The 72,089-nt window shown below is 43.3% G+C and overlaps 2 protein-coding genes across 5 annotated transcripts in view; one reads left to right on the top strand and one right to left on the bottom strand.

The window, feature by feature from the left end:
* Positions 1 to 19,374, top strand: part of MAFF (MAF bZIP transcription factor F) — a 25,679-nt gene extending 6,305 nt beyond the window's left edge. For both annotated transcript variants that reach the window (XM_035126663.2, XM_035126664.2), the window contains exons 2-3: positions 14,619 to 14,691; positions 16,812 to 19,374. In XM_035126663.2, the coding sequence (XP_034982554.1) occupies positions 14,656 to 14,691; positions 16,812 to 17,225 (450 nt within the window). In that variant the 5' untranslated portion in view covers positions 14,619 to 14,655 and the 3' untranslated portion in view covers positions 17,226 to 19,374. The remainder of the gene's footprint in view (positions 1 to 14,618; positions 14,692 to 16,811) is intronic.
* A 9,557-nt stretch (positions 19,375 to 28,931) lies between these two features.
* On the bottom strand, positions 28,932 to 65,791 carry TMEM184B (transmembrane protein 184B). 3 transcript variants are annotated; one of them, XM_035126658.2, is made up of 11 exons: positions 65,467 to 65,791; positions 56,061 to 56,322; positions 51,925 to 52,155; positions 48,540 to 48,705; positions 41,334 to 41,424; positions 39,926 to 40,001; positions 34,300 to 34,391; positions 33,303 to 33,472; positions 32,579 to 32,773; positions 31,657 to 31,680; positions 28,932 to 30,578 (listed from the first exon to the last, which is right to left on the bottom strand). In XM_035126658.2, exons 3-11 carry the CDS (start codon positions 52,126 to 52,128, stop codon positions 30,337 to 30,339), a joined length of 1,260 nt encoding a protein of 419 aa, XP_034982549.1. In that variant the 5' UTR covers positions 52,129 to 52,155; positions 56,061 to 56,322; positions 65,467 to 65,791; the 3' UTR covers positions 28,932 to 30,336. The 3 variants fall into 3 exon arrangements, with proteins under 3 accessions (XP_034982549.1, XP_034982547.1, XP_034982552.1); XM_035126656.2 differs by lacking the exon at positions 56,061 to 56,322; XM_035126661.2 differs by lacking the exons at positions 31,657 to 31,680; positions 56,061 to 56,322 and having other exon boundaries at positions 65,467 to 65,789.
* Positions 65,792 to 72,089: the final 6,298 nt, after the last annotated feature.

Raw genomic sequence — 72,089 nt, 5'->3', positions numbered from 1 at the left:
TCACCTGCAATCGATGAGGGTCTGTTCCAAGGAAAACTGGGCTGTTAGCATTAGTAGGTTTTTTGTTTGGGATGACTGTGACTCATGACATGTGAAAGGTATAGAGTCAAAGGACCAGTTTAGAAGCAGCCTCTCTATCTTGAGTTCAAACTTGATCTGTCAGATATAAAGGAGGACAGGACTAGACAGGAATACACAACTATTAAAGGTGCAGGAACCCACTACCACTTCCTCCTCCTCCTCCTCCTTATTATTATTATTATTATTATTATTATTATTATTATTTAGATTCATATACCACCCTTCATCACAAGATCTCAGGGCAGTCAAATGACCTGATTCAGATGTCCAGAGTCAGACTTTCTGGGAGGGCTTGCAAGCTGGCTGCTGCTGTCTTGTCTGAAGTTATAGGAGGCAGCTGCTTGACTGAAGCCAAGTTGGTCCGGATCTGATCAGTGCCTGGTTGGGTGACTTCCTGTGAACCACTTGGTATGCTGCCTTAGACTCCATGATTTAAGAAAAGTGGGGTGTAAATATAAGAAAGTAAAAAATAAAGGAGTGGCTAGTCCCCCATGATGGCTGCCTATTTAAAGGTTTTTTTTTAAAAAAAGGTATAAATTCATGTGTCCAAATAACAAAAAGGTGGACAGGTCACCTAAAGCAAGATGGATAGCTGAGCCAGCATTTAAATTGCTGGTCTGCAAATTTGAGTTATGAAGCCAGGGTGTAGCCCTGAGCCTGAGGGACCTGCTGTGATCTTCATTCACTCTAGTGAGTATTTATCATTTTCACGTGGCTGTTACTCTGTCCTGTCTCACATTAATTTTAAATTGAGATGGAATTATTAAGCGGACCAAACTGTCTTTCATATGAAAAGGGGAGAAGGATAGAAGGGTGGGGAAACTAGTCTTTAAATACCACTCGGGTTCAGAGTTTCCTTTCTCTTCTCTCCTATTCTGCCTGCCCCAGATGTAGTTACAGGTAGGTAGCCGTGTTGGTCTGAGTCGAAGCAAAATAAAAAAATTCCTTCAGTAGCACCTTAAAGACCAGCTAAGTTTTTATTTTGGTATGAGCTTTCGTGTGCATGCACACTTCTTCAGATACACTTGAAACCTCTGAAGAAGTGTGCATGCACACGAAAGCTCATACCAAAATAAAAACTTAGCTGGTCTTTAAGGTGCTACTGAAGGAATTTTTTTTATTTTGCCCCAGATGTGTCAGCCCTGCTCTAATATGTGGAACAAAGATGGGAAACCTGTATGGTCTTTCAGATGTTTTTGGACTCCAATGCCCATCGTCCCCAGCAAGCATGCCCAATTGCCAAGGATTATGGATGAAGAAGTCTAAAAATATGAAGGACTACCGGTTAGCCACCCCTATAGGCATGAGACTGTTGCAACACTGGATTCCATCCTAATGGAAAGTGAAAGTTCAGACCGACACAGAGACAGAGATCTTAGCTGCTGTCATTAAAGCTGAGCTGGCTTCTTTCAGATAACTTTATTCAGAGAATAGAAATTAAGCAAATAATTAACTCTTTCTTATAGATTTCTCCATACCACATGACATTATCCTCAAATCACTATGTCCATTTTTTGATTTAGATATAAATTTGGTTCATGGACCATAAAATGTATGGTCTTTTGATCCATAGGTCATAAATTTATATAGCAGCACCTGTTGACCTGGGGCAATCTTGCAATAGTACCCAGAGAGACCTAGCAACCCTCATCTCCTAAATTCAGAATTACAGTATCAGAATCCTATGAGATATCTGGTTCTCTCTGAGCTAAAATCAGCTTTAGGTCATATTGAACTAGGGTTATGTTGCAAACCAGTCAACAGTAGAATCATAGAATTGTAGAGTTGGGAGGCATCACAAGTGTAATCTAGTGCAGGGATCTTTATGAGACTTGAACCCATAATCCTGAAATGAAGAGTCTCATGCTGTAATGACTGAGCTACCCCTCAGACTATTTTTATTTTATTTTGATTTCTCACCTACCCTTTATCAGAAGGTCCCAAGGCGGGTTACAGAAATAAAACATGCAATTACAAAATGAAACAGTTGCAAGCAGAAAAGTTTAAAAACAGTTCCATATATTAAATTATTTCACATAAAAAGACAGTTAAATATAGTTCCAATACAGATGCAGAGTAGGATAAAGATAGCCACTTGAAAGGCTTGTTTAAAGATGAAGGCGTTCCATAGGCACCAGAAAGACAGAGATGGTGCCTGGCTAATGCCCTTTGGAATTATGTTCCATTACATATCATATTCTATAATATAGGTTGATACCAAACAGATCCACATTAGCACTTGATCACATGAATCCATTTGTATCCTCCCTTTTCTCCCACCTCCTTTGTCAACATTTAGATTGGAAGCTCCTCCAGGCGGGATCCTGTCTCATTGTACACACTACTTATGAAAGAGCCATGTACACTGAATCTGCTCACAAATAACATAATTGACACAGGTCCCTTTTCTACCACACTGATTTCGTGCAGTGTTGACCTGAGTGAACCCAAGCTTTGGAAAACAGGTTGCAATGTTTTGGCCTCCCTTTGGCATAGTTCCTGACACGGGTAGTTCTTGAAACTTGATGGATGCTGATTGGGAGAACACTGAGTGGGGAAGCCATTCTGGGTACATACGGCAGTGCTGGCAAATCTACACCCTTGCAGATGTAGTTGACCCCCCAAATCCCATCAGCCCCCGCCATTACAGCCAATGGTCAGGGATTATGGGAGTTGTAGTCTAGCAACATCAGTTGTGAGGGGGTTTCAAGAAGTCACTGCTTGGTGGGGAGAGTGGTAATAATAATAATAATAATAATAATAATTATATCCCACCCTTCCTGGTTCAGAAACCCGGGCTCAGGGTGGCTAACAACAAATTTAAAACACTTAAGTGTAATACAACATAAAAGCAGCATAAAATACAGTGTAAAAGCATGAATAACAATAAAATTCAAGTTCAAGAATCATGTAAACCACCTGTTTCTTGTTGGCTTAGAAAGCACAACTTAGTGTCCTGTGATGAGCTATATTGAGCATTTGATACTATTATGCTGGAGTTCAGCTGTCTCCAGATGTTTATGCATATGCAATTATAAGCCACCTCTGCTTTTGAAATAGCATACACAGCATTGAGAAGTATCGGCTAGTTTTGAAGTAGCAACTCTCCAGTGAGGCGAGGAAGCTTCATTAGAAGTTGGGTGCCAGGTCTACGACACTGCACATCTTGGAATGCTTCGCTTAAAATTATTGCCATAATAATGATTTGTGCCAGCAGGCAAAATATAAGGACTATCTCCTGCCTTAACTCATCTTGGCAACTCCCAAGTTTGAAAGGCTTTGAAGCTTATGCTGCAGAGTTTACATAGAGACGTTTCTGAAAACGTGGCGAGCTGCTGTCAATCATTGTGTGGGTGTTAGAAGGGCCAGTCATCTGATTCGGCATAAGGCAGCTTCCTATGTCCCTAACAGGGCTCTGTCCTCTTGCATCTGGCCACCATGCTGCATCTGTTTCTACTGTCTTGACTTCTAACCCATGTTCCTGCTGATTCATATTATGCATTTGTGCTGCTATTCCTTAGTCACCCGGTGATGATGTCATTTCTTTGAGTCCCCGTGCAGTTCGATCCTGTGCACGATTCCTCAGTTGCATGGTGCTCAGTGGGGCTTATTCCCCAATAAATGGATTGTAGCCTTAGGGTTGTGTCCAGCTACGTTCTAGGCTGTGTACACACACCATACATTTAGAGCACATTAAGGAATGTGCTTTAACTGTACGCCATGTACACAACCTATCTCAAAGTAGACCCATTATGATCAGTGAAGCTAAGTTAATAATGTCCATTATTTTTAATGGGTCTACTCAGATGTCGAATGCAGCACTTAAAGGTCTTTGGGTTGTGCTGTTCTTCTCCACCTTGTCTGCATCTCGCTTTTGCTTTCAAGTTCAATTAACATGCTCTTCGGGGAGAGAGAAAAGTACACAGAAATATGCAAATGCCCTGTTGCGAACCAGCTCTCAAGCTAGTGAAGAAAGTATCTGCGTTTAGGCCAGCAGTCCCATTGAATTCTATGGAGCTAACTTGGGTTTCAGTCACGGTGCTTCATTGCACAGAGGGTTGCTGATGCGTGTACTAAATTGGCAAGTTAAGGTAAACAGATGTTTATATTTCAGAGTAATCCTTTTTCTCTCCCAGCTGTTTGCAGCCTCCTTCCTCAAACATAAGGAGAGTGGAAAGAAGCTGCCCTCCCAAGAAGATCACAAGCCCATAGACCTATTTAAATACTGTATCCTAACATAGGGTTGCCATATTTCAAGAGGTAAAAATCTGGACACAAAAGGTTGTTGAGCTTTTTTAGGGCATCTGCCAGAGCCTGAACCACAAATTTTAAAATCCAAGATCCAGGACATTTGCTTTAAAATGTAAAATTCTCCCCTGGCTGGGCATGTAGCACTGCCAAAAGAGGACATGTCTGGGAATTCCCTATCCTAACATACACCTCTTAACATATCCTGGCAACCCTATCCTAACATACACCTCTTATTTGTCATTAGTTTCCTGATCCTGAGAAGTTTAACACCAAGGGCACTCGCTTGCTACAAACCTTTCAGGCTGCTGTGAGCTTCTAAGCCTTTCCAATGAATGGCTTTATTATTTGTTATTCTGTTTGCTAGTTAGATGTATGCAGTCTACCCATCTGTTCTTTATGTCCCAGCACAGTATTTTGTACTTTAGCGAGGTGAGGGGAGCAGTACTTTCCCCCAGTTCTCCTCCTCCTTCCACCTACTCTGCTTGCTTCATGGAATGTGGTTACACAAGTGTCATGGAGACTTGTTGGACATTCCCTATGATGCAATTAGTGATGTCTGGCACAAATTACTGCCCCCCTCTCCATCACACACACAGTGGCCAGCAGCACTCTATGAACTTCCTTAAAGAAGAATTATCTCCAGTTCATGAAAGGGTGAGACAATATATATGGGGTGGGGTTAAATTCAGGTTTAAACAGCAGCAGAGGTTTGAGTAGAGCAGGCAGTGTTAGAAATGCAGATCTATAAGCTAGGTGCCAAGTAGCTCCTTTAACCAAGGTATCAGTCGCCAAAACGGAATGTCTGTTTGCCATTTTTGGGCAAGACGGCTCTAAAGTCTTATTTTTCAAATGATGGCCGGACTGTGATTGATTCTTAGTTACACATCTGGCTAGTTCAGATGACAACCTTGAGCTAGGTTAAGAGCTTTGAGAAGTTAAGGAAAAGTTGTCCGACCCAAGGACAGTCCCATATACAGTATATTGGCCTATTCCGACCTCTCCTTCTTAAAGGTGACTGCTCCTGCTCAGGCTGCACAGAAAAAAAGCAATTTGGTTCCAGAAATCCATTCCAATTGTGCGGATAAAATATAATTGATAGCATTCTACAGGATGGGGTATTAGTGTGTGAAAACAGTCCAGATCCAGTGATTCCCAGGCATGCACCTCCAGGTGATTGCAAAACAGAGTGGTGATCAGTTGGGAATGCAAGGGCTAGACAATCTTTTAGGCATCCTAGTTCCTAGCTTCAAGCTGAACAGGGCTTTGTATATCAATGCCAGCACCTTGCACCTACTTTGGTGGCTAATTGAGAGCTAGTGCAATTCTTTCAGCAGTGATGTAACACGATGTTGATATTCCACCCCAGTGAGCTGTTAAACACCATACCTTGTACTCGCTGCAACTTCAAGCAACATTATAATCTGCACAGTGAACTACATTATAAAGATATCTGAGCCTGGCATTTCCTTTTCCACCCTTCCCTCTCTTCTGTGCTGGAGCACACATTTATTTGCACTTTAAAAATGGGGGGGGGGGGAGAGAGAGAGAGAGAAGGTTGCAGGGAGGATAGCCCAGCCCCTGCAAGAAGCTTCCTCTGCCGCAAAGCTTCTTCTCATCCTTACCCACGGGGATGGAATTTGGTGCTACTATAATGCAAGAGTATTTCACAAAGGTTGAAATGTGGTTGTGGTAAGCATTCCTTGGTTGCACAGAAAGGCCCTGACTCTTTCTAGTATTATAGAACTATTTTAAAAAATGGAAAACCTTAGCAGTGTATGCAACATGCAGAAATTTTCACGATAACTCTAGGGTAAATCAGTGTCGTCGTCACCATACAGTACCGCAAATTGAGGTGGGGAACATGCCTGACAGCACAAATTTTGCACATGTACATGGAAGCAAATTCACTGTGTCCATTGAGAATTTCAGCTTGAAAGATACTGCCTTACCCATGACCACCTAGAGCAGTGTTTCCCAACCTTGTGCCTCCAGCTGTTTTTGGACTACAACTCCCATCATCCCTAGCTAGCAAGACCAGTGGTCAGGAATGATGGGAATTGTAGTCCAAAAACAGCTGGAGGCACAAGGTTGGGAAACACTGACCTAGAGAGTTCAGGGGAGAGGATCAAGCAGAGGCTGACACCCAGGTCCACATTGCTGGGGGGGGGCTCCCAAGATCCACTCCCCCCCGTCAGTGTGTGTTGTCTTTCCCTCCCCCTCAGCGACCACTCTTTTTCTGACAAGTGAGCAGATTGTGACAGTGGCAGGGGAGAATGAGGTGGTCTCATTGATGGATAAAGGAGTATGTTTTGCCCAAGATGTCCAAAATCTGGGCACATCACTGATTGTGAACAGAGGACTTCCTCGTTCAAAGCTTGATTTCAACACTTCACTGGCCAACCACCCCTTGCTTCAGCTCTCATTTCCAGTCTCCTTTCTTCCTTCTTTTCTTCCAAGTGGGGAGGCTGAACACATGGTTCATTTTGTGTCCTCCCCCCTCCCCCCCCCGGTTCCCTGTTGATTCTTCACTGGAAGTATACCTTGGCTGCACCTGACGTGCCCTGGACCATCCGGTCCTGTATCCAAGGCGTCTCCGATGTGATACCTTCCAAATATTGCTGGATTCCCAACTCCCATATTTCCTGCCCATTGGCTGTGTTGACGGGCATCGACGTCCAAAACATCATGGGTGGAGGCGGGGCACGCCAGATTGGGAAAGGTTGGCTTATCGTGCCATTTCCTCTGGCAAGTACAGTGCTCCCATACTTGTGAGTATAAGCCCAGAATAAAAACGGGGACGCTCTCTCTGTATTGCAGCCCTTTGAGTGTTTTGTGCTGCTTCCTCTTCCAGAACATCTTGACTCGTCTGCCGTCATTGGCCAGGGAATCTCATCCGTCTCCCATCTGCGCAAACCCTGACACTCCACATCTTCTCGTGTTTTCCTTTACCTGTCCTCTTTTACCTTGTGGCTTGTCCGTCAGCCCTGCTTTGTGCTGGGGGGGGGAGGGGGGAGGGATTGCATGCCTGGCTACTTTGCAGCAGTCCAGTTCAACCTTCGGTGCTGGTAGACTGCACAGTAGAGAGGGCAACACGGATGGCCTTAGCAACCTGTTTCTGCTGATTCACAGTGAGCCGGCTTTTCTCCCTCCCACGTTCCTGCTGTCTCTGACCTATCGGTCCTCCTCAAAGGACTCTCCCTCCCTCTCTCCCCCTCCCTCTTATTTATTTAGATGGATAGCCAAGCCCATCGGAAGGGCTTGGGGCAGATAATGATTAAAAAAAGAATCTGGTTGGCTAAAGAAGAAGAAAATACCATTCCTCTCCTGTCTTAATTAACTGTGCAAGTTTAGCCCAAATAGGACTTTCAACACTTCTGCAAGATTCTCCATCTAGAGGGGTTGTAGGAGTTAAGTTCCTGTGGGACAGCCACCAAAAAAACCTCCTCTCTCTCTGCAAAGATGGTATTGTTGTTAAAACTGTGTCCTTAGTTTGGGATGGGAGGAGACTGGCTGAATGCTTCCTTGGGACTTACTCATAATTCTAAGACTACATTCACAGACAAATGTTGGTTTGTTTCCTTTTAAAACCACTGTGCTAGCAGCACCCAAGTGGGGTGCAAGCCTGGCATAGCTGCCAAGTTATCCCTTTTTTAATGGATTTTCCCTTATGCTGAATAGGCTTCCTCGCGAGAAAAGGGAAAACTTGGCAGCTATGAAGCCTGGGCAGTGTGTATGGAGGTCCTAAATGGTGGGTTTATTTGCTTACACCCCATTTATGCACCAGCCAAGATGAGGTTTCATGGCGGCTTATAACTGAATTCGTCCACGAATGGGTAATAGAAAAACAGTGGAACCTCGGTTTACGAATTTTCGGTTTACGAACGCCACGGACCCATCTGGAACGGATTAATTAACTTTCCATTACTTTCATTGGGAAAGTTCGCTTCAGTTTATGAACAGACTTCCGGAACCAATTACACCCATGCTCCGGGTTAAGTACGCTTCAGGTTGAGTACTCCGCGGACCCGTCTGGAATGGATTAATCCACTTTCCATTACTTTCAATGGGAAAGTTCGCTTCAGTTTATGAACGCTTCAGTTTATGAACAGACTTCCGGAACCAATTGTGTTCATAAACCGAGGTACCACTGTATTAGAAGTAACTTTACATGCAGATGGGCTTTCTCAAACTTTGTCATAGTGACATTCTCTGTTTCAGGGTAAGAAAGGTCCTGGTTGAGGCAAATAGAAGGTTGAGCTTTCATTATTAACTCTTGCTGAGTTTTCAGGGTTAACCTTTGCCTTTCCCAAAGCAGCAAGATGTTCAGAGGGGATACATTACATGCATATAAGTGGCGGAGGGGGAAAGCTTTGCAAAAAATGGGATGGTTCACCCCCAGCGCTGACAATCAACACAGTGATTGATACACTCTGATTTGGGGTAACCACTGAACACCTCACCCAAAATAGTGAGCACATGTCCGTGTAAAAAAATCCCATGTGATCGTTGAAATGGGTAGATGCAAATTTAGAAATGAGTGGTGTAATTTAAATAGAAATTTTAAAAATGCACTTTGCTGTAGTGGGGAACCTGTGTCCCTGCTCAGTCTACAGTCCAGGTGCTGCCAAGTGTTGAGAGGCAACTTTCTAGGCCCCTGCTATGTTGCTCTCCTTTTCATAGAATCATAGAGTTGGAAGGGATCCCAAGGGTCATCTAGTCCAACCCCCTGCAATGCAGGAATCTTTTGCCCAACGGGCTTGAGCCTATGACCCTGAGATTAAGAGTCGCACGTTCTACTGACGGAGCTATCTAGGGTTATCTTTTAAACTGGACTTGGGCCAGGCAACCCTTGAAAGAAAGTACTGTCCTCTCTAAAGTAGGGCACATGGCCATCCTGATCATGTTTGGTTTTTTTTGTGGGAGGGGAAGTGGAGGGAAACCCTGGGGTGCCTTGCTAACTATTTCTGTAGCCTGCTTGACAGTTAATATTGCTCAGTCCGGGGCAAAGAATCCAGAGGATTAAAGAAAATTCACCTAAGCTATAGATTGCCTCCCAAGAGAGATCCACTCATGGGCGTACCCAGGATCAAAACTAGGGGGGGCAAGGGGAGGGGCCAAGGCACGGAAGGGGAGGGGCCACAAAGTGGGCGGGAACAGCGAACTCGCGCTCCGCCGGGCTGTGCCCCTCCCTAGCAGCAGGGCTGGTGGGCGGAGGCGGAGCCCAGCCCAGCCCAGCGCGAGTTCGGCGTTCCCGCCCACCGCGCCGCGCTCCCTGGTTCCCCGCCGCGCTTGGCCTTGCCTGAGGGCGCGCCGGGGAGCTGGAGGGAGGGTGCGGCGCGGTGCGGCGGGAATGGCGAACTCGCGCTCCGCCGGGCTGTGCTCCGCCTCTGCCCACCAGCCCTGCTTCTAGAGTAGGGCAGCTGCCCTAACTTGCCGCATGGTGGGTACGCCCTTGGATCCACTTGGCTCTGTGGCGCTTTGCCTTCTGTGGAGTGGCAAAAAGTTGATTTATTTTGGCAGGCCTGTGCTTAAAGTGGGAGTGGGGTTTTCCTGTCTGTCCTTCCTTGTTCATTTTATAGAGCGAGGCCCCTATGGGTCCTGGGAAGGAAGAATCAAAAGCAAACTGCCAGTTCTAAAGGCCTGCTACATTGGCGTAGCCGGGAGGGGCAACTGCCCCCCCTAAATAAAAATAGGTACCAAACTGACTTTCTTCCCACCCCCCCAAAAAAAGAATTCCTGGCTACGCTCATGGCCTGCTGGGCTGTTGATAGTGGGGTGGGTTTCATTCAATTTTTTTCAGGTTCTCCTCCACCACTTCAGTTTTCTTCCTTCCAGGGAAAATAAATACCCCAGCTACACTCTGGAGCAGAAGAAAACAAGCTTGCTGCATCTTAGCGTGATGCTCTGCCTCCACAGGTTGCTACTGAGTGGTGCGGATCCATAGTCTTGTTTTTGCTTTCTTTTGAAATGTGTTGTGGCCTGGTTTGCATGTAGTGTTAAGCCACAAGCTTCCCCACAAACAAACAAACCAGCCTCCTTTGTAGTTTGGCAAGTGTCTGGGGTGAGATGGTGAAATGAGTGCTGGTTTCACACCTAACATCACCCCATAGTTAAAACAAACCAAGGTTCGTAATGTATGTGGGATATGTTTATTCGCACTGGAGAGGATAGCTGTATTTATCGAAGGAAATTAAGAGGCTTGCAGAATGCCTGGGACTCCAAGGAGGAAAGGATACTCTTCAGTGTGCATGCAGATGAATGGCACTAGAAGGGGAATGTTCAGCCCCTAAAGCGTTAAAGATGAAAAATATTTAAAGCATGACATTAGCAAGGGAATTGTGTCACGGGGCACAAGCACCGTCCAGAAAGGGGGAAAGGTGCCTGGGTAACAAATGAGTTACAATGTGCAATGGTTAGATGAAATGATTGCCCAAGAAGGCCTTTATAGAGTCACTTCTTTTTCTATCTGCTTTTTTTTGAACCAGTAGCATAATCGGGCCTATTTAGTTATACCTGGATAGCTTCGTGCCTGCTGTGTGCTGGGGATACAGGCAGGAAATGTATTAGCTCATGGTTCCCCCTCTGCCTCCCATCTTGAATGTCATTTGACTGTACAGACAGGTACTGTTTGTCCTCCCATGGAAACACGGCTGCCCTGAGGGTTGAAAATGGTGACTGACTAAGCTGCGGCAAGAGAAGCCAAACAAAACGAGTGTATTTTCTGCTCACTGAGCTGAAGCTGCTGAGTGCATGTGTGGCTAGGTTTCTGTTCCTAGAAGAAACTCCTGGGCCTGGTTCTGGAGAGGCAGGTTAGGTTAGCAGTGCCCCAATCCAAGCTGGCACTGTGGGGCTCTTCTGGCTTCCTCAAACAGACAGTCCTGTTTGTTCTCCAAGACTTGGGAATCTGTTGTTTCTCTAGCTGCTGGGCCTGTGCCCATCGCCGTTGCATCTGTCCCCAGTCTCCTGTCTAGGCATGTCTCAGTATGAGCAAAACAAACAGACTTGAGTAACTTTTTCCCTCCTCTACCTCCTCCTCTCATTCTAAGGGGAATATACATCTGTCCATTTCTCTGGCCAGGAATCTTCCACAAATACATTTGAGCCCTAACCGTGTGTGTGTGTGTGTTTTGTGTGGGGAACATGACTCTTAGGAAAATTACACTGCGGATTTGAAAGAACTCCACGCCTGAACGTCTGCCTCAGGTTTCATTCCTGGGGCTTTGATGCTCCTCCTGTGAGGGAATGTCTATAAAAAATCCTGCAAAAATAAATTGCTGACCTCAGGTGCTGAAGCTGACATGACTGAATCTGACCTGACTGAATTTGCCCTTTCTTTGGGATCAAGGAAATACCTCTGCCATCAAGTTTTGGAAAGAGAGGCAAGGCGGTCCTTACTTTGTGCTTTTCTCTTTCCACACGAACACCCAGATTATGTGTTTAGAATAAGCGCAGGCTTCATTGGTCTGCTTTTGGAGCCCCCTTCCCTTTAGAAGGGAATCAACAGTACTCAGCCAGCATGTTGGGAATCGCTTGATTTTCATAGGCTTCTGGAGCAGTAGGATAAATGGGAACTTTTTTGGGGTGCCTGTTTGGATCTAATTGTCCCTATCTCCAAAGGCTCAAAATGCATGACAGTTTTTTTTTAAAAAAAGAGGCCTGCTCTTAAAGTCCTTGCTGATCTCTAGCACATTTTTTAAAAAATGTTTTTATTCTCTTCAAAAAAAGTTCAGGGCCATGGGCATGGCTTCCTTCCATTTACCTTCCCAACAACCCTGTGAGGTAGGTTAGGCTAAAATAGTAACTGGCCCTAGGTGAGCGAGGGCTAAGCAAAGATGATGAACTCTGGCTTCCCCAGTCCAGCATTGGTACATAGCAAGGTGACTGCGCAAGCTTTGAGATGCTTTGAACAAGCACCTTGTACCCACAGATAGCTGCTGGTGCTGTGGTACTTCAGGGCAGTGCTGAAACATATGATCTGGCCATGCCCTATAGTGGCGCTGATTTGGATGGAAGTTGTTGTCGGTATAAACTTGAACCTGGGAAAATCCCTAAAATTCTCAGGTGCCCATGTTACACTCAGTTATATTCCAACACTACGCCTTGACAGGGCGGCAGTGTAGTTGGACTTTGCACGCCCTGTCGGTGGCCAAAAGGCTAGTTAATGTTGCAATGCTGGGAGGGAATTGCGTTTCCTCCCCTGATTGCCCAGTGGTTGGGAGACTTATCTGCTCTTGCAGCATATGCGAAAGCAAGTGGCGCAAGGAGGAATAAACACTCTGGCATTTGGGGTCTGTACCGCTGCAGCCTGTTCCTCGCCCACCAAACTGCCTTTTAGCTTTGCTCTGGTGGCATTAACTTTTAATTGTATGATGCTGCTGTACAAATTGCTATTATTCTTTTATTGTTTCTCTTGGTTGATTGCCTTAAGGGGAAACAAGAACCAATAAAATATTAACAGGTGTTTTTTGTTTTGCTTTTAAGGGTGGATAGATCCAGCCAATGGGCACTGCTGAGGGAGCTGGGTCAGAAAATAGTAGTAAATAATAATAATAATAATAATAATAATAATAATAATAATAATAATAATAGTCAGGGGACCTCAGTACAGGGAGCCTCTGCCCATCCTCCACACCAGCACCTTGACCAGTGAGAGCAGCAGCAGCAGGTCAGGTGGGGGAATGAGGGAGTTAGCGGGGATGGAGCAGTTAAGGCCCAGCGATGTAGGAGAGCCCTTGCACTGCCCTGACCAACAGGTGGAGGGAAGCAGGCAGCCGCCTCCATCGCCTGATTTAAGGCGCGCACCGAAGCGTAAGGTCGGGGAGCCGCGTTTTGGGGTTCCCAAGCTCTTATGTTGGACACGTAGCAGGCAGCGTCCACTCCCGAATTCTGCGAGTGACTGATAGGTCATGTTTTTGCTATCTCTGCACTGTAAATACTATGCACAATAAAACGTTAAAAGACAGAGCAGACTCGGACGTCGTTGCTCAAGAGTAGCCGCAACAGCACCCTAATACAGCAGTACCTCTACTTACGAATTTAATGCGTTCCGAACGTACATTCGTAAGTCGAAAAAAATTGTAAGTCGAATCCCATAGGAATGCATTGAGAGAGAAAATTCGTAAGTAGAAGCAACCCTATCTAAAAATTCGTAAGTAGAAAAAAAATCCTATCTAAACCGCATCCAAGATGGCGGACGGAGCTCCATTCGTAAGTAGAAACATTCGTAAGTAGAGTTATTCATAAGTAGAGGTACCACTGTAATAATAATAATAGCAATAATAATAGTAATAGATGGGGTTCAGGATAGGCAGCAGCAGCAGGGCCTTGCCAGGGTTGTCATGGTAGCTGGTGAAGGGTGCCAATTGTCCTTTCTGCTGCAGAATCTTTTAACAAGAAATTCTTCAGGCTACCGGTGTCAATGCAAAGGCTTCTGCCAATGGATATAACTGAGATAGTCCTTTCCCCCAGCCCCAAAATTGCATAGACACCTGACTGCAGGCAGAGCTGCTTAATGCCTGATCTCCTAAGGAGAGCAGATTAGTATGCATCTGCACTTGGGGGGTGTGGGGATTCTTGCTTATTAGGCACCAGCCGCCAAGTGGCCTGAATACCTCTGCTGTGCATGTAAAAAGATATTGTGTCAATTCTCTCTCCCTGGTGGCTTTCTAGGCACTGTGGCATGTCAGAGACACATCCGCCAGCTGGCTCCCCACCGTTCTGTTTCCTCCCTCTCAGGAAATGTTTGCCCTTGTGCAGTTTCCGGTAGCCGCAGGACATGCCCAGGGTAGAGACGCTATTGCAGGGTGTGTGTGTGTGTGTGTGTAGCGTTTTGGGTAGGTAGGTGGGCTAGTGTGTGAGAGCACCAGAAAACCAGAACAGGTTTTTTTAAACAAATATAAATATATATATATATAAAACGTTCTTTTAAAGCAAAACAAACCAGCAAGCATGACTCATTCTGGCACTGGGTCAGCAATCTGGTATCTCTCCTTTGCTCTGCTGGACCAAGGAATTGTGGAACATTAGAAGAATACTTCCACCCACCCGCAAGGATGGTTTTCTTAGGGAAGAGTCCAAGTGTCTGTTCTGTGCCTGTCCATTTGGCACAGCGGCTAGTGGAGGGTGGGGTTGGGAGACCCAAGCAGGGCAAAAAGCAAGGGGTACGTTTGTGTGGCAGATGTTGCCTCTCTCCATCCACCCCACTCACCAGAGAGCACAAAATGCAGAGGTGGATGGAGATCACAGGCTTACTTTTATTTTATTTTTTCTGTCCTGCTCAATTACAGGCTCTTTTTCCGGGGATCGGTGGGAGTGCGACGTAAAATGTCATCTGACAGCTTGTCGAGCAAAGCCCTAAAGGTAAGAGTCCCTCTGCCTTGTCCCAGGCCTTGTTTTCGTAGATCTCTAGATCAGGACAAAGTCAGGCCAGGATGGGAGGGTCTGACGGGAGAGAGGCTGATCCATCCCATAACTGTGGGCCGGTGTGGGAGACTGGTCATTGTGCAGGTGAGCAACTGTCCGTATGTTTAAATGGAAAACATTTATGGCCCCATTTGGAACAATTCAGAAATATGTCAAAAGCACCTTTGCCCAGCATTTCTGCTGTGTATTTTCTGTAGCTTTCCCCCACCACCTCCTTTACTCTCCCCTGCCTTCCACTTTCCCTCTTTTTCTCTGGGCCCTCCATTTCTTATTTCACAACTTTGCTTCCTCCCTCTATTATTGCCCGCTTTTTCCTCCTGTCCTACTCCCCGAATGTTCGGAGCCAGTAAATATACGTGCAGAAGTTAGTGTGTGGAATTAAGACTTTCTCTCCTCCCACCATAGGAGGATCCTGAGAATCTGGACTTCCTTAAGGTTTTTGAGAAACGCGAGTTTCTAATCCTCATGGTGGGCAAAAATATGTTTTGGAAAGTGGCAGCAGACGGCGTCTGCAAAAGATTCCAGTCTGGGTGGAGCCGAAAGGGGAAGGATGTTCTGTGCTCTTCCTCTGGTACTTTTCCTCTAAGGGTGTGATTGCACTACGTTTTGTTTTGTTCAACGTGATCTGCCTTTTACTACCAGGATTAGTTTGTGCCGCATGTGCTCACCTTGCCTGTTGTATCGGAGTCTCTGCAGGCCCCCTCCGCATTTTCTTTCTTGAGTCTGTCTTTACATTGGTAACATCGGTCTGAGGTGACACCATGGCCCCATGTTCCTTAAAGCATGCCAGGGCCTTCCTCACCCCAGCCCCATATATAGAGTTAAAGGGCTTCCCCTTGCACACAACTCGACCCAAGTTGTACAAGAATTTAGCTTAGGAACAGGAAGGAAAAGGAATGTCTTAACTGGATATTATAACACTTGTTTTCCCACTTGCTGGGACTATAATGGAAGGGGAAGCTGAGCGAGCCGGTTTCCTGAGAGATTTCTCGTGAAACAGCCTGTAGGGGTGTGTGGTAGGTGAGCACACCCGTGATGTTTGAGGAAACGAAACAATAATAATAAAGCAGTGTTGGGCAACTGGTGTATTTGTCAAGAGGCCTTGAGGCTGAGCAGGTATTGAAAATAGAGACACCTGATTCCTTATCTTGTCCAGGTGTCCCTTCCTAATGCTAGCCATCAGTGGCCTAAATTTTACTGCTTCTTGTTTTGGTACACCACTTCTCTATTCAAAACAACACTATTATAAATCTTTTTTTGGTTCACTGTAATTGCCTCGAGGTTTCGTGTGGTTTCAAGGGGTGCGGAACTGAAGCTTGTAGGTTAAGGCATCCAGGGAGTGGGGGACACTCAGTCTAGAAGGTGACGTTCCTGTTTTAATTGTCTCACACCTCAAAGTGTGCTGGATATCAGATTATAGGAAGCCTATGCTACACCTGTTGCACCAGTTACTGATTTGTTATGCTAATCACTTCAAAGTCACTGAGTTGAATCCAGACTAAGTTAGTCATACTTTCAATCTCATTGACTAGTCCCGCTGAAAACAATGGGATAAATTAGTCACGAGTCACTTGTAAATCCTATGGACTTTGATGGAACTAAAGCATAGATGTGCAGGGTCAGATCTGGACCAAGTTCAGTACTTTTAGTACACACACCCATATTTTAGACCTAATTTGCGAGCACTCTTGAATATCTGTTGGAAGTATGTGTAATTACCACAGAGCTGTGGAACCTGCAGTCCCGTCGAGGTGTGGTAGTTAAAAACGATAACTCCCATCATCCTTGACCATTGGCCATTCTGCCCGGTGCTGATGGGAGCTGTAGTCCAACAACATCTGGAGGACCACAGGTTCGACATCCCCAAATAAACATAATGAATGCATTTGATAATGTGCATCACCACTGTCAGAGCACTTGGTGCAGAATGTTACCAGACCTGATCAGCTTCCTCCTTGGCTTCTTGCCTTTCTGAGCTTCTCTCCCTCACCTCATGTCCCCTTTTCCCGAGCTTTCCTGGTGCTCGATACTCACCTGCTCCTTCTGCTCATCAACAGATCAAACGGGAAATGGGCGAGAACACGCCACACCTTTCCGACGAAGAACTAATGGGTTTGTCGGTGCGAGAACTGAACCACCACCTGCGGGGCCTGTCCAAGGAGGAGGTAGCGCGGCTGAAGCAGCGCCGGCGCACGCTGAAGAACCGTGGCTACGCGGCCAGCTGCCGGGTCAAGCGGGTGTGTCAGAAGGAGGAGCTGCAGAAGCAGAAGACGGAGCTGGAGAGGGAGGTGGATAAGCTAGCGAGGGAGAATGCCGCCATGCGCCTTGAGCTCGACGCCTTGCGTGGCAAATACGAGGCGCTGCAGGGCTTTGCCCGCACGGTCACCGCACACGGCACTACTGGCAAGGTGGCCACTGCCAGCGTCATCACCATCGTCAAATCTGGCTCCAACCAGGCCACATACTCCTAGTGTCCGTAAGCCCGAGTCGCGAACTGAGTCCTGTTGCCATGCCTCTGCCCAGCTCTCACCTAGAATGGCTGTAGCTGCACTGGCCCCTCCCCCTTCTTCCACTTTTCTTCTGCCATCCAAAGGAGACAGAATCAACTTGAAGACGAAACGGCTGAATGTTGAACTTCCTCCTCTGTCCCTTAACCTTCATGAGGAGAGGGTGGGAAGGTGGTGCCCGACTTGCGTAATTAACTGTTGATGTTTATCCGTGGATTGAAATGCAGTGGCCAGTTACCCCCTTTTTCCTCCCCCCCCCCGTTTTATGTTTGCCAGGTTTTCCTCCTCTTCCCTTTCTGCGTACCCTTGCCCCCAGCTGATGCAATGGGGAGGGCCTAGAGAGGGCTTCCCTGCTATAAGCCGGGAGCACAGGCTCGGAGAACCTTTTGGTCGCAAGGGTTACAAAAGGGAAATAACCTTCCTGTGAGAGGGCAAACTAGGTAGAAGCCGCCATGTTGTCGGTGAGAGCTGCCGCTGCAGGAACCGCCCAGGATGAAGCAAGGTTCTGGAACCCGTCAGCTCACCTTTCTCATCCTGGCCCTGTGTTTGTGTTGTCACTCTGTCCTTCCTCTTCATTGTATCTGACAGCCATGCACCCTTTGGCCCAGGTCTCTTCAATTTGTGGGTGTGGTGTGAACAGGCTGTAGCAAGAGCAGCCCTAATTAGACCTGGGCCTTTGGTAAGTGGGCAGGCTCAATAACAATAAAGAGGGAACTAATTGCAGCGAGGGACAAGGAAGGGAATTATTGCTGTACGGTCGTACGAACGACCTGAGGAAGGGGTCATTGAGGTACATGCCGAGAAGACTAGGTCAGTTGCTGGTATCCCACTCTAGCATGCTAGAATGCGGCGCACTGCATTGATTTGAAAAGGCAGCCGCTGTCTTCAGCTGTGCAGGTGTGCGTGACGCTAGTTCATGGGACACTTAGTTGTAACGGTGCTCTTGGGCTGAGGTTGCAAGGTCTCTGACGTAGGGTGGAAGCAACGTCCTAAAGAGAGGGAGAGCAAGCTAGGAGAAAGTGAGGAGGGGAGTGATGGGGCGAGGCAGGAGAACGAAGGGTGAAGCATGTGAAATAGTTGAGCTGGGGAAGGGGAAACGGGATTATAACCGGAATCCTGGGAAAGCTATTTGGTTCTAGTGTGAATAGTTTGCGAAGGCATCGCTGTGGTGGCCTATTGCCGAATTTTGCAGTATTCCTGCTGAGTGATGGGTATGATAATTTGGGGACAAAGAGGAGGCAGCCAGAAAGAAACCCCAGCATGATCTGCAAAGTGTGTCTTTATAATACTAAATCAACCTGTGTGAAAATAAATAGCAGATGAGGTATTGCGGGGAGAGAAACTTCCATTTTTACTCTCCATTTTCCCTGTGTAGTGGGGAAAAAACTAGGCCCAGAGCATCAGGAAATAATTAAACATCATTGTTACAAAAATTTAAAAGCATCTACTTTCAGGAGAATTTAAGTATGCAGAGGACTGGCCCAGCCCCAAAGTCAGGAGGATTCTGCAGACTCTGCAGCAGGGATGAGGAAGCTGTGGCCCTTCATCTCTTGTTGGATTGCAACTCCCATTGTCCTTGACCTTTGCTCATGTTGGCTGAAGTTGGTGGGAGAAGCAGCTGAACAACAGCTGGAGAGACATCCGTTCCACTTCCCCAACCTAGACCAAAAGAAAACCCTATGAACCGCTTTGTGCTCTCTGTGAACAAGTGGGGGAATGTCCATTCACTTTGGTGGAGGAAGGAGAATAAGATGCACGTAGGAACACCCATCAAACAGGGATGCCACACCATTCTCTGGCCTGCACAGTCCTCTTTGCTCCATTCAGTTGTATGGGAGAGGGGAGGGGGCACTGCAACTGGTGCGGGGAGGGGAGGGCGCAGAAGAAACGCAATTTCCTCAGCCCTGTGCAAGCCAGCAAATGTATATTGAAAGATTAATTTGTACACAGGGCAGTTTACAATAGCTTAATGCAATCCTGGCTACACAAACCAAAACTGAGAGCTCCTCACCAAAAGCAATTTCCACCCAGATAAAAATTAGCTGGAGAAACTGAGGTGAAGGGCAAGCTGAGCTTTGCTCGGAGGAATTAAGAGCTCACAATATTTATCCCAGCATCCTTTTAAGGCTGCAATCCTGGGGGTTGATGGGAGTTTGATTCCAAGGTTTATTTGGACACACATAAGGTGGCACTGTAATTAACACTTGATTAGCGAAAGTAGAGTATGGGAAATGCATTGCTGAGCAGTCAGCATTTGAGTGAGTTTTTCCTCCTCTGAAGTTTAAATGTCCCTCTAGATTACTGCTCTTCCACTGGGAATGAGCAGTAGTGCCATAAACCCAGCAGAGGCTCAGTTTAAATCCGATAGTAAGTGGGTTTTTAAAATATATGCTGAGCCATGCTTCAATAAAGCTGCTGTTCCCTTTAAACCAGGTTTGGAATGTAATTCATGGGCCAGATGTGGCTCAGAGATGTGCTAATGGTGAATGCAGGAACCAGCACCCGATTAAAGGATAATAATCACCTCTAATCCACCAGGGGGAAATCGGTTTTGGTCCATCACCATCAACTTTATAATCGGGCTAGAATCTTGGCCCAAGCTGGGAGTGTAAGAGGGGGAAAAGGAAACTTATGCCACCTACAATCTCATCAGCCCTGGAATGCTAGGTTCACCACCTCGTTGATAATGTTAAGACCTTTTTCAGCCGTGGGCCGGTCCACCGTCCCGCAGACCATGTGGTGGGCCAGACTATATATATTGGGGGGGGGGGGATGAACGAATTCCTATGCCCCACAAATAACCCAGAGATGCATTTTAAATAAAAGGACACATTCTACTCATGTAAAAACACGCTGATTCCCGGACCGTCCGTGGGCTGGATTGGGAAGGTGATTGGGCCGCATCCGGCCCAAGGGCCTTAGGTTGCCTACCTCTGTGTTAAGATGTTGGCAAGGAAACAAGTCCGGGTTGGCTTGAGTGCGGGTAGCCACGAAAGGGCATGGAGGGTTAGATTAGATGAGTCTTGAAGGTATCTTCCACCCTTAAATATATATGCTAATATAGGAACCAGTGAGTATTTGTGGGCAGTCACTTCTAGGCATGTACCACAGTGACTTATTTATATGGCAAACAATTGACCCTTTGATTTCTTTAGACATATGGTTGGGTTCACCCATCCTGCAGCTTACAGTGACATCACATCCCCCTCCATGATGGAATCAGCTTCAAACCAGTGTTGTCTGTCTATCCGTCCGTCCATCCTCCCCCTCCACCCTCTGATGATGCTTATGGGGGTTCCCTAATTAGCATTTCCCCTACCCCTGTGTCCCTTTGTTCCTACCTGTGATTTATTTATTGCACGAATATAAGTTATTTTTCACGTCCTTTATGCCATTCCGCCTTGTGGCACGGCCAGGATGTTGGTACAGAGCCGTACTTTATATTTTATATATGCAAATCACATTTTATCTTCTATAGAGCAAGAAAAGTACTTATTTATTTTCTGACTTACAGTAAGTGTCCTGCCAGACTCCTCTGTATTTTGTAGACTTTACAAATAAAGCCAGATTTTTTTTTCCAAAACGGAGAAGCTAAAAACAAGAGGTTTGTGTTTTTCTCAAAAAACTCTTCACAGCAGGGAGAGGTGCCAGGCTGAAGCTATAGGAGGCAGTTTTCTGGATCTTCTGCACCACTGATGAATATGAACTCCAAAGTCATTTTAATCTTTGAGTGACAATAACACACACCCTTGAAAGACAATACTGTAAATGCATTTCACACCAGTTTAGAGGGAAATTGTATACATGAGGACACACAGATGACCTCATATAGCTAAAAAGAATTAAAAGTGAAGTCAGTGATAGGGAACCTAGCCATATATTGCTAGACTCCATCACTCATTAACTCCAGCTAGCATAGAAGGAATGATCCAAGTCCAACAGCTGGAAGACCTCAGGTTCCCCTCCTCCAGCTAACTGATGTTCTGAACTCCCCACCCAAGTTTTTTAAATAATTCCTGCACTAGAGAGGTAGAGTAGAAGGAAAGTGCTCCCCCTCTATATACCACAATGGGGATTGGGTAACAGGAGCACAAAATGAAGTGGGGATGGGAGCTGGGACTGGTGCCACTCAATGCTACTCACATCACAGGCAAATAACCCATTTGGTGTCAGTGGCACCCTTGCAACCACTTTCTTCATGTCAAGGGTAACAATAACAGATATGTTGCCTGGAGTTCCCATGTGCAGGATGCAGGCCAGCTGCTACTGGGGAAGCACGAGTCACTGCAACAGATTTACAACTGCATGGGGGAGAGAGCAGGCTAGCAATGCTTCAACAAAACCAAGACACATTGGCCTGCTGAAAAGTATGGATTGAAGGCTGCTTTAGCCAGAATTTGGCAATGTGAAGGATGCAAAGGAACTGCAAATGTAAGCGTAAGTTGTTAGGCTTGACTTTAGCTCTGGCTGAACTGTGCTGAAGACCCTTCAATTGCAACGGGGATTATTTACGCTCACACTTCACTCTTCTACAGTGGAGTACTAAACAACTGGCTTAGTACTCCCTTGGTACTCCAACTTTTATAGATTAAAACACACTCAGGTTTCAATTGGTCTGCTCAGAGTATGACTTAGTGTGACATCTCCCTAAGCGTGATTCACGGTTTCTTCTGATGTGTCTTATAACTGCATATTCTGAAGAATATTCTGCACATCTGAAGAAGTGTGCATGCACACGAAATCTCATATCAATAACAAAATTGGTCGCTAAGGTGCTACTGGAAGGAATTTTTTATTTTGCAAATTCTTTATTAGCATTCAATTGTTCAATTATGTTGCAAAAATTGGGGGAGTGGGGTGGCTCAGACGAATGGTATATGCTTTGCATGTTCCATCTCAGGCAGGGCTGGAAAAACTTACATGCAAAGCCGTGCAGAGCCATCAGCAATTGCAGTGTTGTAGATAAGAAACCACAGAGCCTAGGGCTTGCTGATCAGAAGGTCGGCGGTTTGAATCGCTGCAGCGGGGTGAGCTCCCGTTGTTCAGTCCCAGCTCCTGCCCACCTAACAGTTCGAAAGCACGTCAAGTGCAAGTAGATAAATAGGTACCACTCCGGTGGGAAGGTAAATGGCGTTTCCGTGCGCTGCTCTGGTTCACCAGAAGCAGTTTTGTCATGCTGGCCACATGACCCGGAAGCTGTCTGCGGACAAACGCCGGCTCCCTCGGCCTATAGAGCGAGATGAGCGCCGCAACCCCAGAGTCGGACATGATTGGTCAGGGGTACCTTTACCTTTACCTAGTTAAAGATGAAGTTAGATTGATTTGTGCAGTGAAGCAATTATATAACTGCTTCATCAGGTGGCACAACATGCACCAAGCCAACTTTGGGAAGCCTTGCAGTCACCTGATAAAAACATGAGCTCTGAGCTGAATTGGTGGGGAAGTAGGCACACAACCTCTTTAGCACATACTTTATAATTATTGCATATTGCACATCTGTATGGATCAGGCTATACCACTTAAAAAAATATCACAAGCCACTTCAGTTAGAGCATTTCCACTTATCAGCTCCTGTCTGCTGTGTGTATGTTTTCTGAATGTGAAGACTCTGGAATCCTTTCCTGATGTACAAATCTAGTTTCACTGACACAGAGCGCAGGTTGTTTTAACAGAGAGTAGACTGCTTGTATACACCAACCTAAGTCATAGCTGCTAAGTTATCCCTTTTTTAAAGGGATTTTCCCTTATGCTGAATAAGCTTCCTCGCGAGAAAAGGGAAAACTTGGCAGCTATGACCTAAGTTCTTTAACCCTGGAGGGGGGGAAATACAACAGCAGCTTCTCACATCATCCCCAACAAACCCTTTAGGGTCATACAAGCAATGTTAAATGGCAACTGCCATTTCCACACACATGAGGAATCCTACAATCACAACAGGGACTTTTGCCTGTAAAAGGCCAGAGAAAAACACTTTTAAAATGAGAGTAAAATACCAAGCAGGGCAGCTGAAGCAAGCATGTGAAAGAATCCCTGGAATGCTACCTGGAGGTCAGAGAGTTTGGCAAGTAGCCTCACCCATTCCACATTCCAGAGCATTGCCATCACTGTAACGCCAGGATTCTCTTCACACTAGAAAACAAGCAGCCATGTCAGTTACTAGGAGACTAGAGGAAAGGGGAAATTAGGTAGCAGTTCAGGATCACTAGGTTTGAAGGCAGTGCTCCATGAAAACTGATACCGTAATACATTTGTTGGCCCCAAGACACTTTGTTGTTTACCCACTAAGACTAACACAGCTACCTGACCCCCCACCCCACTGCAAAAAAGGTTTCCAAGTTAACTGAGTTTGTCCCATATTTTAGTTGCAACATGCCTACACTGGGGACAGGCTGCTGCCTTGAACTGAGAGCATCTTATATCAGGGATGGGGAAACTTGTGTCTCTTCAGATGTTCCTTCCAGGAGCACCTTAGAGACCAACTAAGTTTGTTATTGGTAGTGCATGCACACTTCTTCAGATACGAAAGCTCATACCAATAACAAACTTAGTTGGTCTCTAAGGTGCTACTGGAAGGAATTTTTTTATTTTGTTTCGACTACAGTAGACCAACATGGCTACCAACCTGTTTCCAGATGTTGTTGGGCTCCAATTCCCATCACTCCTGCCAGCATGGTCAATAGCCAGGGATGGTGGGAGCTGAAGCACAGCAACACCTGGGGAGCCACAGGTTCACCAGGCCTTGTCTAGAAAAATCTACTGTTTTGTTTTCTCTCTAAAAGCGTTAGGTTTTAGCTGCATTGTTGCCACTTCCTCCAACACTGGTCTGACAACATGGTTATCGTTTGCTCATGTGGTTAGGGCAGGGAATATACCAAAGGAACAAAAACACAAACATACAAATCAAATTATAAGAACAAAGCCTAACTCTGCCCAAGTTTATGCAGAGTAAGCTAGATCTTGATATTTCAAACACGTGAGCTAAACCACACAACAAAGGCAAAAGAAACATATTCAAAAACACAGTGCCAGAATCTAAGCAATGTTATACTGTATCTAAATGTCATGCTGCTTGCTGCCAATTTTGGGAAAATCCAGAATGCACAATCTACACACAAGGTTTAAATGTAATCCTCCTCTGAAATCCAGCAGTCGAGCACAAGTTAACTGCTGACACCAGGCTTTCAGGGAAGTGAAAGTGTAGTCTCACCATGAGCTGGCAGTCTCCAGAAATAGCTGTCAACCTTCTAGGACATGGGGAAGTTTATACAAAATCACTCCATTAATGTTATTGCACAGCAGGGAGGGGCACTGACTCCACCACTCTGAGGTTATGAGACATAGGAACCGGGTCTGTTGCCAAGGGAGGACAGTAAAGAAGACAAGGGTCCAAGTTGAGGGGTGATCCATGGAGGCAGCAGGTGGCCCTATCTTCCTGGCAGCCATACTTGAAATGGAGGAGCCCATAGCTACAGACACTGCATCCTAAAAGGCTACCCGAGCCAAGAGCAGAGACGGTAACAAGGGCAGCTATGTTGTGGCCCTCCAAGATGTTGTTGGACTCCAGTTTTCATCCATCTTAAGCCAACATGGCCGATGATTGGGGGAGGGATGACAGGAGTTGAAAGTCCTCTGACATATGGAGGGGCCACCAGTTTACTACTCTGGACTATAGCGGGTCAGTATACGCAAAAGGCTTGTTGAACATGCGGAAGTGGAGATTGAACAGGCAACAGGTGCAGCTTGGAGTGCTGCCTTTAAGAGTCAGGGGATGGTAAGGAAAGCTGGCACTCCTGAGCTTCCCTCCAACTCAAAGGAAGCATTCATGGCAGACTAGATGAGACGTCGTAATATGCAACTAGCAATCACATGAAGGGCTCTTCGAAGTAAATTTCAGCCACATCCAGACAGGGACCCTGACATGATTAGTAGGGTGCCCCACCTGCAGAGCCAACAGCCTCCTCCTTTCCTTCCTCTTGCCCCTAACCAATTGGTACGATCAGGAAGGAGTCCAAGAGCCCATGGGTCAGGGTGTGCTGAAGCTCAACAATTCTCCCTTACACATGCACTTATCCACTCTTCATGCAGGCCATGGCTGGTATACACAAGTATTTACAGCTGGCTTCCCCAACATGGTGTCCTCCAGATGTTTTGGACTACAACTCCCATTATCCCCAGTCTACATGGCCAATGTTCAGGGATAATGCAAGTTGTAGTCCAACAACATGCAGAGGAAACCAGGTTGGAAAAGGCCGATCTACATCATTTTCATGGTCTCATCTGGAAAAGAAATCCCACTACTTCCAACAAGAAAACTACTTCAGACATCAGACATATCAAGGTACACAATGGGCAGTAGTTCAATCCTACAAAATGGATACATGCCAAGTTACAATTCTACTCTTCAAGACAATTGTGCTAAACCAGTATCTCTCTTGCTAATGCTCATTTGAGCCAGTGTTATTTGCCACTGATATTACATAGCCACAGCAACCTCCTAAGTGATTATTTCCACCGCTAGAAATAATGATAAGATCAGCCTCTGTCTCAGGCCCAAGAGAAATGTGGGAGTGTGTGGAATGGAGAAATACAATTTCCTAGAATAGAAAGGAGATAAAGATTGTTACCTATGCTCCTTGCTACATGGATGTTGAAAGATGACACCCACAAGAGAATAGACAAAGGGTGAGCAGAGTGTTATGCCAGAGAGAGAGGTGTCAATTTGAGTTTGTACTGAAAAGTTTCCATGTCCTGGTTCCATGGTAGTAATTTAGGCTTCAATGCTCCACACTATGTGGGCATTTTCATACTTACCTCTAGCAAATGAGAACATTGTAGTGCGAATCGCTGTGTGAGATGGAAATTGAATTCATGGCTATGGGCACCTACCCATTCTATGGTCCCCAGTTTTTGCTCTCTATGCTCCATGTAATTCTTACTCCACCCATCAAAATATGTAACTGGAACATGTGCAAAATACAGAATTTTACATTAACTGCATTTTATTTTAAAGCAGAGAATTCTAGACCATGAGAAGTGAAGCGGAGAATATCCATAAATCAGTAACCAGAGACACATTAAGTACAATCTAGATTATCTCTATATTTTTATTTGTCGTATTTGCTTTCCCCCCCGCAGAGCAGTATAACATCACAAAGATCAAAATAGAGACAATATCTTGTCTCTGAGCTCACATCAGTTATTACACAATAGGTACAAAACTAGGTAACTCTGTCTTATCATACAGCGTATATTTCCCCAGTCATTTATATACAAATAACTAAGCTACATGGAAAAATAGTAAAAACAAAATTCCAGAGGGTATGTTACTTGGTAAAAAAACAAGGTTGGGGGAGGAAAGAGAAGGCAAGGAAAGGAGCAGCGCTAAAAGAGTATTCTGGTGGGGTTAATGTATATGAATGCATATTAAATGACTAGCCTGTAAGAATCCCTAATCCAGGGCCTATCCAACATAGCAGCTTCCAGCAGCCGTAGTTGGTGTCATAGGGCTGCCCTGACCTGCCTGCTTTTGAGTAGCTGCAGTTTATTGGGAGGCAGCAGGAGGGATAAGGCAGCAACAAGATCAGCATGGTGCAAATGCACCGGTAGAAGCACCAGATTGTCTCCGCTGGTGTGTTTGCACTGTGCTGACCTCACTGCTGCCTCATCCTTCCCCCTCCCAGTAAATAGGAGGTCATGTAAAGTAGCACAGCCCCACTCTGCCAACTGCTACTGTCCCCCCAAAAGATGTTGCTGGACTCTCAATCATCCTTGACCATTGGCCATGCTGGCTGGAACTGTAGTCCAGCAACATCTAGAGGGGGTGATGTTGGCTACCCCTGCCCTGATGGGAATGCAGGATTCCTGCTGCACTGAGGGTCAAGTTCTTTGGGCCTATCACTTTCCAGTCTTGTGGGAGAGCAAAAACACATTCCTTCCATGAACAGCTTAGCACTGATGCCTTTCCATGTCTCCACTTTGAAAAAAGCCACAGAGCTTGAGACCTTTTGCTATTACCAGACCTTGTACATAGCTACCTGAAACTGCTACACATAGGAAGCTCCAAGAATAACCAAACTTCTATGCACTTTATATATAGCTTATGTTAAAAATTATTTTTTTTAAAATATAGAATTTTTCCCAACACGGAAATACCGGCAAGTCAGCAGCACAGACTTCAGCCACATCCTTCACCCAACCCATACAAAAAGGGAACTGGCCGTGAAGATTCGTTACAAATATGTGTAAATGTGTGTTGGAAGTGGTTGGAGAGTTGGGAAGTAAATGAGTCCCATAAAAACAGGCAAGAGTAAACTATTATCTTCTTCTCCAAAACTAGAGGTAAAAAACAACAAAACAAAAAGGGGTAAAAGGTCATTTCAAAGGGCTCTTTGAAATCCATTGTGTTTCATGAGGAGGTATGTCATACTTCTGGATGAAGAAGTCCTACTGCAGGCACAAAGCGACAACTATTTTCTGGTGCAGGGACCTGATGCCGAATCCACAGCTGGTACAAGAGCAGCCCATTAGTCCTTTTGCAATAAGAGCTGCATCACTGTGAAAGTGTGGTTGTGCTGCACTGGAAAGGGGAGGAGCCAGAGCCCTCTCCTGCTCCAGTTCTGCACAGCAGCTCAACAACTGGCTACATCTAGCTCAAAAGAGGGTCAGAACGAGGGCTTACGAGCATGCTTCAGCTACGGTGGCACAACTCACTGCTACGGCTTAGTAATTGGAGTTCCAGTTACAAATAACAGCTATGTGGGTCTGAGGGTTCCTTTTAAAGCAGCAACAGGATTTTAAAAGCCAACCCACAATAATACATTGCACACGTCTAACTGCAAAGAAAGGGGTGGTTTTTTATTTACAGAAACACGTTGCTTTTAAATTTATCTTCTTTTCTACTTCCTTCATCAATCCCTCAGGCTATTTCAAGCAGGGGATATGAATGGAGCTGTTGTGCTCCAGCATCCCACCTCCTGTCTGGTTTCTTCTGGAACATACAGTGTGAGAGTGCAAACCGCAGCAGCACAACCATCCCTCTTCCTCCAAGAAGAGTAACCAAAAGTTTTCAAAAACCTGCCTAGCCCCACACAAACACTCTTGTCCAACCAAGCACAGCTTGGATGAAGGATGCTGCTGCTGTCCTTGAGCTCTGCATTAACTATGATGTGATGCATGGGTGAGAGAGAATATTAAGGCACAGAGAAAAGGAACAAAAGAGTCAAACCCCAGAGATCCTCATTTCAAGACTCTTCACAGGAGGGGTTAAAAATCACCGTAAAAGAGCAGGTGTCCATTAACCACAGCAAGCTGTGGGAGAGACACATATAGCAGCGTAGACCAGAACAAGCATTACTGGTAGTGAATGGGGAAGAGGAATCGAGAGAGGTGTCAGGAAAGGAAGAAGTCTAATGTTATTCCCCTTTTTTTGCGGGCAGTATTAATACAGGCACAATTAACCACAATGGCAGCAGAGAAGAACAACACACTGCAATTAATTCTATTGCCCTTTCCAGCTTTAAATCATCAAGCAAACCAAGGTGTCTGGTAAAGTCAGTGACCGATAGGCTTTTCAGCTTGTAAAAGGGGCCTTGTGATTCTCACTTAGTGAACTTGTGCAAGTACAGGCCAGGTCTAGAAAGGTTAATGGAAAACCAATGCATTTTTTTAAAATCACGTGGACTGAAGAGAATGTAATGGCAAGGTAACAAATGCGCATCACAGATATGTTTACATCTTCTGGCCGAACTGCAGCCAGTCCGGTACAAAAACAAGGGAAGAGAAGGTGGAATGCTCACCATCCCAGGCAAGCTCTATCCCACTGGCACTTAAAATTAACTATTAAAAAAATTAAAATATTGATGACAGCAAGAAGAACTGGTAATTTACAACACATGTTCTGTAATTTTAAAACACACCAAGATGTATATGCCTAAGGAGAAGGATAGGTGTGATAAAGACATTTTAGTATTAGGAGTTGCAGAACTACTCCTCCACAAGAGAAGTTACAAAAGAGAATGAAAAGAATGTTGTGTTCTGCCTCTTCAAGTGAGTGCAACTAGACATCACCCGACGGGTGGTTCCCAAGTGCCCACTCGAGAATCAGCCAGTGTGGTCCCCCACCCACAATGGAGGAGGATGTGCAGCTTGACTCAGCAACCTGACTGGAATGTACATCCTTATCCAATGTCCTGGACAACTTGTGTGCGACTCTCTGAACGGTGACCATTAGCTTCTAGCTAAAATGTTTCCACAGGTGGGGCAAATCCTATTTTCAGAAAATGCATTGTATTCTCTTCAAGTGTTGGGCAAGGAACCCATCAGAAAAGCTACCTTCCGCCTCAACAAGCATATTTCACTTAGGTTCACTGTTCCAATCCAGAAGGTGTTTTTCTTCTTTTCCCTCTATCATACTTCTCCTACTCTAAAGCAGAAAACCAATCCCTTCTGAAGCACCCAATGCTGATGATTAGCAGAGGCAGAATATAAATGTGACTGTATTACTATGGAATATACTGTATCTAAGGGAATTCTGGTCACAAGCCAAAAGTTGGTCAAAAGTTAATACTGGGACAACAGTTAGAGACAGGGTTCAACCTATATATCAAATTAGGTCTAACAGGTGTCTAGAAGTGCATTTTAGTAGTGCATTTGGGGGGGGGGTTGTTGTTTCTGCTACTTTCAGTCAGCCATATTAGAGACAACTTAGGTAAATGGGTACAGCCTCATTTTTTTCAAGCTTCCCTTTTCTGACCCCTCTTCCATCTGCCTTCCCCATTAACAACAGCAGAAAAACAGCATACAGAAAGCGTGGTCCCAGATCTTTGTTGTATTCTATGCCAGGTGAATTTAGTGTTCCTTATTAAGTGAAATCTGCTCCGAGTTAAGCCTTTCAAGAAGAAACTAGGAAAAGACAGTCCAAACCACCTGCATTAGTCACAATGGTCCATGCTCACAATTGGCAACAGGAAGTGCCCATTCCTGACTTGAGCACCATATTAAAAAAGGGATATGACCTGTGTTTCTGGTTCAATAAATAAAGGGAAAGTTCCAGGCTGGGCCATGCTTCACCATCTGCTTAGAACTCATCATCTGAGCTCAGGAGTAGGGTCTTCTCATTGTCACGAGCACCAGAGCTGCTGTGGGAGTGTGAGATCATGTGGCTGCCATTACGCCAAGGTGGTCCATGTTCTAGGGTCGACTGCTGAGTGTACTGCTGGTAGGCAGGGGAGAAATTGTGGATGGCATCCTGCACAATGTCATGGGGGTTCATGGTCTCCTTAAGGCTGCTAGAGATGCTCTTCATAGGGGCACAGCGGCCTAGAGAGAGAGGGGGGGAATTAAGAATGACTGAGAATAGAAGTCTTCCTCTCCCCACCCCCCGCCCAAATATCCCATTAATGTGAGCAAAATCTGTTTGTGGTGCAACTTTTGGCAGTTAAAGGACTGGTTACACCAGCCTGGAGGCATGCTAAAGCAAAATGAGTGACACACAACACGGTGGCAACTCTGGGGAGGCAGCAGGAGCAAGAGATCATTATCTAGGCTGCAATGGGCTGCTTTCAAGGATCAGGAAAGGTTACACAACAGAAAGGTGTAACCAGAGGGACAGAAAATCCGCTCAGGAGGAGAGGTAACTTATACTAAGTGGATTGAGCAGCTCTAGGTCTGAAACAAGGGTAGGAGAAAGATAAGCAAGAAAAAGGGAAAGAGGGACTCGTGTCCAGAGTAAATCTTCAGTTTCTGCTGGCAATAGGAAGCAAAGATGAAGGTCAGATCAAAGTGGAAGTCACACTTTAGGGTAGGGAAGGGAGAAGATGAGCCACTGCATACACCACATACGAGCACAGAAGCTGCTTCCAGATGTTACTAACTCTGTCCCAGCAAGCAATCTGATTGTAACTGGTACCACTTACTCCAATACTTTTACTTTTAAATTACTATAAAACATACAGTTTGGACAATGTATTGTGGATAACTTTTCTTTTAGCAGGGTGGGGGTGGATGGGGGACAAAACACAAGTTGGCCTAGCCAACAGATTGAAGACAATGAGTCAAAGAACCCCCCCCCACACACACACACACTTGAGACCCTCATGTGCAGCTGGAGGCTTCTTTAAAGTTTCTATCACAGCAATTTCCCTCTGCTGAAGAGGCAAGTCCCTTCTGCTTTAAAAAAACAACTTGGCTCTTTAGTAACCAGAGCAGCTGAGACAAAAACTTCAAAGCCACCTCCCCTTCCATTCATGCTTCTCCTGAAGTACACATATGTGCATTTGTTATACCTAATGGTATGCACACAGGACAGATAATGCAGGGAGCTGAAAAGAGTCACAGTAGCAAATAGCATCTCAACAAAGAGACAGAGAAACAAATGAAGATAGAGCATGGCACCTACCATATGGCCCATATGATGGAACAGCTGCGCCCGACACCAGAGCCCAAAGCAAGGGAAAGAGGAAAGAGGGGGGAGAAACAAGAGAGGAAGATATAGGAAACAACAGTCTGAAAAGGCATGTTATTCTCAGGCTCTCCACCAGGAAATTACCACAATATTAATCTCTATAGCAAACCAAGTACAATTACTATTAAATACAAGATTTTAGAGGAGACTGTCTGTAAAACTCTGCTACTTGGTTCTCCCCTGCCAAATATCTACAAGTGGGTTTCCTAGTCTATTGCATCTCAACTATGCTCTGGCCCTTGTCCCCTTCCCCTAGTCCAGACAGACAGAACTGATACAGTGAACTTTGTTTACCATATCTAAGAAATGGCTCACCATCCCAAATTTTAGCATTAAGAGGAGGAGAAATGTATAGGAACATAAACACAGACTTTGTGGGCAGAAGGTCCCAGATTCAATCCCTCTAGTTTAGGCTGGGAAAGACCTCAAACTCAAAGTCTGGAGAGCTGCTGCCAGTCAGTGTAGACAGCACTGAGCTAGGGAGAAGAACAATCTGACTTGGCATAAGCCAGCCTCCTGTGTTCTAAAACCATTATTTCCAAAGGGAAAACTTTTTATGTGGAAATTACTTCTATTCTCGCCTACAGGGAAGTTCCTAATAAATGCAGGGGAGTTCCTGTATAACCATGGGAAGGACTCTCAAGAGTGTCTCCCATAATTCAACAGAAGATTGTCTTTCAGCCTGTACGGCTAGGGAAAATGAAAACCAAATCAGGTGATGACCACTGTGCAAATGTTGCAGATGGGAAAACGGTGTTCAGTTGCCCAGCTGAGGAATTTACACTGTGAACAAGCTCAGCTGGGAAATCTCCCTTCTTTCACCACAGGCCCAGCAGTAAGTACCCTGCCTCCATACCTTGCGCATCAAGACGCTTGTCTGCATAGACCTTGTATGTGAACGCATGGCGCAGAGCAATGGCTGCAAAGAACATTTCCACGCAGATGATGAAATCCTGGTAGCCTGCAGCCACGGTCCCCTTACCCACAGATACATTGGCTGAGTTGATCTTTGGGATTGCACCACACCTCTCCAGAATGGCCAACAGCATCCCTGAACAAAACAGAATCAAATGGTAAGACTTAAGGGAACTTCAGAACACTCTACAGAACAAGGTACTGCAAAAAGGCCCAGAGATCAGTATAGATAAGAAGCTCTCTGTTGCCACCTCCTCATTTTAATCTTTCTTTGTTGCAACATTTTATCATTTTACTCAGTTCGGATTTTTCTTTCTTACTGTAACCTGTTTTGAGAATATTTGTTGAAAAGCAGTTTACAAATTGCCCGTCCAGATGATAATAATATATCTACATATAGGACAGTTGCCTAACTAACAGTGTAAATCTTTAAGACAAAAGGAGAATGGCTAAGTATGGGTATTTCAGAAACACAATATAAATAATTTTCATTTCTCGTACAAGGCAGAATCTGCATTTCACCTACAGCGAAAAGGCAACACTGATGAGAAGAATGCTAAACCAAATAGAAGAAAAATGTGTCACGTGTCATCAGGTTTTAATTGTCTCTCAGGCATTCCCAGTTAAATCTACTTGTGGATTAAAGGCATGTGTTCTTGTCTCACCTTGCCAGAACGACAGGAAAATGACAGACTTGACCATGAAGAATTTCAGGACAGGGCTGTAGGGACTGAGAAGTTCACGTGTGGCAAAGTAAAAGAGGAAGAGGGCATAGAGGGCCAGGCTGACAGAAATATTGTAAATTATCGTCACATAGAGATACCCATTGGTGACACTGTAAGGGAAGAAAATATGAATGCTCAGTTACTCAGATACAGTGTTTCTTAGCTCATGCAGTGCTATAAAGACTTCTACCTGCTCCCAGCTCCATCAGGAAACGATGACCCAATGCCAACAGGGAGGTTATAACCATGTTTCTCCAAAAATAAGACACCGTCTTATATTTATTTTTCCTAAAAAAAAAAACACGGTGGCTTATTTTCAGGGGATGTCTTATTTTTTTTTATTAAGTATGGTACAGTTTAACCTACAAGGTTAAACTGCCTATCACTATGGCTTATTTTTGGGGTATGGCTTGTTTTCAGAGAAACACGGCACTACCATTACAACCAATTAGAGCAACCTCCATTTCATACAGCATACAGAGCTTTTCTACATTGAGAAAACATGGTAGTTACAGGGAAAATGTATGCAAGCCGGCACATTTGTGGGAATCAACATGCACATGCTTTACCAAAGCTTTTCCTGTGACTGCAGACATCAGGGGGCCATGTTAATAGGCCCTTATTTGTATTTTGTTTCCAACTCCAGTGTTTCGTGGCAGCATGCCATATATTTTGAATTTATTCTCACAGCAATTCTGTGAAGGTGGCCCAAAGCAACTAGCTGAAGGTTTACCCTGGGAACTTTATAGACTCTGATTTTGAGGTTCTGAAGCCAAATCAATCCACTTTTTTGCAGCCGTAACATTACTGCATTCTTCCAGTTCTTATGATAGGTAAGTCCTTCCTTTTCAGTTAGCCTCCTAGCCCCTCATAGGACTGTCAGATAAGTGTTTCTTGACAAAGAAAACTATAATTTAGAAATAAACTATTTACTTACTCAAAGTCCCCATCCTGGTACTTGCCAAATGCCTGGAGGATGACTGTAATAATTGCCATGAGGGGTTTTACCACACAGAACTGCAGAGTGGCCTGGAAGAGAGTAAAAGAAGGAGGAAGTGGGTATTGGGAAGAACAAATGAGCACAACCTTCAGGCTTTGATCTCTAACCAGTGAGTCCCATTCATCTAACTGACCAAAAAAAGCAGCACTTTCAACTTGGAATTATGACTGTCATTCTGCTTCTTGAACAGAGATGCTAATCTGTTCATTAATAAGCCACGTTCAGAATAAAAATATGTTTAAACATTGTTTCTTCTGTGCCTAAAAGCTGTCCGAGAGTCCACCCAACCAAAGGCTGGGTGAATGGACATCTGTATGCAGATTGCACACAACTCTTATTTCTCCTTTTTGTATAATACTAAGGAAGCTGTTGGGGTTCTGAACTGCTGCCTGAAAGTGGCAATAAACTGTAGAACAGCTAAGCATATTGAAGCACAATCCAGACAAGACATATGTGATCATGGTTGGGAGTGAAAGGGACTCTGGAATAGGGATTCAATCTGCTTTAACTGGAGACAGAATCTCCTTGGGTCTGTTCCTGGATTTGACTTTACACCTGGATGTCCAGGTGGCAGCAGTAGCAGTAGCATTTGCACAGCTTAGGATGGTGCATCAGCTGTGCTGCTCCTGAGGTAGTCAGACCTGGGCAGGGTAACAAATACCTTAGTTACATCAAGATACTTTTTGCAAGGCTATTGGGCTATTGGAAGAGTATTTGAAAATTGCAGTTGATCTGAAGTGCAACAGCAAGGATGTGAGCAGGTAACAATATCCCACCAACCCCTGCGATGCCTGTACTGGTTGCCAATTTGTTTCCAGGTACAATTCAAAATGTTAATCATTACCTTTTAAGCCCCAAGTAGCTTGGGTCCAGCATACCTGAGAGATTGCCCCCTGCCATACTATCTTCCTTGCTCCATGAGATCAGCAGGAGAGAACTCTCTGTGCTCTACCTAGGGCGAAGCCATGGATAATGGTAACAAGAGCAGGGGTCACCTCAAGGGCTGCAGCAATATTGTGGCACACAGCCCAAGAAATGTGGTGACCCTATCTCTGGTGGGTCAGTACGTAAAGGCATTTTTTAATTCCAAGAGACTTTCCCCTAAGCACCTGCTGTTTTTTTTTTTTTTGTGTGTGTGTGTGTGTGTGTGTGTGTGTGTTCTGCAGTCTGTGCCTTTTTTTACATTTTTATTGTAGCATTTTAATGTATTTTACTGGGCTATGCCCAAGTAAGTCCCACTCAAGAGTAGATCCATTGAAATCAGTGTACTTTAGTAATGTCCACTGATTTCAATGGGTCTACTCTGAGTATGAGTTAGATACAGCCTACTGTATTTTGATCATATTTTCATTGTTTTGCCTGATTGTGATTTTACACTTTTGTAAGCCACCCTTACAACCCACGCGGGTGGCGCTGTGGGTTAAACCACAGAGCCTAGGGCTTGCCAATCAGAAGGTCGGCGGTTCGAATCCCCACAGCGGGAAGGTAAACGGCGTTTCAGGGCGTTGCTCTGGTTCGCCAGAAGTGGCTTAGTCATGCTGGCCACATGACCTGGAAGTTGTATGCCGGCTCCCTTGGCCAATAACGCGAGATGAGTGCCGCAACCCCAGAGTCGGTCCCGACTGGACCTAATGGTCAAGGGTCCCTTTACCTTTACCTCAAGCCACCCTGAACAGTATACAGTATAGGGACTAAAAATACGGGATAGAAATCTCTAAATAAACAAATAAATGTATAATTCAAGCTCCCTCTTGGCAAAGGAAATGGCACGTTTGCTTTTCTAGACAGATTGTGAACTAGGCATCGTTTTCAGAGGGGAAAAAGCTAGTGGAAGATTCTGGGATTTCAGCAGGAATCTCCTGCTTTGTAGAAAGCACTCAAGCAGGAAGAACCAGCCTTGCGGTCATATGAAAGAGAAAGCCAAAAGAGGGGGAAAGATTGCTTGTGATAAGATGCTCTTGGGTGGTGACCATAAAACTTCAATGAGATTAAAAAATCCCAGCACAATCCAGTTGATGAGTCACTGCCATGATGTGAATTGGAAAAGGTTAAGCTAATTGTTAAACTTGCTTCTAAGCTTCCTCTTCTCCATTCTGGGGGTTGTTTAATCATTTTCCTGCAGCCCAATCCCACAAACTTTTATTTTTAGACACTTCCTGGTGAAGAAAGTGTTAAGACATTACAGGGACAGCATGTGGGTGATGTGACCCAGACAGTTACTCTGTCACTGGGCAGAAGTCTAGGGGAGGACAAACAAATCATCAAAATGTGGTATGGTGCTAGCCCTCTTCTGAATCATATCTCAGACATTTAAGCTCCTGTCCAGTGGCCTGAGAATGTCACATTTGCCCCAGGCAAAGAATATTGCTAGGAGTAGACAATCTAGCTCCTTCTTAACTGGAGTGGAACATTGGGGAGAAGGGGAGAAAGATATCTCTGATCCCGTCAACCCTGTTGTTTCACCTGCAACTTTCAGAGAAAAATTATGTTGTGCAGATGATGATGATGATGATGATGATGATTTATTGAATTTATATACCGCCCTATACCTGGAAGTCTCAGGGCAGCTCACAGAAAATATTAGCAATCCCAATACACTTCTTTATTATCACTTCCACAACATTCAGAAGAGACAGCCTCCTCAGGGCCGTCTTGAGCAGATCGCGCGCCCTGGTGCTCCGCCGCCCGCCCTGCCCTCGCAGGGCGCAATTGGTTTCCGCGCGGCGCCCTCCTTGCCGGGCCGGCGCCCAGCTTACCAGCCACCAGGGGTCTACGTAGAGCCGGCCCTGAGCCTCCTGGGTTGTAAATATGGACAAAATAATTCCAAAACACTTGCTCTTGATCTCTCAAGGACATACTGCTGTACATACACAAGCACTCTAACATCTACAGTGAAATTGCTCGTGCTAAATGGAGTTTCACCATACACTCCCAATCCCAGGCCTGTAGCCAGAAATATGATGGTGGTGGCAGAGACACCATTTACAAATCCTGCAAAATCTAAAATGCAGGCATTCTACAACCATGTATCTAGATCGTGCTCTGTTTAATATATTTTGTACTGCTTCCATTTAAAACATTATTTGATCTATAATATAATTTTAATAAAATAGGAATTCACACTAAAAATAAAACAAAATTGAAAATAGTGAATATCCAAGAGGTTGTCAGGTAGCACAATGCATTAGCATTCACTGGCCAGGCTTCTGGAAGGGAGGAGAAGCTTTACTTCTTACTAAGCAATAGAAAATACACTGCCTGCACATTTCCCCCTTGTATCTCCATGGGTAAACAAGACTAGACTATACATGTATGTATGTATGTATGTATGTATTTTTATTTATTTATTTATATTACTTATATTACTTATATTATTTATTTATTTAGCTAGCAAGCTGAAAATTCAAGGAAGAGGCCCTGGACTATCCTTGTGAGAATAAACTATTTTTTGGTAATGGACATTCATTCTGATGCTAAATTTCCATGTGGAATAGAAGGACCTGAGAAACAGTAGTGTCTTGAGAGACCTGTCTTCTGTGAGTCCTACTGCACTACAACTATTGAGGGGAGGGGAGGGGAAAGAGAAACTTTATCAATAGGATTGTGTAGTAAAAATGTATCAAGAACTATTTTCACTTCCTCCCGACAGTTTACACAGAGCTGGCTGGAGCATATCAAGTAATTTATTCTCTACAATTAAACTGGGAGAGGTTCCCTTGGTGAAGAGTTGTGGCTCATCCTTGACTGCTTCCTCTGCAAGACCCAAGTAGGAGGACTCATATGAGGAGCATGTGACATTTAATCACACACATGAACCTGTTGCAACTAATGATCATCATGAGGTACAAACCAATTATCAGGGCAACTGAGTCAGATATTTACACGTCTTGATGCAAACAAAAAAAAGTTGCTTGTTGCCTAACACCATACACAGACTAAAAATAACCCAAGTAGTATCAGAGTCACACCCACACTTCCAAAAGCATTGGATCACACAATGTTCCCTCACACAAGCCAAATTTGAACCCTTGGCCACATCACCTCTTTTTCTACACTCAACTATTTCTAGACTCAGCATGAACTGAAGGAACATTCACCATCTTTTTCTAATCTGACCCTAATGGTATATTGTCCTTATGCCTTTTACTGAGTTTCCTTCTATAGCTTGCTATTTCTGTCACAATTACAAAATTGTACACCAATCTTCACTCACAATATCCTTTACCATTTTTTAAAAAAGATTATCAATATTTGTACAGATAAGTTTTTTCTATTGTATCTGGGTGACAATGTGTTTTAGGTGTTAACACTACCTTTGCTCTCAAATGAAGTTTTATAAAAATGGGATAAAGCTGTTGGTGGGAAGTAGTGGGAGAAGACAATCAGCGCATAGCTCACAATGTGCTGGTGCCTATTTTCAGGGACATGAGGCAGAAAGGACTTCAGCTACACCAAAAGTGATGGGTACATACCTGAGGTATATAAAACCATATAAAGAATGAGATACTACAGATCACAAGGTCAGATAAACAGGTATATCCATGTATATAATGTAGTAAAAGTTACGAAATGTGAACAAACCATGCATACTTTCTACACTCCCAGTTAAACTGACATTGTGGCAGAGTCAATAACACAGCTAGGTACTGAGACTTTATTTGATGCTAGCATTCTTGTTGTGACTGAATCAATTCTCTCTAAATATTTTTAAACTCATACAGGTTCTTGTACTGCAGAGCTAGGCCTTGACTGAAAAGTGAAGTGGCAAGTTACGTAAGCAGGGCAAGTGAGATTTCAGTTCAACGTTTCCTGTTCCATAGCTCACACAAGGCTTCCCCAAGGCTAGATGGCTAAGTGGAACTAAATTCTTCTTTACTTCTGTCTCTAATTTTCAAAAGGTTGGCAGAACTGACAGGCCTAGAAGTGATTTGTGTGTTCTGTACAAATTAAAGAGAACAAGCAAAGGGTGGGGGGTGGCAGGGGGCACATACCCGTATGTACTCGAGTATAAGCCGACCCAAATATAAGCCGAGGCACCTAGTTTTACCTCAAAAAACTGGGAAAACCTATTGACTCGATTATAAGCCGAGGCTGGGAAATGCAGCAGCTACTGGTCAATTTCAAAAATAAAAATAAATACTGTCCTATGCCTTTCCCAGCTGTCGGTGGCAGGATGGGGGGAGAAGCGGTGAGGAAGGATCCCTTCCTCACTGCTTCTCCCTCCCCACTGCCTCGCACAGAGCAGGCATAGGACGGGGGTTCGGAGAGGCACAGCGCAGCACTTCTCCAAACCCCCGGTCCTGTGCCTTTCCCCACCGCCGTCCGCCTCACTCGAGTATAAGCCGAGGGCAGCTTTTTCAGCAAATTTTTTTGTGCTGAAAAAGTAGGCTTATACTAGAGCATATACAGTACTCATATTAACTGACATCCTTACTCACACTTTCAGCAGTGTCCTAAAACTAGTTTAAGGGAGTCCCTGCAGATTCTACTTCCGAATAATCCTATGGAGAGAAGCATCATGTAGCAGCATCTAACTCTCCGATCAAGTTCTGTCCTTCCATACCTGCTTACAAAATCTCAGAAATCCAATGGAATACGTCTTTCCCCATAAGCAGCAGGTTCCATACATACAGCTGGACCTAAAAGCAAGACAGCAAGACAGCTGATCAGAAAATAATTAGATTTCATCTTTAACTATTATTATTATTATTATTATTATTATTATTATTATTAGGTTTTATAAACAAGAATAATGTTATACAAATACGTATACCAAGTTAAGTATATCAAGTTTTCTCATGTCATTTGTATATCACAAAAATAGCATAATAAATGTGGAAAAATATATAGAACATATGTTTCATTATTAGTGGTCAATGTATAAACAGATTTCATATAAGATTATTTTATAAATAAGGTGTTTACCGGTAAGTATTTATGATGTTTGACATCAGTTTAACTGTTTTCTCATGCTGATGTCTAGGATGGATATATAATATTAAAAGTAAAGGGACCCCTGACCATTAGGTCCAGTCGTGACCGACTCTGGGGTTGCGTGCTCATCTCGCATTATTGGCCGAGGAAGCCGGCGTATAGCTTCCAGGTCATGTGGCCAGCATGACAAAGCCGCTTCTGGCAAACCAGAGCAGCACATGGAAACGCCGTTTACCTTCCCACTGTAGCGGTTCCTATTTATCTACTTGCATTTTGACGTGCTTTCGAACTGCTAGGTTGGCAGGAGCTGGGACCAAGCAACGGGAGCTCACCCCATCACAGGGATTCGAACCGCCGACCTTCTGATCAGCAAGCCCTAGGCTCAGTGATTTAACCACAGCGCCACCTGGGTCCATATATAATATTAAACTCTCTTTAAAAGAAAAGGATCAGACAGAGCACCTTAGGGTATGACAATGATATCTTTTTTGGTCTTCAGAGAAAGTGGAGTTAAACAATGCGCTGACAAACAAGCAAGGAACCAAACAAACAAACAGGCACACAATTTGTTCCCCACATTTTCTTCCCAAATTGCTTTCTCCATGCATCTATGCTAAACTACAGCTGCAAGATTCAACCCACCTCCCACTGATGTTAAAATGTGCTTTTGCTTCCCAAGTACTGCAGATTTCACAATGTCTTGTTGTGTGAAGAACAATTGTGGTTAATTTGAAATTAGGACAGAAATGCCTTAGGGCAACAACAAAACTACTGCCAGTATGACTAAAAGGAGCTTGGAGGAGAACAAGGTCAATAAGGCTGGAAGTGTGACCAAGTGGTCGCAATCAGACTGGTGTGGAAATTGGTAAACTAGATGAAGGGGCCTTATTCAGTGTTAAGGCATACTCATCTCACCAAAGTGTTTCCAGTGGCAGAGGCAGAACAAGTGCTATTACAGAGGCCAGCCTGCACTCAAGTCTTTCCCACCAAAGAGATAAAGAAGATAGATATATATATAGGACACACAGAATACTCACTCAATTGACTTCCCTCTAATCTCAGACATGATGGAGCTTTCTCCGCCAAGGTACTCATAGCAGAGGCTAAGGAAGTTGTAGATTACAAAAGCTGCAAAAAGAGATTAAACCAGCAAAAATCACTAAATATACGCCAAGGGTTTCAAAGGATGTTGTTTAAAAGGAACCATGGGGGTGGGGTGGGGTTCTAGCTCAACAATTCAAAAAGAATCCCACAATGCACTACCAGAACTGTCATTTGATTAAATACATTTTTATTGATCAACTATTTGAGTTTATTTGAATCAATTAAAATCTGCATATGAATAAAACAGCAAAAGGAGGGGAAACCCACTGTTTTTAGAATGTACACAAATATGTCACAGTCAAAACTACCTCAGAAGAGGTCTTCTGTTCTATACAAGAGGAAGATATTCTCTGCCATCCACGATTTCTGTAAGTATCTTATCTTAAAGTACTTATTTTTGTAAGTACTTTATCTTATTTATTTTATTTAAAAAGTCTGCTCCAATTCACTGGGGATAATTTTTTTTATTTATCAAAAGATTCTCAGTTGAGAGAGGAATGATGGGCTGTGCTAGGATGCAGCAAGATAATTTGCTTCATATGCATAACAGGAATATTATGCTAATAAATTACTTATAGTACAATCCATTTGCAATGCTTCCACTCCAGACCACAAATATTCTTTTTAGCAATCCACCTGCTAGCCATTCCGCCATGCTTATCTATGGAAGTTGTTCAGAACATTTTATATGTCATTTCTAGACTCACAGTGCTCCCTAGTGTCATTCTGGGACATTGATGGTGTACTAGATGGGGAAGTTCCCATGACAATTCAGTCATGCAACTTGCTTGTGCTATTTCTGTTTACTCTGAAGGTCTCACATGCAAATATCGACCAGGCGCCAAACTGCTAAGCTTGACCAAGGCAATGACAAACACACACTCCCTAGCATGAACCAATGGGTTTCCAGCTCTGCAATCACATTTTTAAAAACTGAATGATAAGCTTGGTACTCAAAACCTCTGTTCATATGAGGACCAGTACCAGATTCTTCTTGCCTACAATATCACGGACTGTGGCTGAACCTCACCCATGAGAATACACTAGGACTGCTGTGAGCAGAGTTGTTCCTGGTTCAAAATCTCAATGCAGCTGTGAATTTTAACAGCACCTTTTTTATAAAATTATATTTATTGACATTTTCAACTTACAATTTCCATTCACATCATCATCTTACATCATAAACAACCATCTAGTAAAGAAAAGAAGAAAAAAGAGCAAAAAATTGCAAAAAAGAAAACAAAAAAACAAAAAACAAAAAAGCACAAACAGAAAAAATAGACAATACAGAATAAAAAAGAAAAAAGAAAAAGAAAAAATCAATCTAATGTTATTAACTCTGTCATAACTTTGACTTCCTCGCTCCTCCCCTTCCGAGTCTAATCCATCCTTTGTTTGGCAATTTTCCATTTTTCATTATTTCACTTACAAACTTCTCCATTTAATTCTTATAATAATACCATATTTAAAAATATTTCTACCACTTAACAAATTTCTTATTACTCTAAATATTCCCTTTAACCTCTTGTTTATTCACTAAAATTATTCTAACTTAAACAATTTACATTCTAACATCTCACTTAATCTCTATTCTAAAATCCCCCCTCCATCTCCCGGCGACCAGTCCCTGGAAGTCCCAGATCAACTCCTGTGTACAATCCAATTCCAAACCGTTTTATCAGTCCCTCATTTACATTACCTCTCAACCCACACCATCTCTCACCTACTCCAGCCCAGATTCCTCCACCCAGCACCCCCTCTGCCAACCCCCCTTTAAATTCTTCTTTTTCTTGTCCCCCCATTTAACAAGTCCTTCGCCTGGATCTCGCCTCCTTTCTCTCACTAAGGAGGTTCGAATCCAGGCCACCTCTTTTTTCTTCATCACAGCTTGGTTGTTGTTACCAGGGGCACGTTCTCCCTCTCTCACTGAGAGAAGCTGCCCCTGGGAGTCTAAATCCAGTGTAGCTCTTTTGTTATAACATAGGTCCCGTGCAACCTCTCCCACCGGTTGCACTTCGTTCACAATACAGAGTTCGTCTTGGTCCTCTTCTTCTAATAAATTCGAATTTTTGTCCTCTATAATTTCCTGCTGTGTCTCTAAGCTGTCAGTTGGAGCGAGTTGGTGCAGGGATTCAGTCAGTAACTTTGTAACTCTTCGGTACTCCTTTACTCCCATCGAAACTTCTTGAATTTTTTCCCAGAGACATTGTAACTTGCTCTCCCACATCTTGTCAGATTGTTTTGTCTATCTAAGTCCTTTGTCTTCTCGGGTTACAAAATGGCGAATAGGCTGTTGTGTCCGAGACGGAATCAAAGCTGAGTTGGTCAGTTCCTCCAGGTTCCCGTCGCCGGGCTACCGGTGGGTTCGTTGAAGGTCCATTCCCAATTTTGCAGAAATCAGCGTAATAATTCGCCCCCCCCCCCAGGCTCTGCTACCCCGGGGAGGGATTCAATTTTTCCTTTTTAGCAAAGTTCAAAGCCACTTTCCGGCATTATGGCTGCAGGCTCGGCAATTGCATCTTGTTTCCTCGATAAGGGGGGGGGAACGACCTCCGTTAATTTTTGGAATTCCCCTCCCAAGTCCAAATTCTTTCCAAATTTTCAAAAGATCTTGATTACTCACGGCCTGATTCTTCTTAATTTGAAGGTATCTGGTGCTCTGAAGCGGCGGCTTAGGGCTTCACTCCGCCGAGGTAGCGAATGGATCCAAGGCTCCGTCCCGGACTGACTGCTCTCGGGGCTCAAACTTCGAGCTTACCGGGCATCAGCCGGGACTTAAGGGGCACAGCTGGATCTCCACGACCCCTGAAAGCCAAATCGGGGGGTTTTCCGGGCGGCCGCTTCGCCCAAGCGGCTCATCCCTCCTCAGCGGGGCCAGGTTTCTCGGAGACTGAGAAATCCGTGCCAATCGCTAATGGCGCCAGACCGGAAGTCCGAATTTTAACAGCACTTGTGGAAATGAGACGACTTCATTAGGACTACAGCAAGAGAGAGAAGGTTTAGTTCTGTTTACTTTGAAGGTCTCCAATTCAAATACTGCCCAGGCACTAAGATCACCAGACACCTAGTCCTGTTGAAAATTAAAGCCTGTGCTACTAATTTTGTTTTTAAAAAACCCAGCGTGGTTGCTAAATAAACATTTAGTGTCACATCTACTTGGTTACTGCAAGTTTCAAAGCTTCTGTTTTGGTGAGAGTAAGAGTCTTGCCTTTTGTGAACTGCTCTTCTGTTGTCCTGTGGTGGTATTCAAGTCAAGTATATTCCTTTTTTTCTGCACTGTTTTTTGACTTTGATAAAAGTAGAAGATCATAATTCTAACCTAACGTTTTGTCTAGAGTCCTGTTTGGGTATTATTCACTCCCATGTTCAATGGCTAAGAAGCATGCAGCAAGGCTATACAGAGTACTCCCACCCCTCAACATCCCACGCTCTTCTTTTGATGTCCACATATGCAGGGAAAGCACCTTCACACATACAGTTGTACATACAAAAGCTTCACTAGAATCTGGAATCCCAATTGTTCCAGATCCAAGGAAGACTTCATGCATACAATTACATCTGTAAGGAGGTGGTCCTTACAGTCAGATGTCCATGCAGTGTATGTGGACTCCAGGGAAGAATGATAGAATCATAGAGTTGGAAGAGACCACAAGGGCCACCCAGTCCAACCCCCTGCCAGGCAGGAAACACCATCAAAGCATTCTTGACATATGCCTGTCAAGCCTCTGCTTAAAGACCTCCAAAGGAGGAGACTCCACCACACTCCTTGGTAGCAAATTCCACAGCCGAACAGCTCTTACTGTCAGGAAGTTCTTCCTAATGTTTAGGTGGAATCTTCTTTCTTGTAGTTTGAATCCATTGCCCCATGTCCGCTTCTCTGAAGCAGCAGAAAACAATCTTTCTCCCTCCTCCATATGACATCCTTTCATATATTTGAACATGGCTATCATATCACCCCTTAACCTTCTCTTCTCCAGGCTAAACATACCCAGCTCCCTAAGCCATTCCTCATAAGGCATCGTTTCCAGGCCTTTGACCATTTTGGTTGCCCTCTTCTGGACACGTTCCAGCTTGTCAGTATCCTTCTTGAACTGTGGTGCCCAGAACTGGACACAGTACTCCAGGTGAGGTCTGACCAGAGCAGAATACAGTGGTACTATTACTTCCCTTGATCTAGATGCTATACTCCTATTGATGCAGCCCAGAACTGCATTGGCTTTTTTAGCTGCTGCATCACACTGCTGACTCATGTCAAGTTTGTGGTCTACCAAGACTCCTAGATCCCTTTCACATGTACTGCTCTCAAGCCAGGTGTCTCCCATCCTGTATTTGTGCCTTTCATTTTTTTTGCCCAAGTGTAGTACTTTACATTTCTCCTTGTTAAAATTCATCTTGTTTGCTTTGGCCCAGTTGAGTGTGGCCTGCTTCTTGCTCTCATGTTGTTGAACACAAGGGTTAATAAAACCTAAACAGGGTGTATCATGTCCCAAAAAATGGTGACTGGCATACCATTCCACTCCAGTCACCAAAATTAAACGTGGTATGGCATAATGGTTAAAGAAGAAGCACCCACTATGCTCATTGGGTGATCTCCAGCCAGTCACTATCTCTCAGCCTATCCTCAACCCAAACTCAGTGCCACAATCATAAGGGTTTATTTGGATAAAAGGTTCCAGAAAATATTAATTCAGTAACAACTACCAGACAGCTTCTTGTACCCAATTCTGTTCACAGAATTCTATAGGAACCAATCAATTATATAATGAATGTCTTATTACAGAGTGAAGTCTTGCTCCAGTCAAGAATCTTCCTGCATCTCCAGATGTCTACAAAACAAGTTCAGTGCTTTTGTGGGAGGAATAACCAAAAGCACACTGCTGTTCAAGAGGTTTCCGCCCTGCCCTCTGATACAGGAAGGGCTCATTATAGCAGGAGCTGCCTATTCTGGGACCTTGTTTAGGAGAAGATGAAATTAGGTGGAAGAGAACAAAAGCGTTTCCAACATTCCTCAAGCTCCTCATGGAAGTACATTTGGGTAGCACACGCACACCTATGCAAATTTATCTTGGAATAAATCCCATTTAACATGCAATAGCACTTTCTTCAAAGGAGACACGCATAGGATTGTGCTGAAGTCTCTGGCTAGTGCTCTACTGCCAACATTTCAAGTTGAAGATGTTATTTAAATGCTCAAAGAAGACTACCAACTAAAAACACTCACCAAACACTAAATGCCACAGATTCCAGCTGGGTATTTTCTTTAACATTTTCCAAGGGCAGACTTTCCCAAGGGAAAAATCTCTTTTGAAATGAAAGGAGATTCCCACCCCCTCCTGTTTTCTGATTTTCCTAGACATAGTTTAAACTACAGAAAGTATGAAAGCAGGGAGGGGGACCCAAAATCCATTTGCATACAGGCCATCAAGCCGGCAAACTTTAGAATGTGGGCTGACCCTCTGAGCAGATGTTGTGATGTTTGCAAACTCCCTAGGCGAGGCAAAGGAGATAATAGCTGTTGCTAGGAGATGAATTTCACAGAGCAGCAGGCTTCCTGCTATGGCAGCTACGCCTTTATATACACACTCAGCAAAGGCAGAGGAAAGGGAAAGCCAGGCCAAACAAAGATGGCCTCTAGATTGTGCGTGTGCATCTGCCATCTGTTAACACATCCCAATGTATTGTCATAGGTGTGAAAAGCCCACTGATCCCCTAACCACAGTTGTACATGAGCAAATATTGCACTAGTATCATATAAAGCATATTTTCATATGGCTATGAAACTCAGCAGCAAACAGACTCTCTTAGTATGACTTGCTCCAAAAAAATCCCACAAGATCAACAGACTAAAACAGGATAATTTTTTTGTTTCATCCAAATCAGTGTGTTCTATCTAAGTAACCAGAAAAAGAATATTTTCAACTTATTTAAATAGGAATCTTGTTGAAGGTTGTTTTTCAGTTAAAGATAAAGAAACTCTGCAATGAATGCATCTGCACCATAATCAGTTTAAATTTGTCACATGTTCTCTAGCATTGGAGCAGGAGCATCTCTCTAGTCATGAGATCATTCACATATTTGTCATTCTGACAAATTCTGATAGCCATGTTCAAATATATAAAAGGATGTCATATAGAGGAGGGAGAAAGATTGTTTTCTGCTGCTCCAGAGAAACGGACATGGAGCAATGGATTCAAACTACAAGAAAGAAGATTCCACCTAAACATTAGGAAGAACTTCCTGACAGTAAGAGCTGTTCGGCAGTGGAATTTGCTACCAAGGAGTGTGGTGGAGTCTCCTTCTTTGGAGGTATTTAAGCAGAGGCTTGACAGGCATATGTCAAGAATGCTTTGATGGTGTTTCCTGCTTGGCAAGGGGTTGGACTGGATGGCCCTTGTGGTCTCTTCCAACTCTGATTCTATGATTCTATGAACAATTTGAGGAGATTGTGTTAAATAAGCCATAACTGCCCTAATATAAAAACAAAACAAAACTGTATTTACAGATTTTTATGAAAATCTGAGGAATGCAAAAGTCTTTTTTCACATGCTTTCTAGAAAGCATCTTTCAGGTATCTGGGATCAGTAGCTGGACAGCAGCAGAATTCTACCAGTAGTCCAAAACATTTGGTGGTCCCAAGTTGGCGAAGGCTATCCTAGAGCAACTGCTCAGGTTGATTTAGTAGTAATCTGCCGAGAGAACTCGCTCATACATTCTCTTTTCTTCTTTGATGGAAAACTACTGGCATAATCTATTGAGTGAATCACCAGAACCAAAGGAGTTGTGCCTATTTGCATGGTTTCTTGAGTTCTTGTATCTGGGCTTCTGAATTCTGTGCCAATATTGTGTTTCATCATCTGAACCTTCTTACATCATGGGGAGAATGTCCACAGATTCTAACAACATACAGTATTGCATTTATTCCATCTCTATATATTAGTTCATTTACAGATTCCTTTTCTGCTGTTCTTCAGCAGCTTGGCCTATCATCCCATCATTGCTATAGACTTCCTGCCACTTCTCCATATTTAGAACACAACCCCATATTTAACTAAGACCCTTGTGTAAGGGTACTTCCTTCAGGCTCGCATACAAAGCACCACCTTCTCTCTAGCCTGTTTCCATGCCTTCCAGCACCTTACCTTCATAGCAATCCCGCACTGTGCCAAAGTAAACATAGTACTGGTCATTGGTGAAGAAAAGGAGGCTGAGCCATGAGTCGACAGCATAAATGGGCACAATGAAGAGGATCCGGACAATATAGCGTTGCTCATTGGGGCAACTGTAGCAACGAAGGTGCATATAGATCTGGATGAAAAAGATGGTGAATGGGATAAAGTCAAATTAGAACAAAGGTATCTAGGGAGGAAGAGGAGAAATAATGGAAATTTAAGAATGCAATGCCATACACAACATATAAGCACTTTTTTGTTCCCATAAGGCTTTCTTACTGAGTTTATAGCTTAGTAGGATATATTTACTTGGTTTTTGCACTGTAAGGTCTATGTTTACCCTACATCTGCTCTTTATCCTTAAACAAGAACAAGGGATAAAATATAATGAAATGAACATTCTGTACTATATTTACTGTAAGATAAAAACAACAACTGCCCCACAGTATTTTTTCTACCCAAAAGATAATAATAATTTACTGTTTTTTTTTAAAAAAAAGTACTAGGGATCTGAATGATATACTTTTCACTTGAGATTTACTTATTTTAATTACAAACTGATTTGGTTTCTAAATGTAATGTACTGAAGCTGTGAAATGGCTACAATACTGAAGCTATACTTTACTATTGTTCACATTCATTATCCAGATGTCTACATTTCACAGCTTCAATACATTACTTTTAGAAACCAGATTTAAGCACATACACATGATACATATGGCTCGTATGTTTTCAGTGCAGTACAGTAGCAGAATAAGAAACCAAAGTGAGGACCAGCCAAAAACACAACTTTAATCTGCAAAGACATATAAGACCTCTCTCAAAAATAAACTCTATCATGCTTTCTAATAACAGAAGAGTACACCAAAGTTTTGCAAATGAATCAAATCTCATCTTTAAAATGTTTTGTTTTATATGGTAGCCTGTCTCTCTTACAAGTTAAAATCTTTACTGACTAAAAACAGACTGGATGGAGAGTGCAATAAGAATGTTGGTTATGAACAGTAATTTTGAAATAGTGCTTTTCTTGGCCCACAGGGTGTTTCCAGATAGCAGCAGTGCCAGAAGTGCAAGCACAGGAAATTCTTCAAAAAAGGAGGCATTTCCTAGGTTTTTTTTTTCTTTTGCAGAGGGAAAAGAATTGTATGATTATGGCTAGTTGGCTTCAACAGAACACCCTAGCTGCTCTTTGCCTTATAATCTAGTTTTACCCAGCCAATCATATATAATTCAGTGCAAAGATATTGAGCATTTTTAGTCAGCTGAGTCTCAGGCTTCATAACAGAGCTCAATTGATCTTGCAAGCCATTCTGGAGGCCTTTTTCAGTTGAAGAGATACATAAAAATTCTGCAGATACATAAATAAGCATGCAAGCAATCTATGGAGTCAACCTTAGAGCTGTAATGCATGAAACAGTTATACTACTAAGAGAAAAGAGTCCTGCTACATCAGACCAAAGGTTCAACTAATTTCCAAAAGATGCCTTGGGGGAACTCACAAGCCGAACATGAAGGCATCAGCCCTCTTATTTGTCCCTAACATCTGATATGTTGCCTGTTATTGCAGAGGATTCACTTAGCTATCGATTCTAACAGCATTTTGATAGAGTCATCCTCCATGGATTTCTCTCCTTTAAATCCATCTACACTAGTGCTCGTGTCTACGTTCTGTGTCCATGAATTCCATAACAACACAGATAGTAAGACTAAAACTCTCCCTTTGTACACTCCGGGGGCCAATTGTTTGTTTACACACCAAGATCAGATGGCGCTGCTTCAGCGGACATGCAGCAAATGACCAATTAATGTTCTGAAGAAGAAGAACTAATAAGATTCATTGTTGCTGCCCAAGTAAATGTTAGGTAAGCTGCTATTCTGATTCATAAAGTAGCTAATCCCCTTTTGAATCTCACACAGCCAGTTTCAATAATGCTCTGTAGCTCTCCAATGGATAGTCACTTATCTATTCATTAACCCACAGGTGTTAAACACAGGTTGATAAAATTGTAGGGTTTGCATGTGTTACTCATCATACAAGGACACTATTAGACAGCATTACAAAGAGGATGCTAAATTTGGTTTGTACCATCACCCGCCAACCTGATGAAATACAGCAGCCAAGTCTTACAGCAGAAAAGCTGGCGGCAGGAGGAGAGAGAGAAAAATGCCTCTGCCGCCTCCTCCTCACCGTGCAACCAGGTTCGCTGAAATCATTTGTACAGCGTGTTCATCATCATGACAGACATTTTGGGCAGAAATTTAAAATGATAAATGGCTGTTTATTCATTGTGCTAAGAACAGACAGAGCTATGAAATTGTAAGATAAAGCCAAAGGGTTATTAAACCCCATGAATCATGGCACATCATCATTACATAGCCTTCTCCCACCCCCACCAATGAAACACAGTTAATTAAATGTATATCATTCCTAAGCCAATCAACTGCATTACTATGAGGGAAGTGTGTTGTCTGCATACCTCTGAAGTTGACGGACTAATTACTACTTAGGATTCTGGAATAAAGGCCCCAGGGCCTATCATAGCAATCCACCCCATAGTATTAGCAGTCTGACAGGAAAGACGCTTGATCTTCTATAGCTTTGACATTGCCCTGCTTTTCCCTACAAGTTACTGCCTAGATTTACTGTTAGGCAAGACATGGACACCATGAACTTAATGGCGAGCTGAAGAGACTAATTTGTAGACAGCTTCCTGGCAGCTGCAGCCTTATGTACATGCTGGCACTGTCTGAACAGCTCTGAGGTTTGCTTCTCTCATACACAATGGGATGGAACAGCAAAGTCCTGTATTTCCTCCCCAATACTCTAGCTGTTTTTAGCCACATCGTTTCCACTCTCACTACTCTATGAGAACAGACTCATCACACCACAGAAAATACCTGACAAACATATATTCCACCTGATAAACATCTGTATCACAACTAAAGTAAAGACTCACCCTCCTCTCCTTCATTACATGGGGGCTTGTTCAAAACATGGTGTTAATTCATAGGTGCGCCTGTATACATTGTGCAAATGGGGTTGGAGATTGCTCATGTATGCTACAGGCCATAATATTGCATTAAGTGATCTGTAGCTTAAAACAGAAGTAGCAGTAACCACTTTGGGCAACAAACTCCATCCATTCTACATGATCCAATGATGGCAGAGAGTAGAACAGGTAAGGCTACAGCAAGCTTAACTGTAGTCAGCCCAGAAAATTTAACAGCTCTCCATTTCTCTCTCTCTCTCTCTCTCTCTCTCTCTCTCTCTCTCTCTCTCTCTCTCTGGCTGCAGTAGAAAAGGTACCTTTACAAAGTACCATGCAAAATGCTGGAAGTATTTTATTTTGCTTACCTGATGGCAAGTAATAAGCAAAGCAGTCCACACAAAGAAACCTGAGATGGCCTGGGCAGCTGTAGTCATTAGGAATATTGGTTGCTCCACAGCAGTGGGAGTGCCAACCTCAGACATCCAGGATAAGTTGGGGGCTGCAGCAGGAGTGCTGGCTGGGGAGCCCAGCTCAGGCACAGACATGACTCCAGTCACTACGATCATCATGTCCTCAGAGTTGTGGGTCCTTCAAATCTAAAGAGGAATAATATATATAAACAGAAAAGTTTCAAAACAGCAGAAACAACCTATCATAGCCAGAACACCTCACAGGTATCTCAGAGTTTTGCTAAACATTTATGTCAAGTGTAAAGGCCTTCAGTAGTAAAGGTAAACAGGAATAATTTGGGAGAAATCACTCATGTTCCAATAGTATCAGCTACTCTTTAGCCACTGAACAGGCAAAAAGAAGGTCAGACATGTGAAAAGCAGTTCTAAATTTAAATTGCAGAGATTTCTGGAACACTGCCTAAAATGATCGTGCATTTTTTATACTCTATTAACACATTCAATCTTATTCCTTTCTTAAGTGATTATACGAAGACAGGACTGCCTGGACTGCCTAGCGTGCTCTGGTCCATGGGGTCATGAAGAGTCAGACACGACTAAATGACAACAAAATGATTATACAAAGAGTTGCAATAAGTTTTTTTCAAAAACATGGGGCACAACATTTTAAGGTGACTGTTTTGAGACCGCAGGAAGAAGCTGGCTGTTTGTGCATCTAGTGATCTCTTCTCTCAAGTCACCCCATGAAGCAAAAACTTCATACAGAACAGAAGGTAGTAAAAAGCACCAATACTTGATAGAAATGTATTGACTTTCCATGGTATATGTGTGCCCAACCAGTATATAGATGTGCTAGCCTGGTACTGACTTAAAACCTCCCATCTGACTCTGACGGTTCTGACAGAATGAGAAGTACAACTGAGCAGAAAAAATCCAAACATTTATGGATTAAATGTTCATTATCATTAGCTATGTTCATTATTCAAATTCAAAAACTGATAAAGTGTCAGCAGTGAAGAAGATCAAGTAGTCTGGAAATGAGATCATAAGCAAGTACTCTTGTCTCTAAGAAATGGGGGTGGGGTGGGTTTGAACTGAAAAGCCAATAGGTAAATTATATAAATTGTTAAACTGAAATTATGAAGCACAACTATGCATGAATTACAAAAGTGATACACACAGCAGGAATTTTTTCGGAGAACCAAGTATTTCTATATGTAGTCTTTACATTTATCACAACCAGACCAGTAGACTATAAAAAGATTCAACATGTGATTTTGTTTTCCTCTGGCCTTACAAGAGCAAATAAGGTAAGCACGTGGAGAGTCCCCTTTCAACATAGATCTTTTGATTGTTCTAGCTGGGCCAGCCGCCATTCTAGTTACATAACAATTCCTACTTCAGTTTGTTTTAATACATCATTCTCATTGCTGAAATATCCACCCAGTCTGGATATATGATAAAAAATACCGAGTGGTAAAAATATTTTACATTCTGCAGGGAACACAAAGCTATTTTGAAAAGAATGGAGACTGACAAATCCCCATAGTGCACAAATAACAAGGAGATAGTATATAGACCAGTGGTTCCCAAATAGGGGTCCGAGGACCCCTGGGGGTTCGCAGAACACACCCAGGGGGTCCACAGCCCTATCCTTTGCCTTCCCCCCAACTAAATTTTTGTCATTTTTACATGGGTAATATCACAAATCTTATGGTCTTTTTAGCAGTGTGATTTTTCAATATATTGGCCAAAATTGGTTTTGAAATTCCACTGTGATAACGATTTTGACCTGCCAATATGAAGCAATATGTTGCTTCTTGTGCAAGGCAGAGCAGGGCAGCTGATTTCAAGGCACCGCCAAAATGCTGCTGATCTGAGCTGCCTTCCCTCACGCTGTGGGAAAATAGGGCAGCAGATTGCAAGGTGCTGCCTTCCCCTCACACTGATGGAGAACAGGGCAGCTGATGGTCCTCACTTCAGGGCACTGTGGCACTACCTTCCCCTGGCACTGAGGTGAAGCAGCTTTTCTCAGTCAGCAGGAAAGCAACAGCAGCCATAGTGGATGTGCATCTTCTTCACTGGCTGCCCTGCTGACTGCAGGGCAGTCCCACTCAAACCATGCAGTGGAGGTGACTCCGCTTCCTCTCCTCCCTGCACCCATTCAATCTCTGTGACTGCTTCTTCCTTCATCTGCAGGCACCCTACCCACCCAATCTCTGTTGCTGCTCCTTCCCTCATCCCCACGCCTGATCTGCACACACCCCACCCGCTCGATTTCTGTGAATTCTCCTTCCCTCATTCCCATTCTCCAATTTTAGACATTGTGATATATCAGAATATTGTGATGTTTAGCTGCTGATATATTACAATGTTGAAAACCAGATATTGCTCAGCCCTAGTCTGTTTTTAGTATACCCAATCCTTTGCTTATTAGGGGCTACATTTTGTTCAAAAAATTGCTTTGCAGAGGTAACTACCACAGAGTTATCAAACTTTTCAAAAGTAGGGGGTCCATGACTTGGCTTTTGAAAAATAGGTGGTCCTCAGTAACTAGCTAATTGCAAACTATAGATCATTGTTTCCAGACTCGGTGACCTCCAGATGTTGTTGGACTCCCAGCTCCCATAAACCTCAGCCACATGGCCAATGGTCAGGGATTATTGCAGTCAAAAGTAAACTCAAAAGGTCTGCGTTTGCATAAGAAGTGGGGTTTGAGGGGAGATCTGTGGAAATGCTAAATATAACATGAAGACTGCACTTGGAAAGAGGGAAAAACCCAGATGTGCTTGAAGCAGAGGGAGGGAGGGAAGAAGGAAGGAAGGAAGGAAGGAAGGAAGGAAGGAAGGAAGGAAGGAAGGAAGGAAGGAAGGAAGGAAGGAGTTCTATAGAAAAAGATGACGCTCAGGAAACTGAAACAGGGTGGAGATTGAGACGCCTTTGCTGCTGAGTCTCGAGGAAATTGGTTTCCGTCTGACAACATTCTACACACCACAGGGCACAAGTAAGAGGTTTTTGCTAAGCTTATGAAATACACATGTAGGAAGGATTTAACGCAGATGTATGCCTAGCCAATTAAGCTTGAATGAAAAGGTGAAAGAAATTACAGTATCAGGAATCTGTGAGGTTGAGAGAAGGCTATCCAATCCTGTTACAATGTAAAGAGAGACTGTAAATCACAGCAGTGCCTACAATAAACGAGGATACAGTGGAATCTCGGTTTATGAACACCTCGGTTTATGAATTTTCGGTTTATGAACGCCGCGGACCCATTTGGAACGGATTAATTCATTTTCCATTACTTTCAATGGGAAAGTTCGCTTCAGTTTATGAACGCTTCAGTTTATGAACAGACTTCCGGAACCAATTACACCCATGCTTCAGTGTATGGACATTTCAGTTTAAGTACTCTGTGGACCCGTCTGGAACGGATTAATCCACTTTCCATTACTTTCAATGGGAAAGTTTGCTTCAGTTTATGAACGCTTCAGTTTATGAACAGACTTCTGGAACCAATTGTGTTCATAAACCGAGGTACCACTGTACTTTAAAATACAACACACCAACCCTAGTCTACACAAACACTCTCCTTTATGATCAATTCACATGACTGTTAGATATCAATACCAAAGCAAGGGATTTGTCTGCAATTTATAACAGATGCTTTATTAAAAACCTTCTTATAATAGAGCCTTTCTATCAAGAAGCCCAAAAGAATGAGCTAGTGCTAAAGTGGTAGTTAAAGGATGCAATCCTATGCCTACTTAAAGGTAAAGGTAAAGGGATCCCTGACCATTAGGTCCAGTCACGGATGACTCTGGGGTTGCAGCACTCATCTCGCTTTACTGGCCATACAGCTTCCGGGTCATGTGGCCAGCATGACTAAGCCGCTTCTGGCGAACCACAGCAGCGCACGGAAATGCCGTTTACCTTCCCACCGAAGTGGTACCTATTTATCTACTTGCACTTCGTGCTTTCGAACTGCTAGGTTGGCAGGAACAGGGACCGAGCAACGGGAGCTCACCCCGTCGCGGGGATTCAAACCGCCGACTTACTTGGCAGTCCTGATTTTTTCAAATAGGATTACTTACTTGGCAGTAATCATACAGTGGTACCTCGACTCACAAAGACGATCCATTCCGCGGCGCTGTTCGTAAGTCGAAGTCTTCGGTTGTCGAAGCGCCGGTTCTGTGAATGCGCGAAGCATGATTTTTGCGTTTCTGCGCATGTGTGGACCGCGCACGCCGCTTCTGAGCAGGCGCAGAACGTGCGCGCAGCGACAAGACTTCCGGGTTTGCCGACTTCAGAAGTCAAAACCTTCGGAAGTTGAGTCATTCGGATGTCGAGGTACCACTGTATTTGAAAAAATCACTTTTGAAACATGGGAAGGAACCAGCTGAAGAGACACAGCTCTGAAGTCAAACCTTTCTTCTGAAAAGTTCTGGAGGACTCAAAAGCATGTACACTATTTTATGCTGTTTAGATTGTGCTAATAAAATCATTGCCTTAATCTGATTTTGAAACTTAGGTAGATTATTAGGCAAACCACTATCTTTCAGTTTCAACTCCATTTGCAATATGGATATGATAACATTTGCAAGGATTATGGCAAAGATTACTGAGCGAGTTCTCAGTGCTTCATATACAGTAATGTGTTCTTATTATTTAAACAGATTACAGAACCTATAAATCTACATATCCTGTTCTAAGTGCAAGCCAAGATTTAAGAAGAAAGCAAAACAAAGACAATGGTGCCATCAGAAAATAATATTCAGGCAATGGTCCAGGGCCCAACTCAAGAGAATGAGCGGGAACACCTCCAAACATAGCATGGCTGGCTTAACACATTTTGAAATAAACAAAAGATTACACATGAAAACCAGAGTGTAAAATTACCTAACTGCACCAGTGGACAAATCACTCCTCCCCACCCCCAACTGGCCCAGCCCTGGCCCCAACACAAAAAACCCTAAGAAATGTAAGGGAAAATGCATTTTCAAATGGCAGGTGTCTAGACAGGCATTCAAAATGCAAAGAAGGCAAAGAAACAACACATGAAACATACACTGCCCCCTAGTGATGCAACTAGTGAATAATGCATCTGACTAATAAAGAAGTCAAGCATATCATTCATCCCCAATAATTTTAGAATGTGTGGTATGTTTTCAAGTAATATTTTCCTCCCCTTGCTTTGAATTTTTAAAAGAAAACCAGCACATGCTTTCATTCCACCAGAGATATACCAACAATCTCTCCATAGCAACAGGTCAATTTTTATGTAAACTGCTTTGAGTTTTGTGTGTTTATAATCAAGCAGTTTGTAAATTTTATGAAATAAGTAAACAGGCCACCATATATTTCAGGTTTGTGACCTATCCGAGGATGAGCGTCTACCTCTTCAAGGAATTGTCACTCTACTGTACTAACCTAAGAGTGGGGAACTGTATCCAGCCAGCAGGCCGCATCTCTGTACACCTCTACAGGTCACAGTGATGTCAGGTGTTTCATTTTTGCCTGTATGGTTTGAAATTAAACTGTGTGGGCAACAGAATGTGTGTGCAGCAATCAGCTGATTGTAGATACTTGGGAAGTACTGAGCAAAAGCCTTCACAACTGCCAGTGTTTAGGAAACACTGTGCAAGGGGATTTCCAGGCACCTCCATCCAGAACACCTTTTGTCAAATCTCTGCCTTTACCTGCACTTCAACTGACACTGTATCAGGTTTCAGGCAGATAGGTGAGGCTTGGCCAAAATGGGCCTCATGGTCCAAATGGGGAGGTCTGGTGGGCCTAATTAGGCTCACAGCCTGGGTGGTGTCTAAAGGTGGTTGTTGTGGCTAGGGATGCCTTTTTTATCCAATACACTGCTACTACTCACCATTCCAAAACTGTTATCTTAACACCATTAATTCATGCATATCTAAACTCAAGGAGTGGAGTAACTGAATACTCTTTGCAAGTACAGTATTGAAAACAGGCGCTGGGGCAAATCTTGAGTTTGAATATGAATGGCATAATTGTGTCTTAAATGTGTGCACCAACTTTCATTCTGATCTCTCAGTCTTCAAAGGGGACATTACAATTTATATTGCACCTCCCCCCACCTTAATAATATGTGTGTGGACTGAGTTGGCTTTTGAACTTAAAATGTAGGATTGTGCCCTGAACATGTGTACTGAATTTGGACACCTCAATATTTAGAGTTATCATATAGATGACAAATGTATAATTGAAATGCTGAAGTGTCAAATTAGACCAAAGGCCTCATTTGCTCAATCAATCAAGTGCTGAATGGAAATAGACACAATATTTTCCAGCAACTGCTCCATCTATATACTTCTGGAGGCAATTCAAGGTGTTGGTTCCCACTTTCTGAGCAGTGCTCTCTGTAGACAGAGAGGGCACTAAGAAAATCACTTTTGAAGACCAAGGTCAGAATGAAAAAGAATCATGGCACAGGTTCCGTGTTTGACTGACAACCATAGCTTCAAGAGATTCTAAGTTGTAGACTTTCTTTTGGTTTGTATTAAATGTGAATTTCATTTAAAGCCAAGTTACAATTTTAAAAGAGTATTAATATAACTGTGTTAATAATAATAATAATAATAATAATAATAATAATAATAATAATATAATGGCAGCTTTATATCCATCTGCTAGTCCATACCAGGGTCATTACAGGGTCATTTACCTTAAAAAAAACAGAAACAAAACAGAAGACAACACAAAAAGCAATAGTTGCACAAGCCCCCTGCTGCTCGTGTCACATCTTCCTCAACTTTGGTACAGTGCTGCAATGCTAAAATGCCTTGGGCGAAGCTCTCCTTTAGTACAGTGCTGAAGAGCACTAAGGGAAGCTCTCCTTTAGAGAAGCCTCGTGTGCGTTCAAGCTCTGTGTTAGGCAAAAAGATTCCTGCATTGCAGGGAATCTATGATTCTATGATTCCAGGTTGCTTTCTATGATTCTATGCCGCTCATGTCCTTAAGATGTCAGACTTAAGATGGGTCTGAAAAGCAACATCATCACTGCATCTCTTTCTTTATTCTGAGAAACGGGAGAGAAGGAAAGTCAAGCATATAACGCAGGCATCCCCAAACTGCGGCCCTCCAGATGTTTTGGCCTACAACTCCCATGATCCCTAGCTAACAAGACCAGTGGTCAGGGAAGATGGGAATTGTAGTCCAAAACATCTGGAGGGCCGAAGTTTGGGGATGCCTGATATAACGTAATATACAGGAGCTTCATGTTTAAGTTGGGGCTGATGATAGGTCCTGCATCTGACACAATGTAGAATGATATACTGCCTCAAGGGCTGTTGTGTCATATGTCATGACATCATGGCACATGGAACAGAAGTCCAATAACCAAGCAGATGGCAAGGCTGTACTTACTTTGGTTACTGAACAAAAGAATGCTCAGTATAATAAGCTGTTGTGTCAATGTGAAGGGAATCCAGGTTTACCTTAAAATTCTGTTAATTTACTGTATACTTTAAGTTTTGTGTTCATTGGTGGTTAATGTGTTACTGCCTCTTTAGGTAAAATCAAAGTGAAGTATTGGGAAAGAGAGAGGAGTAAGGCCCCTGAACTAGAACATCAGCAGGTACTCTTTACGTGCCCCATATATTTTGGGATCTCATTCTATGCCAATTTACTTTTGCTTCTGGTACGCATATAAGAATTTTGTTCACCCACACTGAAGAAGGCTGCTTATTAGTAATATAATTAAGCTATCAGTACAACAAAGCATCATCCTTTTGTAGCTGTGCTGTGGGGGACTGAATAGCCCAAATCCTCATGAGATTATTGCCTATTCATCATTTTTTATCCAAACAGCTGCCTGTATGCTCAGTGAAACAAAAGACAGAAAACGCCACTCAAGCTGTCTTTATTTTTATCAAAACAAAAAGTTATCCACTGTAAATGATAAAAACAAATGACTATGAATAACTTTTTTTTAGTAAATGATAAGTTCTAAACAGTTACAAAATTTTAATTAAATATATATTGAAAAGTTCTGTAAAATTTAGATCGGAGACAACATTTATTTCCAGTTTTTAAGTATCTCAGTTTATTCTAGAATGGGAAAGTGCACCTCTACTTACCTTACTTTCACAGAAAACAGCCCCTTCTTTTCATCCCTGTAGCTGCACCTTTAAACTATTCCTTCCTTTGCCTTGTTCTTAAATATTGTCCTATACCATGTCAACCAATTCATTTGCAAACACCCATCATCCACCCTAAATCAGATGTGCAGATCAACAATGAAACCTTTTTACCATGAACAACTATCTTTCTCCAAGGGAGTTTTTCTGCTCTATTAATTTCTGCAGTTTCTTCCTCCATCTTTTGTGTGTGTGTATGCGTGTGTGTGGACTGACATTATAATAGGTCAGATACCACAGCGAGACTCTTTTTTTGGAATGAGACAGGAAACAAGAGGAAAGGGAGGAGGCTGTTTCCAGCATACCACTCTTCCTTTGAAAAATAGGATCAAACACTGCAGTTCTAGGGTGGGTCACCTTCCCAGAATCGGTATCAGAATTAGTCTATGCGCACTATGTGCCTCATACCCATGATCTCACTGCTGCTTGCCATGCAGCTCCTCAGGGAAAGGGAGGCACATATCGCCCTGAAGTAACATTTCTTGAGTGTTGAGGTCTTGAAAAGACAGAGGTGAAAGCTGAGTTTAAAAGGGATTTATTTGAAATAGCAATAGAAAGTTGCAAGTGAAAAATTATTTTCATACACTAATGTACTAGGAAAGTACGGTAGATAAAGCTTCACTTGTATCCTATTCATTCAGAGTATTGCCCATTTTGTTTCTGAGACAACCCACCAGAAAGCCATCTAATGCAGCGTTTCTCAACCGCTGTTCCGCGAGACGCTGGCTGGTGTGCCGCGACGTGCTGCGACGAGAAGGGCGATTTGCATTGTCACGTGCCTGGTGGCCGCCAATACGCAGTGCTGACCCGCCGGAAAGCAATATTTGGCAAGTGTTTCTTACAGTCATAATTATAATATAGGGCGGCACAGAGTTAAATTTTTTAACTTTTTTAATGGTGGTGTGCCTCGTGATTTTTTTCACGGAACAAGTGTGCCGTGGCCCAAAAAAGGTTGAGAAACACTGATCTAATGCATCTGTGGCTGAGCTGAGATTTGAACCAGTGACTTCACCAGCTTTCAACTACTGTACATAGGTGCACAGGGATTGCTCTGTTAGCTGTGGCAGCAAACACAGAATCTTTTAACATATTAATGAGAGATGGGGAATCACACATCAATTATATGTCATTCAATCACATTTTTAGTTATGAACACGCATCTCAGTGTTTAACTGGAGCACAGAGGCAGGAGTGTGGCTCTCTAGTTCACCAGTGGTTAGAGATACATTAATTCTGTCCTACCTTTCTGCAAAGATACACCCCCCTCCAAAAGTACTTGCAACTGAAAGAGCAACATTTTTTTAACTCCTTCCTCTGTTGTCAAGCTTTTGTCTATTTTTAGACCATAAGTCCTTTGGGACCAGGATCTATCCTTTCTATTATGCATATATAGATGGTCTAGTATTAATAGTATGCAAAAAAAAACCCAATCTGAAGAGGGCTTGTGTCACTAGGGTTATCACTCCTTTTTAGGTATATGAGGTCTTACGTACCGGTATGTGTGTTCCTGAGGTTCACAGTTTACGAATGAACAATGCAATGATCTTTAAGTTTCTACAACTTCAATATACCAATAAATAGTTCACAAGCACAGATTTTTCTAAAAACCTTACAATAAATATTTAATATAAAGTTACCACACACAAAAAGGCCACACAAGATTAGGGAGTTGATCAGCTTTGGTCAGTTAGAGATAAACCATGTCCATAATAAAACATTAAATGTCTGTCTCAAAGGGATCACACAATGGCTTACATTGTTTTCTAAAAGCCTGTAGGCTTAGGCTCTAGTGTGGATGGGTGGTAACATTAGTCCTAGTTTGACCAATAAGCACTGTTGATGGATAAGGCAGATGCAGCAAAAACTGGAGAAGCCATGGAAACAACTCACTTGCAAGAGAGAGAACATATGGAACTGCTGCATGATACAGCAGCTTAGGTCATTCCACATACACCTTATGGTGCAAAAGCCTAAGCTGTTTCCGCATCCCATGCGCAGTAGCTTTCACTAATATGACAACCATTCCTGAACAGTTTGCTATACTGTACTGCAAGGCTAAAGGGGTGCTCATTCCAATTACAGTTATGACATTTTAAAGAGCATACTGTGCAGCAGGTGAAACGTGTTCGCTAATTTCTCCCCTCCCCTCTTTGCTTCCTGTAAATTGCATCCCTCCGGGGTTGTTAAAATGATCACCACGCTGCATTATAGACTCAAGTGTTCATGTGCTACTCCCTGGACACAATGTGATCTGTGCCTTCCCAGTCACAGTTTGCACTGAAAAACAAAGCCAACGCTCTGTGAACACTCTGCAGTGAACGCTCATGCAAAAGTTAGTAAATGGGGGAGAGGAGCACATCCTCAACTCAGAGCCAGATCACAAGTACTAGCAGTCAAGAATCACACATTAAAACAGACTACTCTTGACAAAGTGACTTCCTGTCGCTGGAAGGATCCCTCTCCCTCCCCAATTTGTAACTCATACTGGAAATGCTTTCCTAGATATTATTTTCAATATCATATTTTAAGAGCTATTTTAGCTAAAATCTTTATGTATTCCATTTTACTACAGTGCCTGCTTATAGATCAGTTTCTTAAAAGACACCCAAGGGGTTTTGGCAGGATTAATTATCTTGGCAGGAATCTACTCTTCTATTACCAAGCTACAGCTCAAGGAGCGCTGAAAAGATTATGTAGTCCTATAGCGACAGAGGAGGAAAAACAAAATATTTAGGCATGGATGGGTCAGGGAAAATCAAGCCCCTGCCTTCACATCTTAGGCTCTATATAATAACTCATTATTGTCCTTCAAACCTTTTCCTCAACATCCTATGTGATAGTAGGCAGCAATTTCAAGGCGTTACTGCAACTGACAATTAAGGTTTGCTCCTAGGATTTAGCTGTCAAGACGATTTATAACTAAATAATACATAGCAATTCACTCCTTTCAATTGGATTAATTTCAATTCAGTTCCATTCAATTCAATTCTCACAGAGAAATTACGGTACTCTTCAATTAACTGAAGATGCTCAACTACATTAAGCATGAAAATGTAACGCACTGCATGTAAAAATTATAGAACAATATACGTTTAGTACACTTCACCTATTCAGTCTACAGGGAGGCTACAAATATTACAGTCTTCCTTCGTGTGTTTTGTATACTAGAGAACTCCACAGTAACCATGCCATGTTTTTAGTACTACAAAACTACAAAACACCCCATAGCATTTCAATATGGAACTGCCAACCCCATCATTTGAAGATACAAAATAATTATTTATGCCCTCTCATAAAAAAACAAGTACACAACTTTTAGAATTTGGTCACAATTACATGTGGAATCATTACCTATAAATGGTGCATACATTATTAAGGAGGCAGATTCTTACACATAGCAAAGAAGGAATCCCTTCCTGGATGCCAAGAATTACAGGAAGATATAATCATGCATAAAGGGACCCAGGTGGCGCTGTGGTTAAACCACTGAGCCTAGGGCTTGCTGATCAGAAGGTCGGCGGTTCGAATCCCTGTGACTGGGTGAGCTCCTGTTGCTTGGTCCCAGCTCCTGCCAACCTAGCAGTTCAAAAGCACGTCAAAATGCAAGTAGATAAATAGGAACCGCTACAGCGGGAAGGTAAACGGCGTTTCCATGTGCTGCTCTGGTTTGCCAGAAGCGGCTTTGTCATGCTGGCCACATGACCTGGAAGCTATACGCCGGCTCCCTCGGCCAATAATGCGAGATGAGCACGCAACCCCAGAGTCGGTCACGACTGGACCTAATGGTCAGGGGTCCCTTTACCTTTACCTATAATCATGCATATGTGTTTATACAATTCACAACTGATAACACCAGATGTATATTTAGCCAAAGTAGCAAATTTCAAAAGTGAAGTGTTACCTGGCTCTTGGAGTCAATTTCTCATTGGAAAAAATAATGCATATCAGTCTTTTAGAGTGTGATGTAAAATACAATTAAACATAGATGATTGTTTGAAATTGCCTCCTACTACTATCTGCACATAAATTTCAGCAATAAGAAATGCTGAAAGAGAAGCAAAAAGGAAAGTGATTTAATACTGAACACAAGTTGATGGAACATACGGTGAAATTTATCTAACAAGTATCTAATAATTTTTATTATAAAAAGCAGTCCAACCACACAAATAGCTGCTTTGTAAACTCATAAAACTTTTGGCCAATATCATCTAGTTACAATGCTTATAGTAAATGCTGGATTTTAACTGATATGCTACTCAGCAGGCACACTTTAGCACTACACTCCTCCTCCTAAAGCCACTAAGCTCACACCATATTACAGCACTGTACCTAGTGCCACATTCAGTGCCAAAGCACTGTAAGGCCCACATCATGCCACTCAAGATGACATGCACCACACGCAAACTAAGCACAAACTATGCTATGTGTTTCTGCTATTCAGCAGAGCATTACTGTGCTCCCTATAGTTCTTCCCATTTTCAATGCCAGATGTGGCAGGACAAGTTGGGTTTCTACAGCACATTTGCCACGTTCAACATCTAAGCACCATCACTAGGACACTGACCGGCATCAAATATGCCACATCTCCCACAACTGCATGCACTTGTACCCATTTCAACGCCCACATTCATCCTCACCCAACAAGGCCGTGTTATTTAAGCACCCTGTGGCGCGGCGGTGGTACCTAGGACTACTGCTATGTATGGTTGCAGGTAGGTAGCCGTGTTGGTCTGGGTCGAAGTAAAATAAAAAAATTCCTTCAGTAGCACCTTAAAGACCAACTAAGTTTTTATTTTGGTATGAGCTTTCGTGTGCATGCACACTTCTTCATACTGCTACCGGTATGTATGTTAGGTGCTCGAGTCACCTTGCCTACAGACCAAGTAGAAAAAAGGTGGTCCGTAAACTTATGTAAATTACAGAAACAAAACACACCCCACCATCACACTCTGCACCCCCCTCACTGGCTAAGGCCCAACGACCTGATGTCAGATATGGTGTCAGACAGGACAGCGTGGCAGATGCCACCCCTTGGAAGCCACATCCAAGGGGCCACCACCTCTAGGCCATGCCACCAGGACCCAAAAGATGCTGTGCGCAGCTTTTGAAGAGGCTGAAGTGCCCCACAGCCACCCTTGGCCACCTGGCCTGCGGGAAGGGGCGAAGGGTCGTTCCTCTTCCCGGACCACACGCCTTCACGCCCCTTTCTCGCTTCGAGGGCCACCCCGCCAGGCGCCACCCCAAGTGCCCCGTGGCTTCCTCTTCGGCCGCCTCCACGCCGCGCCACTTGTACCCTGAGGCGCCGTTCCCGGCAGCCGCCCTCTTCTCTCACCGACTGGCGCTGGCGGGGTTGTCCTCCTCCTCCGGCGGCAGGGGCAGTTCCGTCACTCGGGAGACCGGGCAGGACGAGAGGCCCTCAGGAGCACCATGGCCAGGCCGGGGGTTGCGTGGCCGAACAGCCGCTCCGTCGCCGCGAACTCCTGGCTTGGCGGGGCCGCTTCTCAGCCCCGGACTCCGGCTTATTGCTGCTGCGGCCCCAAACAGAGGGGGGGGGGCAGAGAGCAGCTGAAGGGAGAGATTGGGCAGGCGAAGAGGAGAAACAGTTCCGCGCAGGCGCGAAGCTCGCGGGCTAGCTGGCTGCCCGTCTCTCCCACCCCACCCCCCAGCGCGCGCTCTTGCCAGAGAGGCAGGAGGAGGAGCCGCGAGGCGGTGACGTAACCAGTGGCCTCAGGGACAGTGACGTCCCCGTCCCCCCGCCTTCCACAGATAGATTCTGAGTTCCGCCCGAACAGTAGCGACGGCGGCCGCTTAAAGAGACAGAGTTGCTTTTCTTTCCTTCCGCCGTCCCACTTTGCTTTCAGCTCCGGACTTGCGGGTTCTGACCATTTTTGCACAATAGCAGCTGCTCTTTTTCTACACCAGGGGCCCTCCCTGATGATGCTGGCAAGTACCATCAGCTCCGGTGGGGTGGGGGGCGTTAGCTGGCATCGACAAGCATTACACGTGTGTGTGCGAATGGGCGGAATGATTTGGATTTGGGAATTCTGAGCCATAGGCATTTAACTGGGTGACTTCTAGCCCTCCAGATGTCACTGAACTACAACTCCCATCATCCATGTATTGGCCATGTTGGCTACGGCTGACGGGAGTCGAAGAGCATCTGGAAGGCCAAAAGTTCTCCATCCCCGCTCCGTGGTCAAATTTCTATTTCTCAAGAAGACGAAGATGATGCATGGACAAATTTGTTTGGAATGTATTTGGTGAAACCATAGTGATATACTTGACTTAAGATATACTTGAGGGAAGCAATAAGTTTATCCATCAACATATATACCATATCGTTTGTAGCCTTAATTATATTTTATGGTTATTTTGTTATGGATGTTGTCCTCTTTTTTTTTCTTTTTCTTTTTTTTAAGAAAAGTGTATTCTCTTTCCCCCTTTATCTACTCTTTTTTCCTTCTTATTTTAATTCACTGTAATCTCAATTTTATTTTAAAAAATTATCCTTATATTTCAAAACATAATCCCTTTCCAAACTTTTGACATTTATTCGTTTAATTTAGCACTTGCCAGTGAACAAAAAACTCTGGCAGCAAAAATAGACCATCAATAGACAGGAAATGCTTGCTCTTGAAATGTTTGTCTAATAATATTTGGGGAAGGTTGTTTTCTGCCTTAATGGAGTTAGGAATTTACCGACTGCTGAATCTGAATAAAGGTATATTTCCTGCTGTCCCTCTTTCAACAAAACGCTAGGGGGCACCGTTTGTTACTTTTAATCCATATACAGTATCAAAAGCAGGAATTTAAGATTGCCTGCTGCAGAGGCGGATGGGATTTCTCCATCACACACACACACACACACACACACACAAATTTGCCTTTCAACATCCTGTTGCTATGTTTACTATTATGTTTCTCCAGTTATTGTCTTCTCACTATTCATTTATTTTACTTTCCACATGCTATGAGACTGCTCTGGCACTGCATACACATAAGCAGTCAGTTGATCCAAGAGATGGCTTACCTTCTGTGCAAATCCAAATAAATCTTTTTAAATTGATTTATGGCAAATTTATTAGAAAAATTAAAATGGTGTACGGAGTGGAGCAAAACAACAACCTATTAACAACATGATAACCGTCAATACATCCATCTTCATTTACATATATAATTTGATAAATGCCCTCCAAAGGTCCAAATAGGTATCCAGACAAAGTTGGTGTTTGTAAAAAAGTGTGTTCAGATGTAGCAAGGGTGTTTAGGTCTTGTGTAACAGATGTTGTGTGTTTATCCTTTCATGCTCAGAGTAGAAGTATTTTGGCGACCACAAAGTCTCGCAAAACATCTCCATACTACAGGAATATAATTTAAAAGCACATGAACATACACAAATATAAATGATTTTGCCAATACAAAATTGATACAATGACTTCTGACCAGAAAGAAAATACCACTGGACATGCCCATATCACATGCCTCAGTGAGGCAGTTCCAGCATTATACTTCCGGCATCTATATCTATATTAGACTATGCTTTTCTATAAATATGTTGCAGAGTCCAATATACAGTACAATATACAGGGTGGTGCTGTGGTCTAAACCAGTGTTTCCCAACCTTGTGCCTCCAGATGTTTTGGGACTACAACTCCCATCATCCTTAGCTAGCAAGACCAGTGGTCAGGAATGATGGGAGTTGTAGTCCCAAAACATCTGGAGGCACAAGGTTGGGAAACACTGGTCTAAACCACTGAGCCTCTTGGGCTTGCTGATCAGAAGGTCGACGGTTCGAATCTCCACAACAGGGTCAGCCCCAATTGCTCTGTCCCAGCTCCTGCCATCCTAGCAGTTTGAAAGTACACCAGTGCAAGTAGATAAATAGGTACCACTGTGGCAGTAAGGTAAACGGCGTTTCCGTGTGCTCTAGTTTCCGTCACGGTGTCCCGTTGCGCCAGAAGTGGTTTAGTCATGCTGACCACACGACCCGAAAAGCTGTTTGCGAACAAACGCTGGCTCCCTCGGCCTAAAAGCAAGATGAGTGCCACACCCCATAGTCACCTTTGACTGGACTTAACCGTCCAGGGGTCCCTTACCTTTTTACCTTTTACAGTACCTAAAACAGGCTTCCTCAACCTCAGGCCTCCAGATGTTTTTGGCCTACAATTCCCATGATCCATAGCTAGCAGGACCAGTGGTCAGGAATGATGGGAATTGTAGTCTCAAAACATCTGGAAGGTTGAGGAAGCCTGACCTAAAACATCTATTTTAGCTGAACACACAATTAAATCTTGCTGTGTAAATTCTATGGGAACAATCTGCCCTTTTACACATAATTTATATTAACATGCATTTTTTAAATTAGTATGCACTCTCCTCTTTCAGCGGAACAGTCGTCCACCCAAACACCTTACGCGTTCAGATTACCTAAACAGCCACTTAAAAGGTACCCATCTACACACCCACTTGACTGTCTGCATCCAGATGTCACCTCCTGCTGACTTTCAAAGGTTCCTTTAACTTCAATAGAAGCTGCTGTCTAGAATCAGTCAGCATTTATACATGAGTTGCCCTACTATACAATGACAGGTAGTGACAGAACTGGCTTGCATATTGCAATCTTTTGCATTTTCAGCCAAATCCTCCATGCAGAGAGATTACAGGGGATGGTCAATTTGCATAATGGTGTTCAGTATTTAGTAATCAAAATCACACACCCATCCAGATACTTTTTGGTGGGGGGTGGGGTTTGAGGATTCAGGAATTAGTTCACACATTCAGCTGACTACCAGTGTAGCATATTGGTTGCAGTGTTGGACTGCAACCTGGGAGACCATGATATTCCTTGGGTGAGTTTGGGTCAGTCACTACAAGCGTTGTTATCTTCCGAAGTTTAAGGGAAAGTTTAAGTTGTGATGATTATAACTGACTAGGTAAAAAGGAGCATGGCATTCTTTAGCTAGGCAAATGTGCATGCTTCATCTGCATTATAGAAGTTGTTAAGGCAGATCTGTGAGTGTTCACACTAATCCCTTTACATGGGATTGCTTTGGCTAATGACTCCTAGAGGCTCTCTCCACTGGTTGGGACCCAATTTTTAAACACTGACTTCTGAAACAATTAGAGCAGCTTTTTGCCAAGCCAGCAACCATTCCCATACATCTTTATTGTGTGTGTAATATGTTTAATATATTACGTATTATTATTACGTCTTATTTTTCACCTACCCTTCCTCCCAAAGGAAGCCAAACAAAACAATATTCACATACATATATGTATTTTAAAAAATCAAAACACAAACCAAATATCCTAAGAAACAATAACTTCAAAGTTGCTAGATCAATATGCAACAAACCTGGCAGTTGTTGAAAACATTGTGATAGAAAAGCATCATATAGGGGAGACCGGGGCACATTTTACATAGGGGCACGTTTTCCAACTTGCTTTAGTTTTGAAATGAGCCGCTAGATGATGATGACAAGGGGCGAACTGGCTGAAGTAGCATCACAGCTCACATCATCTACGGAAGTTTTAGTTTAGTAGCTGCTATCTCATCGTCGGAAGAGCTGTTTTCTTCCATTTTTTTCAACTTTCAGTAAACTTTCAGGTCTTTATTGAAACTTAAACGTACTAGTATTAAACTCACTGTTTTGACATTGCATGTACTAAAAAGGGGTTTCTTTCTTCACGTAACTATGTGTTTGTTTTGCAAATAACTTACACCGCTACTCGTCGAGGTCGTGTCAAAGTTCCAATATGGTGACAGGGCAGGTTTTCCAACAGCATACGGGGCACCTATTCCAAAACGTGTCTCATTGGAAAATGGGTGCATGAAGACTGCACCAAAGGGGATGTTACATTTTTTTGTTTGCGTTCACTGTGATTCAGACAATGACGACTTTTGTTTTTAAAAAATCTGTCTTTGTTAAATTGTTAAGTGACATTTTTTGTAAAATCATTAAGTGGCATTTGTTTCCTATATCCAATTACTTTCTCTATTACTTTCTCTATTAATCTATTATTATCTTACCTACTATTATTATGCCTTTTTAGTTTACAATAAAAAATACATACTAAGTAACAAGCAAAATTTATTACCTGTGTTTTACCATTTAAAGTATAGTTGGAAAATTTGCCCCTGCACATTTTTAGTAGGCTGGAAAACTTGCCCAGCATACGGGGCACATTTTCCAATTTGACATGATCAGACTTAACCATTTGCTGTCAAAAGCTATATTTACTTTTTTGAAAAATAATTGTGCTAGTTTGTACATAAAGGTATAGGAAATCCTGTTTACCTCAAAATAGATAAGAATAAAAAAATAAAAAATACAAAAAAATAAATTATAAAAAGTTGGAAAACGTGCCCTGGTCTCCCCTACACCAATGTTTCCCAACCTTTGGTCTCCAGCTGGTTTCAGACTACAATTCCCATCATCCCTGACCACTGGTCTTGCCAGCTTGGGAAGATGGGAGTTGTAGTCCAAAAGCAGCTGGAGACCCAAGGTTGGGAAACACTGCCCTACACAATCAAGTGCTACTCCTGTTACTCAAGGGTCAACAGCATACAAAGACCTGCACTGGTACCCCCAGGCTGGACTCCCAGACTATTGAGCTTTAATACAAAAAATACACATATCAAGACCTCATGGAAAGTTATGAAGCAAAAGGTGAAGGCACCCTGCTAAGCTATTTCTGTGAAATGAGCCAATCTGGAAGACCTTTTCTATTAAGAAACATGTTATCTTTTATTGAAACTTTAAAAACAAAACAAAAACAGAACTATTAACCTTCCCAAACGTATGAAGAGACAAGACAGAAATGAAATAAAAATTAAGCATCTGGTAGTTATTACAGTAAGATCTCCTCCATTGCCCAGGGCCTGGTATCTCTTAAGAGCCATACTATAAAAGTGAGATGAAGAGAGCAACTTCCTGGTATGAAAAACTGCTCACCAGATTGTACCACAGAAGAAGCTGCCTTTGTAATTGCTGTCTTGGCAGATCTCACAACTGATGCCATACTTAGTCACGCAGACAGCTAACTCTTGCTGGAATGTGGGGCCTTGCTGAATCAGTTGTTCCAGCAACATCTTGTAAGAGCAAGCTCTGCACTACAGGTTTAATAGGAAACATAGCATTGAGATGTTGTGCAAGTCAGCTGAGCACAAGGGTGTAGGCATAATACCATATCAGTTTCATGATCATTGATATTGTAAAGGGCTCTATAGGAAACATAGCCCAAATTGTCTACCTTGCACAAAATGTGTGATTTTAGGGGGTGAAACTTAATTTTTGCAAATTTCTTCAGTGAGGGGGGTCTTAAAAATATGTTTTGGGGTGTGAGGAACTAAAAACCTGCTATTCTTTTTTGTGACTGGACATCATTTAGCTTGGTAAGTCTACATTTGATGAAGCAGCACCATAAACTGTTTCTGGGGAACCAAAGAATTTTAACTGTACCTTCTGAAAATGTCAGGTAATGTGCTAAATAATAATAAATAAATAAATAAAATAATATTAATATGTAACTGCAGGTATTTGGTAATTATTTCAACAAGTTCTATTCAATTTTACAGTCATTTTGTTTACCAAGCAAAACTAAATTTTATCAATTTAGCCTAAATATCTTTTGAATTCCCAAGTCATATTACAACTTTTTAGCACCCCTCATTTTTTGAATTTGAAAGTTGAAAAATTCAACATGCCCTACTTGCACAGGATACCGCATACCAAAAACATCCTCAATGCCCACTCTCAAATAAATTAAGGATTTGATATCTATGGAGAACCATTTCATGGTCTCTCTTAGAAAGCCATCTGCTTTGCTGAGCTGCACTTGTATGCACCAGGAATTCTTGCCTGATATTTTTAACAATGATAAAAGCACATTTCCTTTCCATTCATTTTTAAAAAATGTCTCCTCTGCCTTACACAGAGCAGATTCCAGGTTAAT

This window comes from Zootoca vivipara, chromosome 10, assembly GCF_963506605.1.
Source record: "Zootoca vivipara chromosome 10, rZooViv1.1, whole genome shotgun sequence".
In the NCBI taxonomy this organism is placed as follows: domain Eukaryota; kingdom Metazoa; phylum Chordata; class Lepidosauria; order Squamata; family Lacertidae; genus Zootoca; species Zootoca vivipara.
Note: the sequence above shows the minus strand (reverse complement) of the source record. Positions and strands in the feature narration are given on the sequence as shown.

Excerpts from the sequence above, each read along its gene's own strand:
- TMEM184B (XM_035126658.2), bottom strand. The coding sequence starts at position 52,128 with ATGATGATCGTAGTGACTGGAGTCATGTCTGTGCCTGAGCTGGGCTCC. Across the intron at positions 33,473-34,299 it reads TACCAGGATGGGGACTTTGA|TGTCACCAATGGGTATCTCT; the intron begins GTAAGTAAATAG and ends CTTCCCTTACAG. Across the intron at positions 30,579-31,656 it reads TCCATCATATGGGCCATATG|GCCGCTGTGCCCCTATGAAG; the intron begins GTAGGTGCCATG and ends CTCTCTCTCTAG.